General features: G+C 32.8%; 5 protein-coding genes and 1 long non-coding RNA gene across 12 annotated transcripts in view; 4 read left to right on the forward strand and 2 right to left on the reverse strand.

Annotated features, from left to right (window-relative positions):
- The first annotated feature begins 5152 nt into the window (after positions 1–5152).
- On the forward strand, positions 5153–11779 carry LOC105334839 (uncharacterized). Of its 5 annotated transcripts, none has more exons than XR_004597864.2 (10): positions 5153–5292; positions 5474–5698; positions 5892–6028; positions 7210–7416; positions 7562–7663; positions 8648–8706; positions 9079–9192; positions 9328–9407; positions 9775–9882; positions 11160–11361. XR_004597864.2 is itself a non-coding variant. In XM_034454431.2 (10 exons), exons 2-10 carry the CDS (start codon positions 5517–5519, stop codon positions 11139–11141), a joined length of 1014 nt encoding a protein of 337 aa, XP_034310322.2. In that variant the 5' UTR covers positions 5153–5292; positions 5474–5516; the 3' UTR covers positions 11142–11223. The 5 variants fall into 5 exon arrangements, 4 of the variants coding, with proteins under 4 accessions (XP_034310322.2, XP_034310319.2, XP_034310321.2 ...); XM_034454431.2 differs by having other exon boundaries at positions 9762–9882; positions 11130–11223; XM_034454428.2 differs by having other exon boundaries at positions 5154–5292; positions 9762–9882; positions 11160–11779.
- LOC105334838 (N-acetyllactosaminide beta-1,6-N-acetylglucosaminyl-transferase) lies at positions 11400–16100 on the reverse strand. Of its 3 annotated transcripts, none has more exons than XM_034454432.2 (4): positions 15931–16100; positions 13250–14088; positions 12279–12496; positions 11400–12117 (listed from the first exon to the last, which is right to left on the reverse strand). In XM_034454432.2, exons 2-4 carry the CDS (start codon positions 14086–14088, stop codon positions 11804–11806), a joined length of 1371 nt encoding a protein of 456 aa, XP_034310323.2. In that variant the 5' UTR covers positions 15931–16100; the 3' UTR covers positions 11400–11803. The 3 variants fall into 3 exon arrangements, with proteins under 3 accessions (XP_034310323.2, XP_034310324.2, XP_034310325.2); XM_034454433.2 differs by having other exon boundaries at positions 15944–16091; XM_034454434.2 differs by lacking the exon at positions 15931–16100 and adding an exon at positions 15766–15921.
- Positions 16101–16854: 754 nt separating this feature from the next.
- On the forward strand, positions 16855–21291 carry LOC105334837 (uncharacterized). Its single transcript, XM_011438425.4, has 4 exons — positions 16855–16993; positions 17405–17480; positions 19462–19656; positions 20722–21291. The coding sequence occupies exons 2-4, from the start codon at positions 17414–17416 to the stop codon at positions 21153–21155; spliced, it is 696 nt and encodes a 231-aa protein (XP_011436727.3). The 5' UTR covers positions 16855–16993; positions 17405–17413; the 3' UTR covers positions 21156–21291.
- A 7567-nt stretch (positions 21292–28858) lies between these two features.
- LOC105328320 (uncharacterized) lies at positions 28859–34239 on the forward strand. The gene is made up of 4 exons (XM_066074143.1): positions 28859–29361; positions 29922–29955; positions 31850–32077; positions 32522–34239. Exons 1-4 carry the CDS (start codon positions 29017–29019, stop codon positions 32737–32739), a joined length of 825 nt encoding a protein of 274 aa, XP_065930215.1. The 5' UTR covers positions 28859–29016; the 3' UTR covers positions 32740–34239.
- Positions 34240–46893: 12654 nt separating this feature from the next.
- On the forward strand, positions 46894–50066 carry LOC136272418 (uncharacterized). Its single transcript, XR_010710420.1, has 3 exons — positions 46894–47329; positions 49068–49101; positions 49520–50066. It is a non-coding gene; the product is annotated as an uncharacterized lncRNA (long non-coding RNA).
- A 19419-nt stretch (positions 50067–69485) lies between these two features.
- Positions 69486–72089, reverse strand: part of LOC136272086 (uncharacterized) — a 4147-nt gene continuing 1543 nt past the window's right edge. The window contains exons 2-3 of the mRNA XM_066073026.1: positions 71606–71912; positions 69486–70991 (exon numbers count right to left, since the gene is read on the reverse strand). Coding sequence (XP_065929098.1) covers positions 70689–70991; positions 71606–71912 — 610 coding nt within the window. The 3' untranslated portion in view covers positions 69486–70688. The remainder of the gene's footprint in view (positions 70992–71605; positions 71913–72089) is intronic.

Below are 72089 nucleotides of genomic sequence, written 5' to 3' on the forward strand. Positions count from 1 at the left end.
GTTTTTTGTGAAAAAACGTCATTTTTTACCAATTATTTGACCCCCAGGACTAACAGAGAATTTTTGAAACCTTTTTACAAAACAACATGATACCCCAAATCAAACTCCAAGAGTTCAGTTTGCTGGTTTATAAGATGTAAGAGCAGTTTGAGAAAGTAAAACGTGACAGACGGACGGACGGACGGACGGACGGAACAGGGTAACAACAATATACCCGAACTTTCTTTAGAAAGTGCGGGTATAATTAAATTACAAACACAATGGTTTTCCCAATTATAATACCGGTGATTTACCGACAATATCACTGAATATGATGTTACAATAATATGTTTAACAGTGATCTTACCAGGTATCCAGGACTTTAAATAATAAATAAATAACTGGATCTTTGAAGATCAGGAATGGAATATAACAGTAAATGATACTAGCGCCGTAAAGGGTAGAATCTGTGGGTACTGGATTTGGCGGGACTTGCGCTTATATAGTGAACGAAGTTAGTAAAACATGCATATTAATGAGCTAAAAGTGGTCTGTCATTGGTCAATGAGACATGAATATATGTACCTGGTCACTAAATCCTAAAAATGGAAAAACCACGTGTCTTATCACAACATTCACACATGCACTCATTCATACATACAGCAATGCGTTCTATCAGCAATGCGCATGAACATTAAATAAATAAATTAATATGAACTGTGACACTTCAACTTACAATATGGTGGAATTCAAGACTAAAGTTTAAAGAACCAATATGTCGCAATAGAATACTGAGTAACATGCAGTCTAATAACTACCCAGAAACACTCTACTATTGTTAGGACTGCTATTGTTTTTTCTACCGGAATAAGATTTACTTAGTAATTTTGGGTTTTTTTTTTTTTTTTTTTTGTTTCTTTTGGGGGGGGGGTCGTTTTTACTGCTTTTCCTGCCCGCTGTACCTTCCATTTTGATCCATCAAATAGACTATTCCATAAACTCTAAATAAAATGTAAATCTATGAACAGGTGTTATCTATAGATCACAAAATATCGTCTTCCCGATTCGAAATACGTCCACGTTGCTATAAACGAAGCCATGTTTTTATTTTATCTCATCGAAGTCAAGTACTCCTTCAGTATTTATTACTTTATGTAAATATGTTGAAAGAAGAAAGGAGAAATCGGTAACGCTAATGCCCATTTAGTTTAGTCGTAAAATACGATTTTATTTTTTTTTCAATAAAGTTTATTTGATCATTTTATTATAAAAGTTTTGAAAAGCACAGAAGAACAATTTTTAACTGTTATTTTTTATATCTAAAAAGTTTAACCAACAATAAGAATCAAAGTACTGAAGTACAGAAAGCCGGGCTCTTTTGGTGTGTCTCTATGCATATTGTGTAGTAAGGACTGAAAATCTCTCTCTCTCTCTCTCTCTCTCTCTCTCTCTCTCTCTCTCTCTCTCTCTCTCTCTCTCTCTCTCTCTCTCTCTCTCTCTCTTGCTTTTAATGTCGACAAAGCATCAGAGAGCGACCAAATTTTGTAAGCGGCTATAAACAAAAAATATGTCTGTCTAGTAGAAAGTTAAAAAGTTCAACAGCTGCTGCCTTGAATTTTGCAACAAGCATTATATATTCAAATCCCCATTTCTTCATCGTGCAGCAAAGTAGTTCATGGAAATCCATGCGCATTGTATGTGTCCAAAATGCATAGTAATGTTTTAAAAACACGTTATTAATAAGAAAACTAAAAAAGATAGACAATTGATTCGAAATTAAAAAAAAGGAACAAAATGCCAACACTTTTGACAAAACGTGGCTCTTTGTGTAACTATTTGGTATAGCGGAAGCTTTACATTGACGCTGTTTGGTTTTTTGTTTACTTGTGCTATTTATAGTAACATTGGCGATTTGCCTGCCTATAGCCAGGACTCTGCTTTCAGCAGAGCCCGGCTAAAAACTAATATTGACTTTAGTGGTGGTGGTATCAAACTCGCAACTTATAAAGCCTATTTTACAAGGTGATTTAATGTATGGTGCTTTAACCACTGAGCCATGGAAATTTGACAATGCATATAAGGACTTGTTTTATTTTGCTAAAATGAAACAGAGATACAGTACCGGGCATCACAGGGCAATATCAGTGAATTCACTGACACAAGCTTGTATTAGTTCCTAACGGAGGGATTAATGGAGGAATTATAAAACGATATGTGATTTGGGGAGAATCATCCCCTAAGTGTGTGGGTAGCAGTTCTTATTGATGCGTACTCCAAGTATCAGCTCTTGGTACTTCGAGTAGACCAGATAGGACACTGGCAATTGTCTAGAGATAATCCTACTTGTAGTTGATTAGAAAAAAATAATCCGAGCTGGTATTTTTTTTCCTTTGTATAGTCTGAAAGAATTGGCGAGCGGTGTTAGCGTGTCTTTTGTTATGAAGGAAGTTTCTATAAATCGACAATTGCCCCCGCAAAGTGTGAGCATATTATGCTTAGTTCAGACTAGAAGTTTACTATCATTAAAAAGAGGGGTCAACGTAGAATGGATACGAATGATGTTATCTGAAAAGTGAGTTATCCTAATCTATATTAACTCTTGGATCTAAGGTGGCAACGACAATGGATGTTTACAATATATTATATACGATTATATTACATCTCTAGCTTTTGGTACAGAGGTATGCAGCGCATAAAGGCAAAGGCCCGACAAATCATATATTGGTAGTAACATGATACGTGCTGTCGAAATAAGCATGGCCATCATTGCTTTTAAGTTTCCAGGCAAATAGTTTCTTGATAACGTATACTTGGATTTCCAAGGGCCCCTTTCTAACACAGGAGTATAGAACGCCATTTGCGATTACATTTTAATAATGATGAGTAATATTTCAATAACGATGTGAGTTTATTATTGTATACAGACATAAAATCTACAAAAATCTATGGAAACGAAAAATCCAGTCTTGACAGGTAATTAAAAAATAATCCAAATATTTAGGACTTATTGGTGCCGATAATTAAATAATTAAAGTAAAAAAAAGTTGAAAATGGGATCCTAGCTTGTATTTAAGTTTGATGTATTGTTATATAACTAATTGACAGTTGTTTTTCTTTCCGATTTACATACATTTTATCACAAAGAACTGTTTACTATAGCATTGAATCATAATTTTTTGAAGTATACACTCTCATAACTGCAGCGGTGTATGCATACAAATTGAGTAACGCGCGTTAGCGCGTTATGAAAATTTGTATGCACACACCGCTGCAGTTATGAGAGTGTATACTTCAAAAAATCATGATTTAATGCTTATATTTACATTTTTTTAACTTCTTGCCTTGTCTGCAAATGCGATTCATACCTTAAAATTCCTATCTTATCCTAAGGGTAAGTTAATATTAATGGAAGAGCCACAGTAACAGCCACAAGCGTGAACTTTGATTTTCGCTTGTGACGTTGCAGTTTACAGCGTTTAACGTTTGTGACGTCATAACAAAAACTCGTCAATTTGACCTTTGACTACTTGTTGCATTTAGAGGCATTTGAAGATCACAGAATTTAATGGAAAAACACAGTAGAATGTAAATATATATCCATAAATGTAGAATAGATTTTCAACAAATTTTTTAAGATTAAAAATCATCCAAGTTCATAAACAGGGAACTGTTGATGATTTCTTTAATTAGTTAAGTAAATGACTGCAAAACAAGTCAAACTGTCATTTTACATGAATTGGCGTAGTGGAAAAAAGAAAAGCTTCCTGGAACATTGTCTTATTTCACGATACTTATTTGTATATGTTATATTGCTTTTGTACTAAATGTTCTTGCATTTACAGCATGCTGTGTGATTGCTTTTTAAAATTGTAACAAAAAAAGTATGAATTAAGCACATACATTAATAAATTAAATTAATATAAAACAAAAAACTCACTTTTCTTTCTATGCTGATGGGGCGTTTTGATGTCCCGTCCTATTTACTGCACGTGATACCTTTATCTGATGTACCCGATTATGTGAATATTTACCAGCCTGTTATCTTTTGTACGAGTGACGGAGAGGTACCCAGATCAGCTACCTGTCTGTGTTGTATTACAACATTAATGGTGTCAAACCAGATATAAATGATTACATATTAGTCCAATGTAACATCTTGTAACACGAGATACACATGTCTATATACATGAACATGTAATAGTGCATTTTAATTTCTGATGTCCAACCTAGAACTATATAAAAATAAACGCTATATATGTTGAATAAAATAAGCCTTTTCAGAAAGTGATATAAGTTAACTAACAACAGTAGTGAAGTTTTCGTTTTATTGGCATATTTCACTACATGTATCGGTGATTATACTGGTTTTCCCCGAATCTATTCTTAGAACATCAACGCGATTAATTTTGGCAATTATCCGGACACTCAAATATAATTGCATACTTTACGAATGTATACTTTCATCTGTTCATTTACAAGTCTAAGTATAAAAGGTGCGTTGTTTTAACTTATATTTATATCTTGATTTGAATAAATGTACTGTAGTACATGCATATGTTAATTATTCTAATTAAAAGAACAGTGTATCTACATATTGTACTCTGTCCGAAGTTTCTGCTTACCCCACTTTTTGCTTAATATTTCAATATTCATATGGCATGTAAATTACGCGCCTGTGTCCAAGCTAGTAAAACGAATAAAAGCCATATTTTGTTTTAAACGCAGTGAATTTCATAGCTCCAGGTTTCAATACAAACGAAAAAAATGTTTACGAGGTTTTTGCATTCCAAGCAACATGAAAAGTACCAGGATGATAATGTTGAAAAATTGTGCGAGGAGTCCCGAATATTTCCAAATGGATGTCAGATTTTCCAACTATGAATCCCCATAAAGTTTCAGGTATATATAGAGTGAACGAGTAAGAAGACATCTTAGAATGTTTCGCTAAGACTAACTTTAGCAACCAAGATGTAGATTATCTAGAAAATTAAATGCCAGAGATATATTTGAAGACGCTAAATACGATTGGACGTGATCAAATCAAATATATTGTCCTAATGTCATCTGAAATTAAGATCAGCCATATTTTACTGAAGCTACAAATATCATATTCTGTATTCAATATTATTCCTTGAAAATACAAACCCAAAGTTATTACTCACTCTCTTATCCAGCTTTGTTCCGACGTCAAGAACCTATTATGACGTCATCGGAAAAATCGCGCAAAATTACGTTAAAATTCAAACTACGTCGCTACGTCAAAATGGAAAAACATGTTACAATCTAGCTTTAGCGTACTCAAGTTGGAATGAGGTAAGTCAACAGAGAATTTTACTATGAATAATTTCTTCTTTTATGTTGTCCAAACTGTTCATCCGTCATTTGCGAAATATTGAGAACAATATTTATCCGGTATTTCCCTTATATTCGAATTCATTTTAAATTTGTTTTTTTAAACTATACACATCTGGTGCAAACACCTTTGTCTACGTAGTAGCTGTTCACAGTAGCTACCTTACGATGATCTAGGTGTTATAATGGGCAACAAAGAAGAAAAATGGACCCAGTGTGTAACACTCGCAGTCCTCTTGATGATGGTTATGACGGTAGAGGGTACTGACCCGGTTTGTCGGCCATTTTGTCATCTGCCACCGGAAACACACGAGAAATGCAGTAGTCTGCGATTTCTTTTCTCGTGTATCAGCAAAGTTAAAATGAGGTACAATTCAGAAAAAAGTTTCATTAAATTACATCTACTTTATAAAGGTGGGTTTTAAAAAAAAAAAAAAAATTAAAACAAAATTAAACTGTGGAAATGCTGTAACGAATGTAAAGCATTTGACACATGTAAACTATATACCACAAATATGTCTTAAAAACTGTACTTGTGTATCATTTTATTCATTTACAAGATGTACAATGAACCTTCACTGTTCCTGTGAATGGCTGCACGCACTGGAAAATGTCTATTTGGAGTCGGAGAGACTGGCAAAAGTCCGGAATTCCAACATTTTTGAGCAATGTACCGGCACTCTAACAGAAGATTGTGGTGAGTTTATCAGGCATCTCAATACAATTTTACAACTGGTATACAAACTTTAAACTTTGAAAAAAAAGATACATTATAAACCTGTACATGTATACATCAAGTACCGCTACCCATTCAACAAACCCTGTTTAAAATGAAAAAGAAGAAAAGGTACGTAGCATCGGGGGGAGGGGGGGGGGGCTTTTTCTCGAAGCAAACATATTTGTTTTTAATTAGATAGCAGCGAATATAGATGGAGCCCCCCCCCCCCCCCTTTTCTAAGTTCAGGGTAACGAAAGCACTATATAGGATTTTCACGATTATCGTGGAGAAGCTGTAAATTCCTTTTTTTCTTATATTTGCTTGCCAAAATGAGTAGAGAATAAAAAGAATAAAAGAGAATGCATGGCGAGGAAACGGTCTAACCACGATGGCAAATGTAAATCGTCGTCTGAACAGTTATTGGATTAATTATTCAGTAAACGTTTTGTCAAACCCTTTGTGTTCTTCCATTATATGATTAAAAGAGTGTTGCCTATTTGTAGACCTCTTATACACAACTACAACACGACCCAACCCCTGGACACGCAACTCGCATATTTATGTAAAATACAGACTATTTTTTTCATATGCAGAAACAGAAAACTTTAACACAATGATTAGGAGTTCGCTCCTTTCCGTTGAATAGCTTTTTTGAATAATTTAATATCCATTTTTACTATAGATTATAGAGATTGCACTCTTTTAGAGAAATTAGAATCTTTCTTTGAATTTTATCATGGTCGAGGCGTGATCTAATCCAATAAGGTTCGAGGGGCTCCATGATGGATTGTATCACACCCCGAGCTTGCTTCATCATCGCTTCATGAATTCTATTTCATGTTGTTATATTTGTATAATTTCCAGGAATTGAAGAACTCTATACATGTATATTGAATTTTTGAAATGTTTTTGTTATTTTCATTTTGTATAAAATAATTGCATAAACTGCTTGCGCCCCAACAATAAGCTTTTTGCGCCATTGCTAAGATTTAATAAACTGTGCCTTACAATCAATTTGATTGAAGTGTTATCACAGACAAATTTCATTAAATTACAACTGCTTTAAATAATCATACGAAAATGAAAATAACGTAACTATGTTAAAAAAAACGATCGAAACAAGCTAGGTTTTATCCAAATAAAATTATTATTATCTGTAGACGAATGGAAAGAAAAATGGAGTCATGTCCCTTGTGTGAGAATAAATAAAAAAGCATCCACGAACGACACACGGAATCCGGAAATGCAGCTGAAGCTGAATGAGATCCGGGCCAGTGTTATGAAGCTGAAAGACAAGGCTAAGCGCCGCAGACTTCTCAAAAACCTGAATGCCTTGATGAACAAAATGCCATGGGAAAATGTAGCAGGTGATGTAAATACATTTTGAGATAGAGTGAGATTAAGAAAAAAATGTAGTTGATATACACACAAATCAAAACTAGTAGTAAAATTACAAAATGATATATTAAGGCAAAACTTTTCTAGAATAAATTATTTTGGGCTTTATTTCAGCAGAAAATGTATCGAGCGCCTCTTACAATTCCAACGACAAGGGTAAGCCGCTAGCCAGCGCCATCAGATTGTCCGAGGGGTCCCAGCAGACCAACTACTCCGGTATGGCGGTTAATATTAAATACACAACATCATTGCCTGAAATACTGAGTTGTTCTGAACCGTGCATAAATGCTTTCTTTGGAGATTCATTCGGGATATGAAGGTGGCGACATTGCAGAAAAAATACAAAACCCGCGTTAGCGGGTTATGCACGTTTTTTTCTGCAATGATCGCTACCTTCATAACCCGCATCAAATCTTTTAACTATATAAAAAGTAAGTTAATTTCACTTTATTATGGTTAAAGTACGTTTGCGAAAAAAACCTCCCAGCCAAAGCGTCTCCGGTCGCTGAAATTTCGACTAATCGATAAACAGGGCGTGTCGATTTCAGTTTGGCTGTTTCTCTAGAGCTATATTATTGACTATAAGTTTCCGTAAGAATTAAGTAGAGGGAATCCTACTTGGTAGATGTAAATATAGAGTGATGTAGTTATTTAATCTTTGGTGACTCGATCGGGATATGAAGATAGCGACATTGCAGAAAAATTACAATGTAATTAAGTAATTTTTTTCTGCAATGATCGCTACCTGCATATATAACCCGCATGTTTCATTTAAAAAAAATTGTTTATATTTAACATTTGTCTTTTAATTAATTATTGAAGTTTTTATGAAAAGTTAGTAAAATTCAGTATATTACTGTTAATGTACATAAATTGTCATTAGCTAAAAGAAACAGCCAAATCGTCTCCTGTGAGACTTTGAGTCTGACATCATCATGATTATTTCGTGCCGGCCGGGATTTTTCTTAGGTCGCTGTTGGCTTCGATAAACAGGGCGTGTCAATTTCAGTCCTGTCAGTTTCTTGTCAATTTCAGCCGCTGTAGATTTCGACCAATCGATAAACGGGGCGTGTTGATTTCAGTCTGGCTGTTTCTATAGAGCTATGAATTAACTATAACTTTCCATTTATAAAAGAAATAGAGGGAATAATACTTGGTAATTGTAAATATTTATAAATGGTGTTTGTTATTTTACTACAGAATGGATGGGTTCTATTGACAGTTGGCACCGGAAGGTCTTGTTTGAACACTGGGAAAAGGTACATTTAATGAAACCAATGATGATAAGCAACCACGCCCGACTGTGTGAGAACACGATAAGCATGTATAGCAATTTACAAATTATATCAGTGATCATATTTAATTTTTAATTAAAGCGCTCAGTGGAAAAAATGTGTGCCGGTAAATATGTTGCCGTTCATGGTGTCATAAATTGTCCAGTGAACGTAATGACCTGAATGTCCGTTTGTTCAGTCACGTGGTGTCAGGGCAAATGGACATTGTATTGACATGTTGTCACGATAATTTGGCTAAACCATCACGTTTTTGGACGTTTAATTGAATACATATGTATATATTAACATGTACATATTTACAGTTTTAATCCGATTGATTTGACTTTGTGACGTCAGGTTTCCCAGGCCGACATCATGGAGACGTTACACCGCCGCCGCACGTTCCTGCTCCTGTTCGGCGTCCTCACCGGAGCTACGGCCTTCATCATCGTCATGTTGTTTGTAATCAAGGTCAGTGATCACATGACCTCAACTTATAACAGAACCATGTGATCATTCATTATAACGCAGTTTTAACTTAACCCGTTTATATTGTATCATAACGAGGATACTGTGCATTAAATTATGTTTTGGTTTTATGTTCAGTATCAGTCGGACAAGAACGTGCGGAAGGATATCGTCTTTGACGGCAATCTGGATGTGATGGGGCGGGAGGACTCGTTCAGGTAACGCATGCGCAGAGGGAAAGGTAAAATATGACAGACATTCTCAACTCATTACAAATAAGGAGTACAAGTATCTACTTGACTATGCAGTCATCATAAGAAATAAAGCTATGATAGTGGAAATTGCTTTGAAATGAAGATAATTTTAAATTAAAATTTTCTGCACTGTTGTTTTATAAACAATTTTATAAACAATTAGTAGAGAATGAATCAAATGCAATGCATTACACCTCGTCTGCTTTCTGTATGTCGTATCATTTTAAACTGTCCATGTTTTGTTCTCTCCATGAGTTCTATGACTCTATTAATGATTTGCTTTCTCCATGAATTCAATCATTCACTGACTATTTGTAGTTTTCTTGATAAGCTTCGAAAAGAAAAAAGGCGGAAAGGAAAGGATGTTCAACTGAAGCCACTGAAAATGAATTCACTGACAATGTTTCCTAAGAAGGTGACATCAGACACAAAACCAAAGGTACGCTGATTCAGATGTGTTTCAGGTTAAACCTCTTTATTCTGAAATCTTTTGTACATGTGTAGTTCAGTATTATAATACCATTTTTTACAAAGGAAATTCATCAATTTATTGATCTTCCTGAGAAGAATATCCATGACAAATTTTAGTAATACATGTAAATCAAAGGCAACGGCCGACAGTAAACCCTTCACGATACCACCGTCATTGGTTAACAATATACTTAACAATACTTTTTCAAAAAAACAAAGTTTGGGGGTGGGGGGTATATAGGAATCACCTTGTCAAAATTTGTGTCCGGTCCATATCTTTCTTATGGAGAAACATTGGAAGTTCTTTCTTCACACAAAGATTGCTTATGACCAAAGAGTATGTCATTACCATGACTCAAGGTAATTTGGGCAAAGTCAAGGTCACTGGCAAAAAAGTGCAAAATTCATGTCCAGTCCATATCTTTTTATGGAGAAATATTGGAAGTTCTTAATCCACATAAAGATTGCTAATAACCCGAGGATGTGTCATGACCTTGACCCAAGGTCAATTGAGGAAGTTCAAGGTCATTGTTAAAAAAATGCTTAATTCCTGTCTGGGTCATGTCTTGTATTAATGGAAATAATATTAGAAGCTTAAATTTGACACAAAGATTCCTTGTCTCAGGCCACATAAAATTATTTTTTAGATTCTCACCCCCGTCTCTCTGAAAATGGCCCGCCCCGACGTATTTTTTTTTGTTGAAAAAAAAATGTGTTGAAGAAAAAAAATTTCGGAAAAAATCGGGCTCAGTATACCAATAATTTAAAATGTTCATATTAAATGGCTGCTTGACATCCGGATTTTCGTTTGATTCGAGTCATGTTTGTTAACAATAGGATGCAATTGTCCTCATGCATTAACAGCTAACTTGAAATAAAATGGAATTTAGATAATAGAAATTGGTTTGTGTATTCATATTAGCATTAACAGTTGTAAAAAATAGAGCAGTTGTTATTTATAGAAAATGGACAGTGAAATAGATTCATATAATATTTTCTATAATAGAAAAAATACATGAGTCATGATTTTTTTCTTAGCGGGGGGTATCAGTTGTGAGTTTGCCCACAGTACCTCTAGTTTTTATCTACCAATGAAAAACGAAATGACTAAATGTTTTGCCCTATAAACTAGAAAATCCGCAGTTTCCGTGAAATGAAAATTGTGCCAACGAATACCGTGTATTCTTCCAATGCGACACCATTTCTGTTTTTCAGACACCCATGTAATTTTATCTTTGACTACAGACAGACTACAGAAGAAAACCACAGATCTCCCAACAACCCACACAACCAACAAAAAAGTGCCAACCCGACCTAAACAAAGTTTCTATTGACGCCAAGAAAACTATTTTTGAAGAAAATAATAAGAATCCGAACACACATAGCCAACCTCTGTCAGATCCACAAACAGAACAGGTCCCGGAATATGCATTAAAAAGTTCCTCTAGTTATGATATCGGGGATCGGCTTTTTCCCTCGGCAATGATGCGAAGTTTTGGCACGGAGTTCGGCACCCCTTCACAGAAAACCACTAACACACTCACCGATTCAAATGAACAGTCTACGTCACAAACTGTGCGTGCCACGTCACCAAAAAGACCAGAAAGTACCCAAGAACCATCTACGTCACCAGCTGTGCGGGTCACGTCACCATTGCTAATTCCTGTAAACCATGTTACCACAGTGAAAATCTCTCCCAAACGCTTTCTGTCATCTGATGAATCCACCTCTACATCTTCATCTTCTTCATCGTCTTCTTCAACATCAGCAACCACCACCGGATCGTCGAATGGCTAATGAACATATCAACTAATTAATGTTTTTAATGAATACGTTAACTTAATATTAAAAAAAAACGAAATATTTTTGTGTCTTGTTTTTTTTTTCTTTCATAGCTGGTGCTTTACGATTTCTAAATGTTTGTAAAAAGACAAATCGTAATCCTTGGGATACATGAATTGTTCTTTGGATCTCTGGTAAATCATTTGCTCCATGCACTGTAAAACGAGGCGATCTATATCCCACCGGAAACGGAAAGCAAACAGCTCCTTCCGGTTTATGAGGTACGGCAAATCTCCCACGCCAAACGTGCAGTACCCGTGAAAGGATCTAGAACCATGACACGCATGACTGGAGGCGTTCTTTGAATCCACAAATTTTGCTATATGTTCTAGACTTTTTAGATTTTGGAAATCAAGGGGCCCTAAAAAAGAATTTAAAAAATGTAAGAACCTGTCATAATGATAAACCACTGATCCTTTTTTTCGGAGGTTTAAAAATATAAAAATTGCTGAGTTAGATATGAACACGTTTCGTCACGTGATCAAATCATGTGTATATTGGGTAGAATTGAACTGGATTCACCTTTGTATGACCCTTTTATCTTGAACTGTCGAGGGTTGTAGTTCAGTGTAGCGTAAAACGTCTGCTGAGGATGCTGTGTTTTCTCCGCCCACTTTAGCACAGATTGTGCTTGAGGATTATTGACAGCAAAATGGGCGGTCTCTCTATTCATTATGACGTCACCTTCTCCAATGTAAGGCTTGACTCCTGACGGTAACTTTCCCATGTCTTTTTCGGCCCTAAAAATCATATGTAAATGTAGATCGCATTAATATTGGGAAATAAAGAGTCGATGTCGACGTTTATCTTATATAAAATGATCTAAATTCGTTCGCTCTTCCTAAATCATACGCTGATAAAGTAAACGTCATTGGAAGAGTCCGAGGGATAATTTTGATTGCTGCGGTGGGGTAGGGGGATCGAGTCCCATTTTCTGTAATTTTAATATGTAATTTTAATAAACTTTGAGTTTTCTAGTTGGGATAGGGGTTTTCACCCATCCCGCCTCCTCGATCTCTATCTAGATCCTCCAATTTAAATTTTGTACTTGACAGGACACGATCATTAAAAATATTTTTTGTGTAAATGAATACAAAAATGAGTGTGTTCTAGGATCAGCATTTCACTAAATGATCAAAATTACACTAAATGAACATCATATTACGAAATGTCACATTTGAAGGAATCCATTTTTGCTGATGTGTTGATTCAGCGCCATTTACATCGTGGGTTAAAGGGTAAATATACAAAGTAATATTGAAAATAGCATAAGACATGTAGTGAAATCTAAGCAAGAACAAGAAATGATACAATAAGCCAAGACCAAGACAACATGGGACATCCCCAATACCCCCCTCCCATATAACCCCCATAACACCACCCCCTCCCCCCCCCCCCCCCAAAAAAAAATACAAAACCAAAAACCCCCAAAACCTAAAAATCGGTAAACCATTTTTTACATTTGAATAAATTATCTAACAAATAGAGCTTACCGCTGATCTAAGGGAATTCCCGGTATACTGTTGGCGCCTTTTAATGACGTCAGAATGTTGACAATATCGCTGTTTATCTTCAACGGGAAGTCGTTTTCCGACAGATTGATAAAGTACTTCCATTCGGGATGCTTCAGAAGACTTCGTAAACAGCCGAGCTCGGCCTGCAAATGTGATAGCGTTCCCTTGGTTACACTGCGCGCGACGCTTACAGTAAATACATTCTCCTGGAAACAGCTTGCGATATTTTGAACGGCCTGTCGGATTTCCTTGGGACTATTTTGGTCGATGTGAATGCAGTAGATGTTCTGCGGCCGGTAGATGGCGCGCAGTAAACTCTCAAACTGGAAGACCGAGTCTTTCATGATGATACTGTAGGCCACGGGAAACTTGTTTTCTTTACTTGTCAGAGGACCCGTGATGTAGTTACGGTAGTGCCTGAATCTGACGCACTTCTTGGTCAGTAATGCGTACATGGACGGTGAGATCTCCCTCCGCGGATGCTTCATGTGTCTTGCTCTTGATTGGGCTGTAATGGATCCCTTGAAAAGTGGTTCACAGTTAATTTTCATTTCTTTTACATTTTTGCGGAAAAATACAGGAATGACGTCACCACTGTGCCAATCCAGGTTCCCGACCGACTTCCGGCCTTGATGATTCTGGCGAGGGTGGAACAGCAAACTGTCCAAGTTTTGACGGTGTTTCCGCTTTTCGCGCCTTTTTTCGGTCTCTCGTTTTTTCTCAATGTCGTACGAGACGTTGATAATGAAGAAAACAATGAGGACCGCGCCCAGTCCCAACAGTAGGGGTCTACTTATTACTGAGCCAGGGTACTTCATCTGTAAAATAAACCATCGTATGCATCGTCATCCACAGTCAAACTAGTATATTCAGGTCCACTAGCTACGCTTTTTCTTCATTTCTTAATTTAAAAAAAAAACCATATTCTAATTCATAGAGACAATTACAAGATTGAAATCTGTATTATCTCGTAAAACGACATGTACTCGTATGAACATAGTATGCATTCATTTAACTTTAAAAAAAAACTGCTCTCAAGTGCATTCTTTAACCAAAGAAATTTCAATTTTATTTCAGATAGCTATACTTATAATTTGCACATCATTCATTAATGTCTTTCAATGCAATTCTAACTACCTTCCTATCCACATGCCGGTAACTCACTATGCAAAGAAAGCATTTTGTTGTTCAAATAACTAATTTATCTTGCATTTTATATCAGAATGTGATGAATTTAAGAAATAGCCCACAGTAGAAATCATTAGGGAAATAACAAATCAATTAAAATCATTTAAAAAATGAGATCACTTTTATGGAAGTTAGATCCTGCGATCAAAAGTATTAAAATATTTTTTTTTAAAGTATTTTTTAAACATCTACACACATAGCTTAACCAAAATTCAAAACAAAATGTTGGGGTCTATATGCTTCATTTGGCGCTGCAGTGCATTTGATTTTACCTTTCTGCAGTGAAAGTGCAGATTGCACATAAACCGCTTTTCCCTCTATATTCTATTATCGGAATGAACCATGGCATCAAATTCAAATTTATACTATTCAAAATAAATGAAATTAAAATTATCATAGAGAAAAATGTTACAATTTCTTAACCTAATTGATATTTTGACCTTTTTGCACTAATAAAACGCTATTTTCATCCATTACCAATGAACATGTAATGAAATTATTTTAAAGTCTTAAACTTGTTCTCAAAATCTTTTTTATGGAAACCAGACAAGATAGAGGGGGCGTTTCAAGGGAGAAATCCTTGGACTTTGGTCAAAGTATTGAATGAACATCGTTTGAACCCTGTGGTATTTTAAATTTTGAATATTAAAATAAAATTGCAACATAAATATCCTGGGACAGAGCTTAGATGAATTTATCCCCATCACATTCTAGAAATTGCAATATAAACATATCTAAAATATAAACTGCGCAAATAAAACAACAGGTCTACATCAATTAAGCGATTCAACAACTTCATGGCATTCTTCATCGATTGATATGTTTTGGTCAAACTAATTGTCAATATCCCCTCGGGCAGACAAAACACAACAACAATTAACGACAAAGGTTTAATGTAGAGCTTGTGCACTGATGTCTGGGTTGAAGGATGTGAGTCGCGAATAGAAACTACCGTCCCTGGCCGTGTTTACTCTTGGTAATAAACAATACAATACAATACTCTATTATCTATTGGAAATATACTATTACTTAAAAGAAAATTTATAATATCATGTGATTGATTCACTAGTTTTACGAATATTCACTGAGAAAGAGAGAGAGAGAGAGAGAGAGAGAGAGAGAGAGAGAGAGAGAGAGAGAGAGAGCGCACACGCCGTTTTATCATTATATATCAAATACCAATGTTTAATATTTTATGGTTTTAACATTATTAAATGTAAAGGTTGTCACACACTATATGGTATAACAGTGCCAATACTTTTCATAGAAATGCATTTTTAATGCAATAAAAAACGGAAATCAAATACCTTTTGCAGAGGATGTAGGTAACATATGTTTTCTGAATGAGCTTTCAATGCAGGGATGTATACACGTACATGTATCTATTACCTGTACACGTGCATATGTCAACCTAATTAGTAGCGACCGAAAACCATGAAATTCCAGCACACCGTGTGAAAAAAACCACTCACCTGGGATTCTCACCTGGAATTTTCACCTGTAAGTTTCTGTCACTGGATGACGTGGCTAGTCAGTCATTAGGGAATCCCCTGTGTACCACACACGTGCATTTTTTTTTTCGAACAATGCTTTCTCGTCGCTGTAAATTGAACGTGTACGGACCGTGACAGCGCGACAGGTGCGCGTTCAATTCCCGACACAATGCTCCATTGATTGTATTCACATATATATACAATGTACATGTACAACTATGAAATATTGTTGATTTATTCAATTTAATCATTCTTTATTTTTCAGAAATCATTTTTAAAAAATCATTTTTCATTGAATATGAACTAATAAAATAATCGATAGAATATATTCTTATTAGATTGAAAAGTGATATAAGATAAATGAACAAAAGGTCAGCTATATAACTCATTTCCCGAGAAACTGCCATGTACTATTGCAGATTATCAAATGTTAATTTAAAAAAAAAAAAAAAACTAAACGAAAATTAAAAACGTAACACATATTTTCCTCTTTACGTTTTTTTTTAAATATCTACAAGCAATAAAAAGGCTGGTTTCTTCGAGACCAGTCGGGTTAATTTTGATTTAGTTTCAACCAAGACCTAGGTTGAAAATCCGCTGTTTTTACGACTATTAAAGAATAAAAGCTGTGTTTAAAGGTCCTCAGAACCAGCATGCTTATTTGTACATAAAATAGACAAAATAGACTACAGCTTTTTTTATGATTTCTTTTACGGTTCTCATGCAGAATAGATGAAAATCAAGAAGAAAATCGGTCAGCACCCTATGTGGGAAAGTGAGAATTCCGGATTTCGCCGGTCCGTCCATATCCATCACTGATCTATCGATCACAGAGTTTGATTGTTCTCTATTTACGTCATGACAATAAACGCGCGCTGGTTTTTATTTTTTCGGCAATACACACCAGTCTTCATAGGTGACCATCTTTCAACATTGCATTGCATTATTTGGGAAACAAAGGCCTTGAAATTAATACTTGTACTTTGGCGTGAATTTATTAAGGATTTTATAGATTATAGACTGAGAAGCTTTCATTAATAAGGTAAGCATTTTGCTCCTTTTTTAAGTATTGCAAGTAATTTTAGAATTTTTCTAGATCTTTCCTTCATTGCGTCAGACAAGAAGAATAACTTTCCGAAATAAATCGGGAGTCGCACAATCAAGCCTATTTATGGCATAATAAATGCATAAATAATTTATAAAATGAAAATTTGAAAAATTAATGATAAAACACAAATGAATGAAAGAAATTCAGAACAGATACATGAAGTACTGTAAATTAATGATAAAATAAATATTATAATATATAAATAATCAATATACAGTAACTGTTATAATAATTAATAACCTTTACTTTATTTGTATCAAATAATGCTATATTGATAAGTTTGTTCTTTGTGAGTTTGGAATTCTTTGTTTTGATTCACTTGCTATGGCTTTTTTGTATACATAGGCCGCTCGGATGACGTCTCAGATATTGCGCCCCTTGCTGTTCTCTCTAATAATTCTGACCCAGTTCTTGGACACAGGTGACTATCAAAGTTTATAGAATTTGTTCGTAAATCTCATATCTAATATCTTTATTAGAATTTAAAAAAAGATTTGTTTTTCTTATGCAAATCAAATACAACGCATGTCCCTTTTCCCCTCCCCTTTTTTAATCTATAAATGTAGCGTTTCCTTTTTATGGTGTCTTCCCACTTAGCCAACATTTTGAAAAAATACAGGTAAAATACAGGTAGATTTGTGTTGGCTAAGTGGGAATGGGGTGCAGGTGGAGAACAAAAGAATTTAATTACAGGTAAGCTATAGTCTGTTTTCAGATGAAAGCAGGAGAAATAATATATATTTGTTAGCCTACAGAAAAATACATATAAATTGAGCTTCTGTCCCAGTACTTTATTTTATTTGATAAATTCAGATGAAAATGTTATTTTCTAAAAATGAACTGTTACATATTCCCCTATAATTCATGCCCTTAATTAGGGTACAAATATCATAGTTTGTCTATTTTCATCATAAATTGAGCTAATTATATAAGCTGACTTAACTTAAACTTGGCATTAAAAAAATATTGTAATTTTAAGAATCACGTTTGAAATTTTAACTATACATCACATTTCGATTCTTTTTTATTTTTTTTTTGTTTTCTTTTGTTTCTATGATTATTTTGATTAATTCCGATCTACAGAATATGAAACTAACAAAACACAAAAACGCTAGAGTAAAGTGCTTATATTTTTAATGGTGTATACTTCACATTTAATAAGGTTCATTGTATGATGATCAATACATCATTAGTTATGAAGATAAAATCCTTCAGTGTCATTTTCTATAAAGTTGATCTGCACCTGGAGATTGGGCATTTTGGTTATTTATGTCTTTCAACTAGCAGTCCGTAAAACAATTAAAAACTCATGATTTTCAAGCTTTCGATTCTGTAAATTAATGGCCATGATAATGCTTCTCAATTTCAACTTGTTTATTCTCTCAAACCATTAAAATACACATGAACATGAGGTACAGAATTGTGTTATTTACATTAAATTGTAATGTCAATGGTCTTATTAAATATTATATTATATTATACAACATAGTAATACATGTTTCTAGTCTATTCTTATATATATATATATATATATATATATATATATATATATATATATATATATATATATATATATATATATATATATATATATATATATATATATATATATATATATATATATATATTACATGTATATACATCCAATTTAAACACTTTAAAAATATTTACATAAACCTTTTAATTATATAAGTGCCCATATTGGTTTCAACATTTAAAATGTTTAGTGCAATGATCTTGCAGAAAATTGCTGATCTATATTTCCAAAAAAAAAATCTGGTTATTTTTATTTATTTATTCTGATTATCATGTTATAGGCAAAATTAAATGCTATTTTTTATTTGTTTTTAACAAACTATTCTCAGGTAATTGATAACAAATTCATGAACATGTGAAAACAGATTATAGCCTCCTGATCACTCAGGTGTGAAAATCAAAATGTTGCCCAAGTGGGAATTGAGAATTTCAGAATGTTGGCTAAGTGGAATTAAACCCTTTTTATCTTGCTGTAAACATTGTAATTATTGTCATTTATCGAAGAACCTGTCATGTTGTAAATATTGTTTTTACACCCACCCAGTAAATTCAAAATTTACAACATGACAAACCAATCATCATTTCATCGTCGGAAACCTACGGTTAGTTTTGCAAACGCTTATTGACCGTGAAACAATTCATTTGATTTTTCTCCTTCTTTTTAATAACGCATGTAATATTCCAATTGGCCTCTTCAAATCTTTGCGAAGGGGCTCATTTTATTGACCAAGGTGTAGATCTGCCATTAAGTCTATCAGTAGACTAAGTGGCCCAGTATCATCTGGTGAAGATTTATTACACAGTGGCTTCATCCAGGTGTTCAGAAAAAGGCAGAATTTAATTTCTCCTCGTTCGTTAAATTTCAGCCGGGGTAGAGAGATACGGGACAAGTTGTATACGATACAAGACGTCGGAACTTCCGGACATAAGCTCTGTGCTTGGGACGGACAGATACTGCCAAAAACACGAAAACCACCATTACTGTAAACTATGGGCATGCGCAAAGACTACCCCAGACTGCACACAAAAACGTCCAGGGAATAACTGTTTTTATTGTGAAGGTAAAAAAATATTAATTTTGTGCTATTTAAGACTCGAGGATAAAAATATACAAATCAAATCGTTATTCTGCTTAGTGTATGGTCCATCTACAAGCTTTAATTTATTTATTTCAACTTTATGGATTTTTTTATGTTTCTGAAAAAAAGAATTTGTTCAAGGGTGTCAATTTCAATTATTATACTTTCATGTTATATACTGAAATCTGATTGATTTAGACGCAGTTGATAATCCGTTCTATTACCCTCAGCGTTACGAACACACTTAGCAACGGGTAACACAACGAATTGTTACATGCACGTAAATTATGCGCGTACGGTTCGCTGTAGAATTCACGTCATTTCTGTATAAAAGCAGTAAAAATATTCTCTAAAAATAAGACATTTAGTATAATAAAATAAATAATGCCTGTTTGGGAGGATAACAGTTGAAATTGACACCCCGAGGAAACCATTGTCAACCGACGCGGAGCGTCGGTTGACAATGGTTTCCTCGGGGTGTCAATTTCAACTGGAGCGTCGGTTGACAATGGTTTCCTCGGGGTGTCAATTTCAACTGTTACCCTCCCAAACAGGCACTATTTATATAGTGTCATCCTCCCAAACAGGCACTTTTTTATATTATCGTGGATGTTTTGATTTTAAAGAGAACTTAACTGACTTCTTAAGGAATGACGTGAATTCTACGGCAAACCATATGCGCACTAATTTACGTAACAATTCGTTGTGTTACCCGCTGTCAAGCGTGTTGCTAACACTGAGGGTAATAGAACGGATTATCAACTGCGTCTAAAAAAATCAGATTTCAGTTTTTAACATGAAAGTATAAAATAATTTAACTTTTGCGAGGAATGTTGTTTCATCAGTATTATTTGCAGGGTAAAATAATAAATAATGATACTCTCAACTCTATGTACCTTTAAATATTGCATTTCAATGAACATTTTTTTCAATAAAAAACAATTTTCAAATACAAATACAATTTTCGCGAATTTTTCTCAATGAAAAAAAAATGAAATGAAATGTTTATTTCCCAGTCAACTACACAACAAAGCTTTTGTCTTTCAGGTACCTGTAACATCGGGGGTCACATAGTGAAGCTGGGGGACCGGGTGTCCCACCCAGACGGCGTGAACGTGTGCACGTGCGGGGCATACAACCACGTGAGCAACTGCACGGACGTTCTGCCGCCTCTAAAGAGAATCTGCGGCGGAGAACAGGTCCAACAATTACGTCACACAGCGTCACAAGGCAGACGAGTGCTGCCATCATTGCTTAGACCACATGGACACCACGTCCATAGGACCATTAAGCGACCACCATTCTCGATCCCCTTACTCAAAATCACGCAGCCGGTCATCAAAATCCCATTAGTCAGGATCCCCCCGCCCAGGCTGGTGCCTGTCATTAGTCCGGGGTCTGCTGTGGTCCCCACTCAGAGGCTTTTGATCCCCCTCGTACCTGTTAGAGTCACGGCCCCCGCACGTCAGCCCGGGAAATAAAGGAGTTGGTGCACGGCGGATCAAACACACAGAACACAAGACAGTATATACACATGTCTGTTATTTGTTTGTCATGCTGGCGTGTGACTTCGTGTGACTTGAAAAGACGTCATAGACTTGAGTTGAATCTACCGCATTTGGTGTTCCATGTTAACTCTGGTAACTCACGGACTCCAGGAGAAGGGGTTCAGCAATTAAAGTACATCAATAGTGATGAGTTGTGTTTAAAAACAGTCTATTTATAAAATTTTTTAGGGAAGGGGATTAAAGTACATATAATGAAAACATATCAATAGTTGAATAATTAATGTAAAGAAACAAGGCTATATAAGAAAAAGAGTATGAATGATTGCACCAAAGTCAATACTAGTAAATGAATCCTGCATCGAGAAATAAAAGGACATAAAACAGACTCCCTGTGAATATTTTATTTGCAAACCACGTTTATCGGAAAAAGAGATGTGTACAATAAATGAGGCGGAATCACAGAGAAACTTAATAACATGATTTTTGTTTTCAGTCAAATGAGAAATTAGAAAAAAGAGCGGGTAGGTTAAGGAAGTACATGGCCATTAAAGGGACATGGTCACAATTTTTTTTACAGAGCTTACAATTCCTCGCTATGTAAACAAAGCTTTTGTTTACATTTTGAATGTTGAAGTGAAAATTCCAGTTTTAGACCTAAAATGAATGGGTTAATGGTTAGGAACTGCTTATTTATGTTTAAAATGAATAAGAATTTAGACAAATCATCTTGAAAAAGATTTTTACTGGTATATTGAACCTTTGTAAACAAAAACAGGGCACGAGCCTTGTTTATACATGCCGAAGAAAAGTGAGCCCTGTATCTCGCTTAAAACTCATCGACGGCCACCCAAATTTCACTTGATCATTAGAAATGCATTCAAAAAGCATTGTAAATAATAAAAACAGGAAAATAAAATTTGCCCAAAATCGTGACCATGCCCCTTTAAGCGTCTTATTTTGACTGTAACATACAAAATCGTATAACAATAATACTGTTTTGATTCAAACTGAATACTTGGCATTTTCCGTTGAAATAGATGTCAATGCAACAATCTGATAAAATCGGGTAGTGATTAAGTTACTACCGCTGCGGTTTATCATCACGTGATAGCTATAAATAGATTAAGTACATTTCTTAACATGAAATGAAATAGAACAGCATCATCACGCAAAACTACCGCTAGAATTGTATATTCTCCTCGATCAAATAAAAGATGTTCGTCCGTTAAAAAAAAAAAACCTTCCCAACTTTTACACAATGTGCACGTAAACGGTATATTACATTAAAGCAACTCATAACACATGATTCTACATGTAGCTGAACTTTTCAAGTTAAACATTGATCAAACACTTGACGCGTGTTAAAAGATACGGGAGTGTTGTTCTTGTCGGATTTTTATATCGTAAGGAACGACAGAGGAAACAAGAGCATAATTACAAACATTGTACCTTTAGCGAATATTTGGTAAAACCAACAGCTGGTTTAGTTTAATTTTGTTCATTTCACAACAAATCACACAAAAATACTTTTTTGAGTTCTTTGATTTCTAATTTTTTTTAAATCTGTTTATCAGGCTTTCCGATCAAATTTACACGCCATTCTATTCCATTTTTATTTATGACGACATCAATGTGCAAATTTACCTAATACAATCTAATTTATAAAAAATGTCTCTGGTATTGTTTTAATATGTTTTCTACAAAATTTCGTTGTTTTAATAATTGAATTGGTACATAATAAATAAGATTTTTTATTTCGCAGAATTGCATGTGATAACATATGCTTCCTTAACATTCCCACCGATGTCTATTCGTTGTCCTGTCTTCTTAAATTTATGCAATACATATTCAACATTTTTCGGAAAAATGCAAAGGCAAGTTTAAGCAAAAAATCAAAGTAATGAAGTATTGACGGGAGTTGATTTTATCGATTATTATTCATTTTGAAATCAACGTTATGTTACTTTGCTTGGCAAGTAGTTTATAATCTGTCTTTGAATTACGCACATTTTTATAACGGACTTTTTCGGCAAGGATTTTGAGCAAAACCCCGTGTGAATCGTGTTGAGTAATCATTAAAGAGAGAATTGATTCCATCAAACTTACTATGTATAAGTAATCGAAATATACAAAAAATTGTATGGATCCATGCAATAATGAACTCTAGTCTCATTCAACCAGATGCTTGGTCTCCAGCAAGCAAGAGAATATGTACACCAGGTCACGTGATAGCTTGAAGACGCGACCTCTAAATATAGAATGACTCTCTGCTTGTCGGAGATTTACGGAGACAGCCGATGGTTGAACGAGACTTTATTGAACTCTGGCGTATGAATACATACGACTGCAAAAAATATCTTAAGTGTTAGTATATGTACTATTTAACATCTGACTATTTTCAATGTATTCATAAAAAAGTTTCTTAAAAAACCATTGCCACAAGATACATTACATCGAATTTATCGATTATTTTCAAGAACTAAATCTTGTCAGCGGTAATGATTTGTGCTGAGGTCCAAACACTGTTTTTCACTTTCGGTTTGCCAGAGTAACAGCATAGGAGAGTTGATCAAAAACAACTCCCAAAAAGGTTATGAACAAGAAAATAAAACTCTCTTTTTAAAGGGGCATGGTCACGATTTTGGTCAAATTCAATTTTCTGTTTCTATTATGTACAATGCTTTAGGAATGCATTTCTAATGATCAAATGAAATTCACAGCGAGTCAAGTTAAGTTATAAGCAAGATACAAAGCTCACAATTCTTTGTCATGTAAACAAGGTCCGTGCCCTGTTTTTGTTTACATAGGTTCAATATACTTGTAAAAAACCTTGTTCGAGCAAATTTGTTTAGTATCTTCTTATTCATTTTAAGCATAAAAAAGTTCCTAATGTTTTACACATTCATTTAGGTCTAAAATTGGAATTTTTTCTTCAATATTCAAAATGTAAACAAAAGCTTTGTTTACATAGCAAAGGATTGTAAGATCTATAATTCGCTTATAACTTAACCCCAAAATACTGCGGGTGGACCATTAGCAACATTAGAGTATATCATATAGACCGGGAGCATAGGCTCAGAAATTAATAAGTTCGGACTAGGTTCAGAACGGGGTCTGAGACGGTGGTTTCGGATCAAGTGTTGTACAAGGATAGCTGAAGGAAAATTGTACGTTATAAATCAGTAGAATCATCGTGTTTGATTTAGTTTGACGAATAATGTTTAAGAGTTGATTTTATTTCAATCATTTACAAACGTAGGAAAACAATATCCGTGTTTGAACCCATATTACACTACAACGACCATGTCAGCAAATACAATCTTCCACTGGGTCTCATGCGGACTGACGTTTTTCATACTTATTGTTAGACCATAACTAATCACCTAATTGTCTACGGTCTTTTCCTATTTTTTCCCGATTACGACAGAGCACACGGCGGGTGTGACCTGTCAGAAGAGGATGCTCACTCCTCCTAGGCACCTGATCCTACATGTACCTCTATCTATTTGAAGGTCCGAGTTGCTCTGCTTTGAATTCGTATTTCGTTTAATGGATTTTTGAGATGGTTCACGGTTTGTTATTGTCATTTTTCCACACTAGTCATATTTAATGATTGCCAGAAATTAAATGCATACGGACACATTTGTTTATATTCACGCTTTCACGCTCACATACATGTTAGTTTTTTTTTTTGCATTTTATGTGTATTACAGTAAATGTATACTATATGTACATTGGTAGTTTATAAAGAAATTTCATTTGCAAAACTACAATAGATAATTTTATGAACAAAAAAAAAAGCATCTTCTAATTAAAATTTATACCAATACAACACTTATGTAAACAAAACCAAGACTTGAACTTTGTTTACAAAACACATTTTTTTATCTTGCTTTTAACTCAATATTTGACTTTCAGACTTTGAGTAAGCATAAACATTATCTTTATTAACCATTCTAGACATTAAAAACGGAAAAATAAAATTTAAAAATTGGGAGATCGAATCGTATCCAAGTTCCATTAAAAGATTACATTAATGTCTGCTTAAAGATTTTTCATTCCGTTTATGGAAGACGCCCACTGACTGTGAGCCAACCCAATCGATCCAATGTCTGAAAACATTTGTAAGATTAACAGTAAGTTTTCGACAACGTTTTTGCTATAAAAAAGGATCATGAATATAAAGAGGAATCATGAATTTACGAGCAAATTCTTGATTTCTAGTAATAAACTACAAAATAAATCAACGAGGCATACTGTCTGAGTCTTCATCTCAGCGGCTACACAAAGAATGCAGGAAAACATAAATTAAGAAAGGCACCCCATCCCTCCACAAAAGAAAGAAAAGTTCAAGACAGTGTCAAATAGTTCATATATTGCAATTAATTAATATTAATTAATAAACTATGTTTTTTGATGTTTCCTTAATTTGTTATTTGTTGAATAAGATTTCAGTTAATTAAACTATGTTAACTTTGTTCTCTGTTTTCTTAATTTTTTATTTGTTGAGTAAGATTTATTTTTATTAATTTTTTATGACTTCATAAAAATTATTCATTTCATAAATCAATTTGATTATGTCCTGAGTAGGACTGTGTACTGTGGCTAACGATTGCTCTCTTAGAGTTATTTACCTTGCCTTACGAGTATTACTAAATCAATACATAAAAGTATGCATATTACACTGTCTCGCTTTATTTATGGAAACGCTTCTTGAAACTACAAAGAATTACTGCTTCGGGGCCTTTGACAAGCACCAAATGAAACGCAATGCTTAAAGATAGTTACTAATGAAAAACAGCATGTATTGCCAGAGAAGAAGCGCGCGCTTATTGCAGTGTCGTAAAAAATGAACAAACAAGTCATATGATTGAAAGGTCAATGATTAGATTGAAAGGGACCCGAAATCCGGAATAACTCCACCATAAACATTGATAATGATACCAGTAGTAACCAGTAGTAACTCCTTAGACATCTATTACAAACGGAAAATAACATCCGATGAATGATGTAGGCGTCCATGATACCCACCTATTCTTGTTTACAACTTACAGGGTAATGAATTATAAATCAGAATTTGAGCACAACTTCCATAAATCTAATGAAAAAACGAAATAGAGAATACAAAACGAGAAAAAAATTCCAATGAACTTCATTATCTTCTATCTATTTGTTCTGTTAATTTTTCATCCTTTATCATCGGTTTATTATTCATTTTTGGCAAAAAAGGTGCGTGGTTGTATAACGGACCCTAAAACTACAAATTTTAAATCATTTATATAATGTTTTGCAAAAAAAAAAATAATTAAAAAAAAAATATAAACAATAGAAAAATAAAAAAGATAAATATATATATAAAAAAACACCCCAAACAAATGCAAATTTTAGTGTTTTACTCGTTTAAAAGCCTTCCAAAACTTTGTCCTATGTGACGGGTTTCCGAACAAACAGAACATTCTAACTTTTAATTGGATGCATCATATTGATATTCTAATTAAGTACTAATGATAAATACATTGTAAAATGCCGATCCGAGGTAGGATCACGAAATAGACCGCCTTGATTGATGGTTTCTGGAGATATTTGATTAGTTTTTATTCTGCTTCTTCAAATGAGACTACTAGATCAGGAATTCTGATCTCAGTTCTTTAGAAAGTAAATTCAACATTCTAAATAAATAGAAACACAACAAAAGTTTATCTCATGTGATGTTGTTAAAGTCATACATCAATATCCCTTTACTTTTTGATTTTTTCGTTTTAGGAAATTTTCATTATCAACAAAGTTTACAAAATGCAATTTAAATTCTACAAAGGAATCTTTTACAAACCTTGCAAATAAATTAGAAATAATGAAGGTACTTTTTAGCAAATTATTAGTATTTTTGAAAAAAAATAATCAAACCAAAAAAAAAAAAAAAAAAAAAAATTAAGAATGTTCGCCAAAATGTTTGCCTTTTAAATTTTGCAGCAAAGCTGAATGAATATTACACTTTGGTTTTATATCTTTTTTTTTCTTTGAATCATCCGTCATCAATATTATTTTATTTGATACAATCAATGTTATAGGTAACGGTTTTTGGTCAACTTAAATGTCAAATACAAAGTCAAAGATATACGCAGCTTTTATCCGGGACTCTCGTCACGTGCTGGTGACTTTGTTTCGCTCTAGTGCCAACCAGAAGCTGGTGTTACTTCATTAAAACTGAAATCAAGTCAAAGTCGGGACAAAATAATTCTGGATTTTTGTGAGGTTAAACTTTACGAGCAGGGCTAAATCCATTCCAATCCATTTCGATCCAATCCTGTTAATATTTCCCGACAGTGAGCATCTGTAGGGTCTAACTAATATCATACATTTTCTTTTTATTGATTTGTTTTGAGCAGTTATACCTGTACCTATTGTATAACTGTCCAATACGGTTGGTATAAGTGATGAAATTATGACCTTTTCTTTTTTCATATAGATTTATTATGACATACTGAATTATGTATTTATGAACGTGTCATACCTCGTACACTTGTTTGATTGCCTGTAAATATATCTTGCAAACTTTAAAAAAATAAGACTGTTCTATTTTAATATCAGCCACGTGTTTCATAGGACCTATTATAAACAAGCTTAAACAGACGTTTTAACTCTGCAACGCCGTAAAACTTTTTTTGGGGGAGGGGGTGTGCACCGATAACAAATATTTACTTCTAAATACTGTTACATGTTTTATCATTTTCATTGTTTTGAGCAATGTTTTCAAAAGTTACCGCGGGAAAAGAAAAAACCTGATTCATCCAAGTGAGAAAAAATACCAAACATAGCAAAGTTTGTATTTGATTGCAAATAGTGCACTCTAAACATCACATAAAATGCATTTTAATTAAAAAGTAATGCGATATTTAGTTTCCAGCATGGATGCTGTTGATGTCAATACAAGTGAAGTACTTAATCATGGACAAAGTTTTTATAAAGAAGATGAACTGCTTTTTTTCTTTTAATAAAGCAATGCTTACGAATTTTAGTATGAACTCGAACATCAAAGTTTTTTTGGGAGTTTCAGATATAATATGAAATATCCGAATTGAAAATAGCTGTAATGATTTACAATAATTGGACCACGGGTTAATAAATCTTGCACAGCTTAAATCAAAACGTGTTTCAATTTTTACAGTCTTTCAAAAATTTCATCACAAATTTTGCATAGAGTTTTGGAGTTTCAGAGATCTTATTCAATCAGTAAATAAAAATTAAATCAATTTTAATGAACATATTTTTTTAAAGAAGATTTTTATTTGCCTCAAAAATCGTTCATATTTTTTTTCCTCTATAAATTAAACTGAAAAAAAAAACCCGTAGACTCGTCTTTATTTTTTAACCCCCCCCCCCCCTCCAAACAAAAAGTTTCTGGGTTGAACTGGATCGGTAAAATGTCCAGGAAACTACTCTTTTATCAAAAAAAGACTTTATTCATATTCAATAAAATGGCAGCTCATGACATATTGGGTATTGTCAACCAAACAATTATGATATTCATATGAGAGCATTTAATGTGTTTCAAATTAAATAATTCATTCAGTGTTAAATAAGGAGGAAGTTCAATCATAAAATACCGAAGTTTGGTAAGTGATAATCAATAGCCATGCATTTAAAAACATGCTTGACACTCCATCCTTTGGGGCCACTCTATAAAAAATTAGTTCCTGGTCGCAGTTCTTAGGCTCATTATAAAAAAAATCGAAACATAACATTAGAAAATGCAAAACGTTTCCTCTAATGTGTATGATAATGTTTATACGTAAACTCGTTTAAGTATTCTTCTATTAACAGCGAAGCTGACAACATGCAGCTCCAATTCTTCAATGCAGTCATTTGTATTCTTGCTTTGCTTCACTTCTCAAGGAACCAACAGTCTAGATGTACAACCTTCACAATGTATAAAAAGTTTATTGGGTCACTTCACGATGATCGAACAAAGCCTCTCTGGGAATTCGCGAGTGAATCTCTTGAATCGGCGAAGTATCTATGTGTTCGTCGATGTGAGAAAGACCACCGATGCGTCGGGATCGAGATTTGCTCGATAGGACCAGACTTGTCACGGTGCAGGGGATGTTGTGAGTGGTATGTGATAGACAAAGATGGAGGTTTCCCCAGAAATGCCAACGATGGCTGCAAATATTTTGAACTGGTATGCGCTTTGAATTATATTTTTTCTGTATACAATATCTATCGCGGGGTTAAGAATAATGGAGATTAGATTCTGTTTAACAGTAAACAGATTTGAAAATTGGATTTCCTTTCAGGAACAAACCTTCAGTATAAAGATTTATAAAGACTTCGCAAAACTTATATGTGATAATATTTATTTCAAGATACTTTGAAACCAAATATTTTGACGTATGTAGATTACTTTAAGTAACATCAAACCGAATATATCAAGTGCTGAAGTTATGTACGTTACAAACGGTCAGTGTTGTATTGGCTGTATACTGTAAATTCCTTTGTTTACCCAAGTGCTTAAATCCGCGATCCAGCTGTTTTTATCAAATTGCGACAATAAAGAATCGCGAATGCAGAACTTTTATCCTTATTTCTTATAGTTCTCAACTCTCAAAAAATAATGGCGAGATTCTAAAATCCGCAAAAGATGCTTTTTGCGGTTTTACGCGGGTATGAATTCCTCGCTTGTAAATCTGAATCTACAGTATTTATTTCTGATTTTTAATTTTTTTTTATGCCTATCCACAGAGTAAAGATAGTGCGGAATCAAGAGGGATCAGATGTAAGTACTGTATAAGATAAGCGTACTAAATTATTCTACAATAAAATCTCAAGTTCCATTTTCTGTAATTGTATCAAACAGTAAAAACGGTAACTGCATGTAAGAATTTCCTTTACTTCTCTCAGATTAATCGTTAATTGTTCGTTACTACAGAAACAACCCATAATTTGATTATGTCGGATTTTATTGTATTGCATTGAAGAACCAATGAACAAAAAGTATCATAATCAAAATATGTATTTTGAAAATTTAAGCGTAACGGTGGTGGCAATGTTATTGTTGACAAATGACACGCACGATTCTGATTTCCGAGCGATCACAGACGATACACGACCGATCACGCACGACCCACGAACGATCACGCACGATACACGAATAATCACGCACGATGCACGAACGATCACGCACGATAAACGAACGATTACGCGGGATACACGGACGATCACTAACTTACTGAATTTTTACAATGCAAGAACGCTAACGATAAAACATGCAAAGGAACGTTTCTACACCATTTTACACCATTTAACACGCAAAATCAAAATTCTTTTTAAAGATAAGAATAAAGGAAACGTACAGCTTTCAATTCTATAACAATAGACTTGTGTTTTATTTAAAAGAAGCATGTTTAGTAGCCATGCACTGTTTTATTTTCACGAGTAAACGATACGATAAGATACACATACCAATGAAACTGTTCTGTCTTCACAACGAATATTAAGCTCTTTCTTAAATTAAAGAAAATTAAGTGTAAAGGAAATAAAATGAATACATAGACATCAGGAAACTATTTATTTGATGTGTTGATTAGTTGATGTGTATCTAATCCGATTCCCTTTCGTATTATTTAATTGTGTGGAATGCAGGTAAATTGTTACCTTGTTCCAAGAATTTCGATTTTATACATTCCATATTTCCATAATATAAACTTAATTGATTGAATTCTATTTTATCCAAACAAAATTTTATTTACACAATGTAAAGGACAGGAATGCCTATCGTATTTTCAACTGAAAGAAAAATCAGAAAATAATCGTTTAAGTTTGAATGGGAAATGGGGAAGCTGGACCATTTTCATTCAACGTGTCTCTCATTGTAATATGATTAAGATTATGTGTCAAAATACGATGGATGCTAGAAAAAGACTGATTACAAAATCATGCAAAATTAATTCGACCGATCAAAGGATTAAATGAGTTGTTGAAATACTTACTATTTTACGACGAAAGAGGGAATATGTAAAATAAGATAAGCGCTAGCATGATACATGAATGTAAACAATTGTCAATATTTTTCTATAAAACAGTTTTGAAATCACATTGTTGCGTTGCTTTAAAAACTACTCGTCGTTGTTTTAGAATAAATTCTGACATTCTGTAAAAAAGTTACAAAACGAAAAAACCGCACAATCAGGCACGATCACGTATATTAAAAACGCAAACCTATTTTTCAAATACATCCACGATCCCACACGTTACACGTACGATCACCCATGGTACATGAACTACTTAACACTATTAACTTTCCATCAATAACGTTGTTACCGCCGTATTCCTTCATGAACTACTAAAGAAAGCAACTTAGTTGTATTCCTTTATTAATAGGCATACAAAGTGTATCACTATGCGTGAAATCTATGCACTGAATAAACGAATGTTCATTATGTAGTACATGTATGGTTTTTGTCTTAAACTCGGTAACCACTACAAGTAGTTTTTATGATAAATGGTTTAATTAGGATCTACTCCGCAAGGCAGTTTACATCTTATTGTGAACTTTTTTGTTGAAAATCTTTGGAATAATACACCAACTCTATAAATATGTGAATATTCTAAGCGATAAAGGCACAAATCACATTACACAATAAAAGTTTTTTTTTCGTCTTGAAATACAGTGTCTACAAATTCCAACTTGTTGACAGCTGTAGCTAGCTCTATATACGGTTTGGATTTTGGTCCAGGATGGCCACCATCCAATGCTCTTGATGGATTACACGGCATTAATTGCGAACTGGATAAACCATACATCTCAATCAATGAACCAAACCCTTGGTTAGAAGTGAAATGGTCGGGAACAATAGCAATTCAGAGAATAGTAATCTACAATCGTTTTGATTGTTGTGGTAAGTACTGTTGAACATTGTTCCACAGAAAACCGACACTTTATTTTACAATTCTTCTGAAAAATCAAATTAAGAAAGTATATACATATGTAGATATACGCACAATCAAAAGCTGATTTTCTTTATCATGTTTTCGCTAAAGAGACACATCACCGACATATTTATTCATCACATGAACAACCCTACTTTTTTACTGAAATGATTTATGCATTTTCTTATACACGGTAAAGTATAAAATGATAGCAATCATTTGCTCATATTTTCGACTAGATCACTGTTAGTGTCAATGTTATATCTCTTGATAACATTCTTTGCAATTTGATAGCATCATTTTGATCATATTGAAAATAACCATTTACAGAGCTTGCAAGATAAATTATTTCTAATGACACCATACAAATTAATTACATATATCTCCAAACATCTTGCGTTTTATTTTGACAGGTAATCTATTGGTCGATTTAAACGTCACATACAACAACAACGGGGTAACTGGCATTTGCGGTTTTTACCCCGGTCTCTTGTCACGTAATGGTGATCGTATTCTGTGTTTCTGCCCGCCAGAAGCTCATGCTACTTCAGTAAAGCTCCAAATCCAATCAAAGCCGGATCAAAGAAATATGCTGAATTTGTGTGAAGTTGAAGTTTATAAGAAAACGTAAATCTAATCCTTTTGTAAATCGTTGTTATTCAATTTTTTGATGATGTTTCGTTATTGTTCTTTGTATTTCAAAGACAATTTTAAGACAATTTTAAGACAATTTCAGAAATTACAGAAAATGAAATGGTGTCAATGATATTGTGTTTATTTTCCCATATTCACTTCAGTTCATCAGTTATAGATCAGTGTGCAAGGTATTGTCTACTCTAGTAATTTTCATTGAATTACTATTTGCCATTTTTAATCCAGTAATATATTGGTTTATTAAATTCGTTCTGTGGGATAGAAAAATTGATTGCTCAGACACTGAGTAATCTTTTAAATATGTTTATTGTTTTAAAACAATGTTGTTGCCTTAAAAATTCTAAGAATAAACACCTTAGTCTTAAACAAGTAATGGAGGTCCATATCTTTCTGTCGTCATTGTATTATTAGTAGACTGCACGTCTTAATCCATGGTTTTTTTTTGCTCTTTAGGGTTGTCATTGAATTTTGAAATTTTACAGTCTTAGTATATATAGCTTTGTAACGATTGTAGAACATTAGCCTCTATCGTTACCGTTAATTACAATATCATTATTTATTGTCCGTGAATTTCTTATGAATTATTGATTTATATATTTTCAACAAACTAATAGAGAGTATAATGTTTTGCTACTTTGTAATACTATCTTACAAACTTTCACTATTCATTTGTATATGTACAAAAAGATCTTCACCCCCCCCAACCCTCATTTATATTATAGATGGGTCAATTGCTGTTGATATATTTAAGCAAAAGTTTTTAAATATAATATGCTTAGTGATGCAGCATGCGTGAAAGAAAAGATATATTTTAGCTTTTTGATAGATATAATAAAGTAAATTTAAAAATGGTACATAATGTAGGTTTGCTTGCAGCATTATCAATACAAACACATCGTGAAATATACATAAAAACGTGATGCAAAGCGCCAGACCATCCGCTTTAGGTAGAATGAAAATTTTAAAAACAATAAAAAGTAAATTTTCACATGAAAGTAGTATAAGGAAAACATCTGGATTTGAGCAGATTTGTTTCCTGAAATGGTTAAGATTCACGAATTTTTATTTTTTTTCTCACAAAGAAACAAAATTACGAGAAACAAAATTACGAGATTAAAAGAGATAAACCTATGCATTCTAATATAAAGAACAAATATTACGTTTTCCCTCTTTTCATGCAACATTTACGTGTTTACCTGAAATTGAAAACGAAGCAGGTGATAAACTGTGTCAAAGGTTAATGAAGTATGTCTTAAAACACACCTTTAAATTGAATGATTTAAAAAAAAGTTGGGTTACATTATGTTATTATTTATGCTTAATTCAAACAGAACATTAAACACATTTTGGTAATTTCTCTCACTCTCTCTCTCTCTCTCTCTCTCTCTCTCTCTCTCTCTCTTTTTCCCTCTCTCTCCCTTGCTAAAACCAAGCTATTGCAAACAAAAGTATGACTATTTCATGTTTTGCAAATTTTGATAGTATTTAAAAGGGTGAATCTACGACACCTGTGTATGCACCAACTAAAGAAAGAACTTTGTTTATATTTTTTTTCAAAATGTTCACCTAGGAGAAAAATGTCATTAGTTGTACATTTGTAAACATGCAGTGAAGTTTTTGTTTGTTTGTAACTTTTGTACATCACCGGAAGTAAAGGAATAATGCACGTTATTCTCCATGTTTTTTTCAAAGCTCTTTCGAACAATAGAAATTCATAGAATTTTAATTTTAAACTTCTATCTATATATAGAGCATTTATACATAAAATAGTTGTAAACTCGTCTACCCTGGTTAAATTATGTAAGGTGACAAGTTATGACTTTTTCTGTTTTCATATAGACTTAAAAAACCTATTCATATATGGAGTTTGACATGTTATGTAGCATATATTTGTTAGTCTGTCTATAAAGATATCTTATGAACTGTTGAAACACAACCGTTCTATTCCAAACTTAATCACATTATCCTGAGTACCTATTATGAACTAGCCTTATTGAATATATTACTTGATAAAACAGATCTTTTTTCTGTTTAACGTTGTAAAACTTTGCGCGAAGAAAAATAGTGTACTTGGTAAAACGAGACTAAATATAAATCTGTTGTTTAAAACAAATTAAAGGATTCAGAAGAAAACTAATTTGTACCACTGGTTTTAATTAATTTAAATTAATTTAAATTTAAAAAAAAAAAAAAAAATCAAATCATTAATTTCTATTTCCTCGATATTTTCATTTTGGTACTAGGTATCATTTTGCTTTAGATATAGACTAAATTTCACTAACGTGTGTATTTTTTATTTTGCTCCAATTGTCAATAAATACATGTATTCAATAAACATCATTTTTTGTTTATCATTTTAAATTCCTATTCAACTCGACTGAAGAGTTGTGCAGGTGGGTAAAGTTAGTATATGGGAAATTTCTTGCAAACGATTTCCTTTACTGACATTCTCTTATGCACTAATGAGATAATCCATCTAAGTGCAAATGATCTTTATGTCGTCATAATATGACATTTAACAACGCGGATAAGTAAATTACAGGAAATAAACAGTTTTTGGCAAGGAGATACCCTACTTTATTTAAAAGAGTTTTGTTTATATACCAGACATAAAATTTTACAAAATGATGATATATTTGTACAAATGCCCGTCCTTCGGTCTGTAAGGTTTTATTTGTAAATTTTGGCAGTGGTTTTATTGTTCATCTAACTCTTTCGTGTTATCTAACATCAAATTTGTTTTAAATTCTATTTCATGCCCTTGGGCTAACCTGATTTCTTACAACCTTTGCATTCATTGAATACCCAGTTCTTGTGAGTCACCAGATGGTGGTATTTAAACGAAAATTTTTTTCATGTAAACGTCTATGACATGTTTACACAATTACTTGACTTAAGTTATATAATAAAACATTTAATTCGTAAATGAATCATTTTTATACTAAGCATTTTTTGCAGATTCTTGTACGTTGCCTTAACTCCCCGTGTTACGAGTTGAGTACATATTTTTGTAACACTTGCAATAATAAATAAATTTTACACTTTGTTAATGAATGGATTAAAACTGTTTTCTTATGTCTTGTGACATATCACATACCTGGGAGCGAATAGAAGTGGCATTTTAATGAGATTGCACATTTATTTGAAGTCTCGTTAATTTTCCCCTATAAAATATACAAAAAGGTCTTTGTTAAGCTGGACAATATACGGTTTAGGTGTTTTTATATATGCTGTCAATGCTTCTCATTTATTTCAAATTTATTTCAAAAAAATATAAAATAAGAAAACCCAAATCAATTGAACAAATAAGGAAAATCATAACATAAAGTATTAAATTATAATCATTTCGGTCCTTGGTATCATCTTCATGTAGACAGAAAGATCATCAATTTTACTTGATATGATTATATTTTTGTGTACTTCCGATTTACTCCAAATATTAGAAAATATTCAATATATATCCCTTTTCTTGTGTATCATTTTAAAATCTTATTTAACTCGACTTGAGAGAGTGAACGAGTTGGGTACATATTATTTTTGACATTTGCAAGTTGGTTTTTAATATCAAACACATATATTTGAGTTCCGGTCAAAACTCGAAACTTGCACCCTAAGAGAAAAAAAAACGACCATAAATTTACGACGTTTTAAATCAGAGCCCTTCTCCTCCTTTTGAGTTTGACTGGTTTTGAGCAAGGGGAAAATACAAATATATAGCACAGTGCGTATTTGAGTGCATACATTGCACATTAAACATCACATAAAATAACCTTCAAATGTGAAGCTAGTGCAAGATTTATTTTTCAGCATGGATGCCCTTGATGTCAATATAAGTGAGGTTCCTTATCATTGAAAAGTTTTTTCAACCTTTTACGTAGGAAAAAGATTTGTTTTTTATTTTCTTTGAATAAAAACGTGATTGCGAATTTCAATCAATGAAAATGCAATGAAAACTAATGAACATATTTAAAAAAAAAGAAAATTGACTTTTTTGCCTCCGTATATCTTCATATATTTGTTTCTTCTATGTATATGTTTTTTAAAAAAACCACTAGGCTTGTCTTAATTTTTCTACCACCCCCCCCCCCAAAAAAAATAAGTTTGTTACAAAATGGATTGATAATGTGTCGATGAAAGTATTCTTTTGTTCAACAAAGTCTTCATTCTTATTCAATGAAATGGCATCTCTATAGATAGTGATATATGTGGGTATTGTCGAACAAAAGAGTCTGATATTCACATGACTGCGTTTTGTTTTGAAGAAATAATTTATTCATTGTTAAATAGAAAAGGAAGTACAATTATACAATTCCGAGGTCTGGCTGGTGCAGATCAATAGACGTGCATTTAAAACATGCTTGACACTTCATCCTTAGGAACCATTCTCAAAAAAATGAGTTTATGGTCACAGTTTGTTTTGCACATTATAGAAAAATTGAAACAAAATATTTCAAAATGCAGAACATTTCCTCCCAGGTTACATGATAATGACTATACGTACATTTGTTTAAGGAAACTTTTATCAACAACTAGACCGACAACATGCAGTTTCAATTCTTCAACACAAAAATTTCTTGTATTCTTGCTTTGTCCCAACTCTCAAGCAACCAACAGCCAAGATGTTTAACCTAAATGAAATTAGTGGGTCACTTCACGAAGATCGAGCAAAGCCTCTCTGGGAAATCGAGAAGGAATCTGTTGGTTTGATAATGCATTTTTGTTGTTTCTAAAACCCTACAAAATATAAAGATAGAATCCTTCAACGAAAGTAGACGCACTCGAGAAAGAGAGCAACACCATTTTCTTTCGTCATATATTGTCGTCACTGGAAGCATTATGAGTAATAAAGATCATAAGTAACTGTTGTACATTGAAAATTTAGTTTTGTTTTAGTTTGTAACTTTTAAAAATGAATTTTGTTTACCTTACAACGATTGATAAAGAATTCTACACCTTATATCAGTATCTCTCTTTGTCACGGATGTTAGCGCAAGGGGGTTACTGATGTGGGAGGAAGCCGGGGAAGCAGGAGAGAACCCACATGTCCATCACTGTCGATCATGAGTATCGAACCCGGGTCGAAGCTGTAAGAAGTTAGTGCATTGTCCACTACGCTACCTGGACACTTCTATCTTTTGGTCGTCACCAAAGTAAAAAGTAGAGGAAGATTATTATTCTACAGCAATTCATTAAAAAGTTCTTCTGCCATCTATGCTTTCAGAGAATGTTGAACCTAAGTCGTATGTATAGAGTAGTTAAACAAATACCCATTGTAGAACTATCCAACCCGGCTATGTATAAATGACAACATAATGACCTTTTCTTTTTTCATGTACATGTAGATTTATAATGACTTATTAAATTATGTATTTTTTACATGCCGTACATCTTATGCTTGTTTATTTGTCCCTTAAGATATCTTACGAACTTTTGAAAAACAAAACAATTCTATTTTTTTCTCAGCCACATATCCTAGAGTACCCAAAACAGGTGTAAAACTTTGCTCAGAGAAACTGATTGTACGACACTAATAAAATATAAAAATGTTGTTAGAAAATAATTTAAGTATTTAGAAGAAAACTGTATGTTACCGATTTTTAATCATTTTAGAGTTATTTTCAACAAAAAAAATATGTATATAAATCATTATTAAACAAGTAAGGAAAATTCTATAATTAGGTATTTCATTCCATATGATCATTGTGGTATCAGGTATTATCTCGCTTTAGACAGAGCATAATGTTAACTTATGTGTGTAATTGTTGTTGTTATTTTCTATTTACCCAAATTGTTAATAAATATCTAATTTTGATCCATTTTTGTTTATCATAATGATTGCATAATACTATTTAATTCAAATTGAGAGTTAACGAGTTGGGTACATATTTATCATGACATTTGCAATTTGACTTCAAATATCAAACTCATAAATATGGGGTCACTCCAAGTCCATTTTTTAGTAATGTTTTGTCAAAAATTCACTTGTAAACACAATACTTGATTTTGATAACTAATCATCATAGAATCAGCTCAAGATACCAGGAAGTCACCTAACATTCTTTGTCTAGATGTAACACCTTTGTAAATTAGTACTCACAATAGTTCACGTTTAACCTTAGGATTTGTAAATAAGTACTCACAATAGTTCACGTTTAACCTTAGGATTTGTCAATTAATACTCACAATAGTTCACGTTTAACCTTAGGATTTGTCAATTAGTACTCACAATAGTTCACGTTTAACCTTAGGATTTGTCAATTAGTACTCACAATAGTTAATTAATTTTAAGAAGACACGTGGCTTCTGTTAATGAAACAACTTTATTTATGCATAGTTAAAACCAATAAACACGCACAGTAGCAAGGCTTTTCTTCACACATGTTCACATGCATTCATTTCAAAGACATGAGTGATAAAGCAGCATCAGACATGTACATGTACATGCAGATCATGCGCGGATCCAGAAAAAAAATTCCCCGGGGGGGGGGGGGGGTCCGAAGGATAATTGTGTTTGCCCGGGGGTAGGGGGTCCGAGGCATATTTGCGATAATTTTACTGTGTAAATTTCATTAACTTTCACTTTCCGGTGGAGCGGGGGGGGGGAGTTGGGATCCCTCCGACCCCCCCCCCCCCCGCCCCTTTAGATCCGCGCATGCAGATAATTTTAATGTAAAGTTTTTCAAATGCATGCCTTCAGTTCGCACATATGTAAAACATATATATTATTAACGCACGTGTAACATGGTTTTTAGAACTCATGTTAACCATGTGTTTATTAACATATGTGTAACATGTGGTTGAGATCTACATATGTAAAACATATGGTTCACATATGTTTAACATATGTAAAATCTAACGTATGTTAAACATATGTGATGTTGAACGTATGTTATCACACGTATGTTAACCATGCGTTTCTCAACATATGTGTAATGTACGGTTAGACTTCACATGTGTGTAACGTATGTTTAACGTATGTTGTACGTGTGTTAAGTTCAAACATATGTGAAACGTATGTGGCACAATTAGCTGTGTACTGTATATAAGATTTCATTTATAAATCCCCAAAACTGGATTTGCTAAGAGTCTAAGAGGATTTATTCAATCAATAAAACGAAAACTGAATGAAAATTAAAGATCACATTCATCTTGAAAGGAAAAATAACTTTTCCTTTTATTAAGAAAATAACGTTTTATTTAAGGAATGAATTCAATATTTATTTGTTTTATACCGCGAAGCGGTTTATAAAAAAGCGTAAACTGTTTCAAACCATTTTATATCGTAATATAATAATCCTAATATATATTGAATTCATTGCTTATAATTTAATTTTTTTACTCTTCATTGTAGACAAAAACGGCCATTTGACCTTTAAAATGACGTAGAATTGTACAAAATTCAAACGTAACGTCAGGTGTATTGATACGTTTTTGACGTTATTCTTACTATGACGTAGGCAACATTCTTTATACGATATAAAATAATTTTTTAGCCAATCAGAAAGCGTGTTACAACCAGAATAAATTATTATTTTTGGAAAATTTGCCTCGTGTTTCAACAAATAACAAATGCGTTGCAAAATAGTTTGATAAATTGACAAGAAACTATTTTTTTATTGGGGGTGGGGGGGGGGGGGGGTTGATTTGCACAAATAAATTGTAGTTTTAAAGTACCCGCAGCGTCATTTTTACAAGATAAACGAAAGAATATAATTCATGCATGATGTAATAGGACTAACGCACAATATAGCAACATACGATAATGTTGCGGGTACTGTAGCAGTAAATTTTGCAACTTACATAGTACAATGTCGTGAACTACACAACATGCAGTTAACTTTATAAAGTGATACGGGGATATTGTTGAACAAAACATTCTTATATTCAAATACATATTTTTTTGGGTTTCAGAGAAAACCAATATTCAATGTTAAATGAAAGACAAAGTATGATTATTTATTCACGAGCTTTGGTTGGTGTATCTTTGTACTAGGTAACCAATAGACATTGCGTTATTAAAACATGCAAGGCATATCTTCCCTAGGGTCCACTCGCTTTAAAATTGAATTTCTTATCTCAGTTCTTTTAAAAATATGTATGATAATGATCATAGTTATAATCGCTAAGGAAATATTTATTTACAACAAGGCCGTTGTAACAACGAAAAATGACCCCCGTAGAATAATGACCGGGATCACTTTCTACGTAGAAAACTGACCCCGGGTCCGTACTCTATAACAAGTAGGGTCCTTTTTCTACCGTAGAAAAACAGTACAGACGTGTAGATCTACAACCCCCACATGTTGAAAACTGCCCCCATAGAGAAGTGACCCCTGCTAATAAACTACATATAAAACATAGAGGCGATACGAGTAGTATCACATGTTTGATGAGGGTGTGGTGGGTTTGGTGGGGAGGGCAGCGAAAGCCTCCTAAAAATATGGGCTGAATGGATGATGCACCTCTTGTTTTACTATCCCATACTATCCCATACAGAGTTCATTTTAAATATTAGTTTAAACAAAACGATTTCGGTGTTAATCTTGAAATACGTGTCAGCTTTCCCTGTGAAGTCTCTTCGTTTTTTATGATTATTACCTCCCCTTTTGGTACATCAGGGACGTATGACTTTGGGGAATATGCAGTAGCATGCGCTCGCTTTCTGTATTATGAAATAGATTAATCTCGCGTGTGTTCGTTTTGCTGAATAGACGTCAAAATGAATAGGCAGAAGTGCTTAAACTAAGATATTCCTCTCCTTGTTAAATGCATCCAGTGTTATTGATGGATTATACGGCGATGATTAAAATTTATTGAATATATACTAGGGGTGTCAATTTTACTCGGTTGGCTTAGTCGATTAATTGGAGGCTTTAGTCGAGCGATAGTCGAGTACTCGATGATTTATTTGAAAATGGATGTCCTTTTTAAATCAGATAATGTTACTGTCATATACACCTTAACTTAAAATAAAAAAAAATAAAAACTGACGATAATACATGCATGTACTAGATGTAATTGATTTAACATATATTGAAAAGTATTTTATTCAAATATCCGTTCGAAAATGTCCTGGCTTTTCCTTCTTTTCTTGTGACGCTTACACATAATTGAGCCCCATACCATCGTAATAAGCAAATGAAATATGACCTGTTTAATGTTAATTTAATAAGTTTCCGTGTCTTATAAATAATCAAAGATTAATGATTATAAAAACAAACGCCTTGACAAAATCATTGATTAAATTTTTGATTATGAAAACATTTAATCCAACTGATTAGTGGAAGCAAAAATTGTTTTCAAGTACATGTCTGCTCATGTAATTAAAAAAAGATCAATTAGTAGAGGCATTAAAAATACATCTGGGACACCGATGGAATAGAGTTTAACTTACGGATTAAACTTATCGAGAAAAGAAAACTGCTTTGTTTTGGATTTTTTTTACATTCGGAGCCAAAAAAACTCCCGCATTAAGAAAAAATAAATATTTTTATTAAATTCTATTTACTTTATTTCGAGTAATCGACTATGAAAATTTGGTCGATGATCTGTATGACCGAGCGATAGTCGAGTACTCGAGTACTCGTTGACATCCCTAATATATACAGTTCAGTCGGTTAGCAAAATCCATGGTTAGAAATAACATGGTCCGGAACAATTATTTTCAATCGTATCCAAAATCAAGTTAGGTATTGGTAAAATTCACTTCATATTTTTTATTAATATTCCAAATGTTAATTTTTAAAAAAATGATGAGAATAGATACGTTAGCAAAACTCAGGTTCAAATATTGATATGTTTTGATAGGTCACCGTTTGGTCAACTTTATCGTCACCTAGAGTAACAACGGTGTCACCGATATTTGTGGCTTTTATCCGGGTGACCGGTCACCTGATGTTGATCTTATTCTGTTATACTGACCATCGAAAGCTCAGGCTACCTCAGTAAAACTCCAAATCCAACCTAAACTGGAAGAACATAGTGTATTGAATCTGTGATAAGTTGAAACTTACATAAAAAGTTTTATCAAACTTTTTGTAAATCTTGGTTATTTGATTTTATATTTCATTATATTGTTGTCATTCTCGGCATATTAGAAATGATTTAAAATGAAGTTGTTTCGATAGTAGTGGTTTTTTATTTTTTTTTTCTATATTCATGTTCGTCAGTTAGGTCTATGTTCATCTTTTCGTATCCTCAGTCGTGTTTAGATGAATGACAGATATTGAAGGTTTAAATATTAAAAAAAATTAAAAATAAAGCAATTTAAAAAAAAAATGTACAATGGTAGAAGACTCCATATGTAATGTTTTTATTATAAGCAAAACATGAATACCAACTTATTTTCCTTTTGTATATTTGATTAAGAGTTTTGAGATTCAAACTCAAATAAAAATAGAGAATATTTTTTTCAAGAAAAATATTTCAAAAAGTAAATAAATGGAATCAATGCTTCCCATACATGGAAGCAAAAAAAAATAAAAAATAAAAAATCATATTATTTAGCATTATATTTTACATAATTATTAAAAACTGATAAATATAAGTTATTTTAGATACAAATAAAAACAAGCTAAAATTTACATCAGTTTTTCCCATCCATTGGACCGGTTATTAACATGTTTGTGAAGCTGACAAGAGTAAAATGTTTTATCGAAGTCAAATTCAAACAGTTTTGTTACGTCATCTTTTGTCAAACCGAGTCCAGATAATCACTTATTGTTTTGGAACTCCTTAATAAATAACTTGTAACTGTCCAATAAGTATCTACTTATTAGACTTCTAAAGGTGACATATTAGACTTCTGCAGATAATTGCAGAAAACACAAACTCACAGAAATAAAATTATAGGTGAGAAATACACAACTTATGGTTTCGCAAATTCCATTAGAATTTTCAGCTTTCACGTGCACATAGCGTAGAAGATCCATGGAAATTGAAATTTACAGACCAAGACACGAAGAGAAAATTCTGGCAAAATCAAAATAACATATTGCAAGAATTGTATAAGCATAAATTCTCTAAATCAAAAGTGTACGACTTAGTCTAGCGTCGTCCTTTTGTAAGAAATTGAACACGAAAGATTTCTAAATCAAAACAGTCATTCATAAATTCTTGTATTAATATTTTAATCCTACATATTCAGACCATTCTCTACCGTGGTTTATACAAAATGACCAAAGTGTAAATTCAATCGTTTTGATATATACATGTAGGCGTGTTGTATATAGATATAGCTTCGCTCAAACCAGCCCCGTCTATGGAGTAAAATGTAATGCAATTATCAGTCCCCTACCGGTGAAACCGAGAAGGCTATAGATTTTATCACTGTTTGTCAATAATTCAGTCCTGACTTTGTTTTCAAGATTTTTTATGGTTTTGCAAACTGATAATAAATTTTCAGTGCAGCTTTTCACTGATACTTTTCACAGAAAATATGAATGTTATATTTTTAAACAATGTGTACAGTGGAGCCTCACTTATCCGGACACTTTTGTCCCCAGGCCAAATCGTCCGGATAGGTGAAGCGTCCAGATATCTGAATTGTGATAGTTACCTTTAATATTTATGGAAACATAACTCATTAATTAATTATACAATTAAATATTTTATTTTGGTAGCCATAAGCACTACAAAAAATTTTTTTAAATTAACAAAACAAAATAGTGTTAAAATATTATTTAAGGTATGTTTTTTCCACAGGAAACCAAGCACTACATTCTTCAAGGCAACACATGTACATGTACATAACAATCACTGTATTTAACCGATAATTTAATTACATTCGCATAACAAAGCGAAGAGAAGAAAGTCGGTGTTCCACTTTACGCTGACAAATCTTTTTCTTCAAGCTAGCGGTGATCGCAACTCTCGCTCTCTTGGCCAGTGGTGTTGACATGTTTGAAGCTGCTCAACATTTGATGATTGAAAATGGGTGAAAATCTGTATATATTCCCTTATTGATAATTGTCCAAGCTATTTTTTCATTGACAGAACTTACCCAATCTAATTTTACGTATCCATTTTTCTATAGAGTTAATTGCACCCAAGCGATATTTACAAGTAGCGTGAACACTCATCCACGCCATGTTTGGCATAAATTATTATTACACTGTTAATTGAACACACGATATAAAATTAATGTCTATACTCTGAACATCCCAAGCGGTCTTAATAACTATCGTAAACAGAACTCAAATTATCAAATATTTCATTTCAATTACGTTTTAAAATGAATAGGCGTACGAACGATCTAATCACACTACGATTAATAGAATTTTAATTCAATCAATAGATTACTTTTTAAAACACAAATTAAACAATTTTCATGACATTTTAATCAAACAATAACAGTTCATAAGTTAAATGGCGACAATTAAGCATGTCGCATCCATGGTTATCGTAATATCCTCGGGCGAGTACATAGCGTGACACAGGTGACCCCGATTACCGGACGAAGGCATTGTTTAAAACCAACAACCAGTGTCAGATGTTTTTACACCAATTTGCACTTGCGCATAAAAAACTTTTGTGCCCCCGAACACTTAAATGTGACCGTCCGGTTAAATGAGGTAAAATTTAAAGGAAAACTGTATTATGTGGTAAAATTTGACCGTCCGGATCCGGAACGCGGAATTCCGGATAAACGAGACAAATTATTGTGTAAAAATTCCGTTCTCAATGAAAATCGACCGGAAAGTGAAGCGTCCGGATATCTGGCGTCCGGATATCTGAGGCCCCACTGTATTTACATAACCAATTTTTGAAATGGACTTTTAAGTTCGATTGGATTAGATTAGTGTTCCAAATAAGATGACAGAAGAGGCGACGCGCATCTTACTGTAAAATTGCATCAAACACAGAAATTACCACTCATCGGGTTTGATAAACGTTACTTTCTATACACTGGTTTTAGAGTTGCTGTTTTTCTTTTTACAATTTCCCGTATTCGTAATCGGATTTGAGCTTGACTGGTGTATTTGTTTATCTAAATGGACCCACATAGACCCAAAGATGATGAAGAATAGTATTTAACGATTCGATTTTCATTACTAATTGGGTTTTTTCCCTAAAGAATTCGTTTCTACACACATATCTATCACAAAAACGACAATTGTTTCAAAGCCGGGGAGGGGTGTGCGGTAAATGACATGCTTGTCTTATTAAATAATCTCAGAATGCCTGGATTTGTCATGATTTGATAACCCATGTTCAGAGAAACAGCTCTAGTTAAAAAAAAAACCTACTTAATGTTCGTAGTCTACATGAACCACTTTTAGAAATAATTACTCTCAATTGTTGATCATTTAAACTTAAGGTTGAAAGTAGATAAAACATTTATACTACGTTGTCTAGCTATTCAACTAATAACCATCAATTATATATTTTATTTGCGTTTAAGATCTAAATGAACACAACGTGTGAAATGATTTTGAGTAAAGTTTTTCATTCAACATAAAATAAATCGAAACTTGTTTAAATCAATATAATTTATCAACAAATCGATAACAAGTTTTGCTTACAGTTTTAGAGATCTTGTTTAATCAATGAAAATGAAAAATAAAAAAAAATCACTATACACATTCTTCCTGAATGGTAAATGGATTTATAATTTCTTGTGTCCTCATTAAAATTTTTTTTTTTTCTGAGATTGTTCAATTAAAAAAAATAAGTTAGGTTTATCTTTATTTTTCAACCCCCCCCCCCCCGAAATTACTTGGTTGCAAAGTGGATTAATTAGTTGACAAGGAAACTATTTATTATCTTTTATTTCATTTGCACAAATATAGTGAGGTTTTACAAATGTTTTGCAACTTGCAAAGCTTTGATTCAGATTCCAATGTACCTTTATAAGATTATAAGTTGAAACTTTTTGATATATAAAAAACACTTAGACATTCTAATGAGTGTGTTTATTGAATTTCGAAGAAATAATTTATTCATTGTTAAAGGGCGAGGAACTATCATACAACGCCGAGTTCTGGTTGTTGTAACTTGACACAAGTTGATCAATAGACATGCATTAAAATCATGCCTGACACTCTATCTTTAGGAATTGCTCTCATTGAAATCAAATTTCTGATCACATTTCTTTTAAAAATTATCAATAATTCGAAACAATATATTAGAAAATGCAAAACACTTCCTCGCACGTAGTATGATAATAATCATACGTTCATTAGTTTAAGGAAACTTCTTTCTACAGCAAAGCCGACAACATGCAGTTTCAATTCCTTAAGTTGATAATTGTTTGTATTCTTGCTATGCTCCAACTTTCACGCAACAAACAGTCTGGATGTTCAACCTTTACCATTTATGAAAAGTTTATCGGTTCACTTCACGAAGATCGAGCAAAGCCTCTCTGGGAAATTGAAAAGGAATCTGTTGGTTTGGCTATGCATTTTTGTTTCTCTCAATGTGAGAGTGACCAGCGATGCGTCGGGATCGAGATTTGCACGATACGACCAGACTTGGCACGATGCAGGGGATGTTGTGAATGGTACGTGATTGCCAAAGATGGAGGTCTTCCTATAAGTGCTACCGATGACTGCAAATATTTTGAACTAGTATGTCATTTAATTATATTTTTTAGGTTCTATGTATAGAATATTATATTGCATAGTTTTTTTTGTCTTAATGGAAATCGGAAAACCACATAATGATCTTAAAACTGGATTTCCTTTCATAAAAGAAAATTCAGTAAAATGAATGATTAATCCTGAGCTACTGTTTTTTTTTTTTAGATTATCGGTTATTTTTTGCAATTTATAATCTATTTTGCTAATTTTTACTTTCTCAGTGCAAAAATACAATTACGAAACAATTATTTTCGATATTGTTTGTTATAAGAAACGATTAAATAGGCATGATTACGATTTAAGTCAAATTCTATTTTTCTATTTTTATTGTGTACAATGTTTTAGTATCGTATTTTTAATAAACAACCAACATTTGAGTGTCAGTTATAGACAAAATAGAGAAACTCGCATTTTTTTGTCATGTAAACAAAGCTGGTGCGATTTGTTATTTTCATTGGTTCAATATGCCTGTAGAAGTTTAGTTTCAATCTGATTTTTCTATCTGCTATTTCGTTTTAAACATAAATTTCCAAGCGGCTGTCACATGTAAGCATTTCAATATTCAAAATGTAAACAAAACATAACATGAGCTTTGCTTACATAATAAAGAATTCAAAGCTCTATGTCTTGCTTATATTTTGGCAACTGACACTTAAATTTTAGTTAACAATTAGAAATGCCTTACCAAAACATTGTAAACATAAACAACGGAAAAATAAGTTTTGACCAAAATTGTGACCATGTCCCTCTAAGTTTTCAATTGCAAAAATGATTGACAAGAATAAAAACTATCTACTCCATTTTTTGCAAATTTTTGAAACAGAAAATATCTAAAATTTGCAGTATATCCTTATATATTGTTGTAAACTGGTTGAGAAACAAATCAATGATATTCAGTAGAATCATAGATAATCAACAGGTTTCAATGAATGGTATAAGGAAACTGAACCAGATTTGGTTATGCATATATAAAAATGTCCCACCATACATTAAGTTGACATGCATTAGGGAAAATTCTAGATGCAATATAATGATACATACTTAACATAAAAATAAATGATATCTAATTATAAATGATATATAATTAAGTTCTGTACAATGCTGCATCTTACAACCAAACAAAAATATATTGATCTTATTGTTTCTTAATATGTATTTACATTTTCCAGAGTATTTGTCTGTGATAACACCACGCATCCATTTTTTTTCAATGTATAGTGCAATACATTTCATCAATGACTATTTTAAATATTAAATCGTAAAATTAATGAAAATTATGTAAATATAAGTAAAAAGGAATCATCCTTTGAATGTTATAAGGTGATCAAATACAGTCGGACGTGATGAAATCTATTATAAAGCCCCTCGGGATTTATTGAATTTGATCACTCCCGACCGTATTTGATCACCTCATAATACCTAAAGGAAGATTCCTTATTCCTTATATAAACTATGATTGTAAAATTCCTACTTCATAAAAACACAAACACACAAAAGATGTAAAAATCAATATATATATATATATATATATATATAGAGAGAGAGAGAGAGAGAGAGAGAGAGAGAGAGAGAGAGAGAGAGAGAGAGAGAGAGAGAGAGAGAGAGATTTTCACATCTTTTAAAATTATCAGAGCAAATAGATTCAGTATTAAAATCATGTACGTTACAAATTGCCATTGTTAGTATTGTTTGTATTTCTATTTTAAACTCTTATGTATTTTTATAGAGCAAAGATAGCGTGGAATCAAGAGGATCCAGATGTAAGTAAAGAATTAGATAGCTAAATTTACCGTCAATGTGACATTTTATAAGATTGAATACTTTCATTGTCGATTTAAGGAGGTTGGCACCTGAAATACAAGTAAAGTCATTCATCCAAAAACCATTAAGGTATGAAGATGTGGACTTCAAATAAATGTTGATTTATTTTATTTGTGACATATGTCACGTGTCATATTTTTTAAATAAGGGGCCCAAACAGGAATGATAACTTTACACCTTATTATGAACGTGCTCCTCGAAACCCCCCCCCCCCCCCCAAAAAAAAAAAACCAAACAAACAAAACCGTGGACACAATATTTTGAATTTGAATAAAGATGTCAATATTCCTATTGAAAATAACACTATTGAATTGTACATTGTCCTGATCAAACATTTCTTTTTATCTTGATATATAGTGACTGTAAATTCAAAGTTGTCAGCAGTAACAAGCTCTACAAACATTGATGAGTATGGGACAACCCAGTTAGCATCCGATGATCTAGATGGAGTATATGGCAATGACTGCAATAGAAATAATGTATACAGTTTTGTCAATGAAGAAAGTCCATGGCTTGAAGTAACGTGGTCCAGGACAATAACAATTTGGAGAATAACTAGAGCAGAGCTCGTGGCAAAACCACGAGTAGGTCTTCCGTTGTTGCTGCGGGTTGAAAATTATTGTGATATGGTGTCAAACGATTATAATGACTAAACTTTCAGTTCTGCTTTTGTTATAAAACGTGTTGTGATTGAAAGCCTGTATATAAAACGTGTTTTGAAAAAGAAAGGAAGAAAATGTTATAGGAAAACTATTTGTCGAACACAGTTTGTGTAATCGTTTCAAAAATTCTTTAAAAATATGATGTTTAATGGCGAGTTAATTTTCAAAGGGTAGCAAGCATTGTTATAAACAGTATGTACTCATGATTCATATCAGGAATTGTATTTTTTTTTAACCGAACCCGCCTGCAAAACACGTAACCTTTTCTATGGGATAACTTCTTTATCTAAATCTTGCTAAATTTTTGAAGACTATGTGCAAGTTTAGATTTATTACGTGCTGACAAATTTAGTATTTAGTCAAAATTGATGGCTTTTCTGAACTTTTCTTCATGGAAATGTGTGTCGTCTGATATTATTTAACGATACGACTAGATTTGGACATTCAAAATAATATATAATCAGTTAAAAAAAAGATCAGTGGGAGAATTTATGCAAAAGCGAGCATCTAAATTTTACACCGGATGGTGCTGTTTCATAGAGACACTGCTATGTAATGTAAATTAAATAACCTTATTTACAGAAATGAATATTACTTTTCTCAACAATGCAATAATATGCAAAATCCTTATTTTTATGTCAGTGGGTTGACTAATTAAATTGAAAAAAAACCTTCAATTGCGCTTGCGTAAATTGGAATTCTGGAAAGGAATTAGACAGTCCGTGTTAGAGAAATTCGAAGAAGTTATGAAACTGGTCAGTTTCTAGATCAAACTGCGCATTTATGTATTAAAGGACTATCATCATGGTTATCGTCTGTAGCCATGGTCCGGAATCTGTATGTGCAGTCATACATTGAATGTACATCGATACACCTTTACCTCCCCACCTACAGCCATACAAATCAGGGTGCAACCTTCATATACACATGCATAGTATTATAGTTCTGGAAACTATTTATCTTGTTTTTGAATATACTGGGTTTTCATTGTTCAGCTAAAATTAGTATTCCACTGGCTGTAGCTAACCTTGTAAGTCAAAGTCAAAGTCAAACTGTTACTCAATTACATATGTTCTGAGAAGCGACAAGATTTTTTGTTGAATTAACACAGACTGACCGAATAAACAAACGGGTGGGAAAATGAAACACGTTGAGGAGAAAATGTTACACATATGAAGAAGTCACCAAAATTAATTTTCGACAGATCTGGATATCTTTTCGCCAGTTTAAAAAATATCCAGCGTGAGCACTTGTCAGAGGGGCGGGAGGAGGGGGGGGGGGGCGCAGCAATGAGTTCGCTTCCACACTGAAACGAACAACCATGTAGAAAAAACTACAGAGTGATTAATATGTGACCGATAGAACCTAATCTTAAGTTGTTTAAAACTCATGTGAATATTCTTTAAAATAATCATCAAATGCCTCAATTCAGGACAATTCAGGACATTCTTTTATCGTGCTAGCACCTACTGCAAACATGTAACATGGACCTTTGATTATAATTTGATTTGATTTTAAAACTATCTTGTACGCTATCGTATAATTGAATCAATGCTTAATCAACTGTACAAGTAAAATAAATTTATCTTTTCATCTTAAACCTGTATAATACTTGAAAACATAATAAAATATAGTTCTCTCCGTGCAAAATATGAAACATGAACGCGTGATAAGGACACGAGCCGACCGCGGATCACTTGTTCACTCGCGCTAGATCTCCTCGGCCATGTGCGAGGGATGATCATCATTTAATATTTGGGGGGGGGGGGGGTGTTAAAATTTTTTTAGATATACAAACCAACCATTAATTTATGTCTGACGATGTTTCCGATTTGGAGTAATTTCGTTCATTAATATTCACTTACACTCAAATTTTTAATAAAATAAATACAAGATGGACAAACTTTTATAACAAATTTAAAACAGTTCTTGTATCTACGGCTATATAAACTCAAACACATTCATCCAAGTGTGCGTTGCGGTGTTTGAAACTTGTGTATTAGATAACCGCTTAACGCTAGGTAGTGCAGCCGTGGCTGATTACGTAAAGGTAAAACGCACAGACACGCACAGACACGCACAGCTCAGAACCCAGGAAGATTTGAAAAGTTTGCCGTATAATGACCATATTCTATTAAATAGAAGTTCTTTATTTTAAACTTGAAACCCACAATCGATCTACGCCTGATATTGCTTTAGATTGAGAATGACATTGCTTTTATTAATTAACTGAACGATTTCTTAATTGACACCTAATCGTTAAGTCCTTTTATGTGTAATCAAAACTAAAACAATTCTTGAGTTTGCGGCTAAATAAACTCATATTTGAGAGACGCAACTCTCGTGTATTAGATAACCGCTGACCTCTAGGTAGCCCAGCCGCGACCATGGTGACCGATTTTCTCGACCGCGGGCGAGGGAGAGTTTCGTTAATTTGGCCAAATTGCCGCGAGTACTGGTCAACCCGTATTACTTTTTACCCTCATATTATGCACTACCGAACACAAAAACAGTTTTATGAGATCAATAAAGTCACAAACAACATTTTTTGCAGCGACGCCCATATCGAAAAATTTACCGTTTTAGAGTTATGAGGCAAAGACTTTTAAGGGATCTAGACCCCTCATTTTAGGAGCTAGCCCCTTTTTTATGGTATCAAATGAAAGCTCTTAATATTCTGCACAACTTTTGTTATATATGTGACTAGAAAAAATTACAATTAAAAAGTTATTGAGCAAAGATATAAGCAAAATTTTACATTTTTTGAAACATAAATTTCGATATAATTTTTTAAGAAGTAAACGTGAGTTAATCAAACATCTAAAACTAGGAGGACAACGTTCAAGATGTCTACATTAAAGATTTGTAAATTAAAACTACTTGCTACGGATCAACTCGGAGCCTTTGCAGGTACACGAGACCCACTAAAAAAATATTTGAAGGGGAATAACTCAAAACCGGAAGTAGCGATTTCAAAATATTTTGTGCTATAGTAAGCTATTGTTACTTCCAATAAACCCTGAAAGTTTGAATAAAATCTAATGACAAACAAGCGAGATATTACAGTTTAAAGAAACGTCTAGAAGAAAAAGAAGAAGAAAAATAATAATGAAGAAATTCCAACAGAATCAGTACAAGGTCTTCCGTTGGAAACGGAAGACCTTAATAATCTACAATCGTGTAGATTGCTGTGGTAAATAATTTTAAATATGACTCCATAGAAACTGATAATTTAAGTCTTGATATTGATGAAAAATCGAAATTATAAAAAGTGAAGATATGCACTTAATCAAAAACCATAATGAAATGATTTTCATCATGCTTTTAATCAAAAAGACAAAGTTTTGTCATTATTGATATTACGTCATCAAATAAACTACATGTACAAAACTTTTTTTTTTACTAAAATGACTGTATATGTTCTTACACTCTGTAAAATATAATTGGCAAATAAATATTTACTCATATTTTTGACTTGAGCAACTTTTATGGTCAATGTTATATATTTTTTGATAATGTAATAATCAATGCAATCTAGTACGATTATTTTGACACTGGGGAATGTTATCTTATATAAATAGTGCCTGTTTGGGAGGGTAACAGTTGAAATTGACACCCCGAGAAAACCATTGTCAACCGACGCGAAGCGGAGGTTGACAATGGTTTTCGAGGGGTGTCAATTTCAACTGTTATCCTCCCAAACAGGCACTATTTATTTTGTATGTCTTTTTAAAAAAATTTAAGAAAATTTTACTGCTTTTATATAAGAATAACGTGAATTCTACAACGAACCGTACGCGCATAATTTTCGTGCATGTAACATTTTTTAATGTTACCCGTTGCCAAGTGCGTTGCTAACGCTGAGGGTAATAGTAAATATTATTAACTGCGTCTTAACCAATCAGATTTCAGCATTTAACATGAAAGTATAACAAAATATGATATTAAAAAGAACAATCTACATACCTTGCAGGATAAAATGGATATAATAAAAACACATTATCTTGCATTTTTTTGTAATGACATAATAATTTCCTATCGTTAGTCAACAGCATGATCTTAATTTACAAATAATTATATTTAATGACACCATTCAAATAGATTCATACACATGTACAGAATATACTTATAATTTCATATATCTATCATTTTATTTTGACAGATTATCGTTTGGTCAATTTAAATGTCACATACAAAAACAATGGGGTCACCGGCATGTGCAGCTTTTTTCCGGGTATGTTGTCACGTAACGGATATATTGTTCTGTTCTACTGCCCACCGGAAGCTAATGCTACTTCTTTGAAACTGCAAATCCAATCTAAGTCCAAAGAATTTATTAAACTGAATTTCTGTGAGATTGAAATTTACAAGAAAAGTTAAATCAAATCCTTTTGTGAATCTTAGTTATTTTAATTTTTATTTTCATATTTTTTGCTGTTATTAGCTTTAGTAATCATAGACAGTTTTTGTATACTTTCAGAATTGATTGAAAAAGAAATTGTCCCGATAATACAGTTTCTATTGTTTCATATTCACTTCAGTTCCTCAGTTACATGTAATTATATCAATGAGCAAGGGTTTTTTGTAGTCCAATGATTTTCTCATTGATGTTTTGAAGTCATTATTATTTTAGAAAAAAATCTTATTACACTTTAAGTGAAAATATAAATATCAACTTATTCTACTATTGCAGTACTCATTGGGGAATTTTTAAAAATGAAAAAAATCATCCTCATTTTTTATTATTTTTTTTTTGATATTTTTATCGTTTCGATAATCAACTAAGAAAATTTTTCAGTACTGATTTTGTAGAATTTGATAACAGTTTTTGTTGGGGATGTAAGAAAAATTAATTCAGGTTCATTCAGGTATATCGACGACATATTATTAATAAATAATTATTATTTCCATACTTACGTCGACGCAATATATTCCATTGAACTTGAAATAAAAGATACCACAAAGTCTGCGTCATCTGTTTTATAAATTTAGATATTTTAATGGAAATGGACATCGATGGTAACGTAACAACAAATTTTATGATATGATTTCTAAGGCGAAGCAAGCTACTGACAAACAAGTTGAGAAAACAGGACTATCAACAGGCTCGCACGAAGTCATCTGTACGTAAGACGACCTTGTCAGAAATACAATCTTCCACTGGGTCGCATGCTGACTGACGTTTTTCATACTAATTGCTGGACCATAATTAATCACCTAATTGTCTACGGACTTTTCCGATTCTTTTCCCGATTACGACAAAGAGCACACGGCTTGTGTGACCGGTCAGCAGAGGATGCCCACTCCTGGCACCTGATCCTACCTCTATCAATTCAGAGGTCCGTGTTGCTCTGCTTTGAATTTGTATTTTGTTTTATGGATTTTTGAGATGGGTGACAGTTTTTTATTGTCATATTTCCTTAATTGCTCCGGCATTTTCTATTTATATTTACTTAAATATTCGATATATTTTTTCGTCCATAACTTTAGGTCGTCATTGTAATAGCAGAAGTAGTAGTAGTAGTAAACTGCACGTGTTAATTCCTAGTTCTTACTCCCTCTAGGGTTTATATTGAATTTTAAATTGTTACAGTATGTAAACATATAATCATGTAACAATTGCAATTACTAAAGTTGCCTATAATTGATATACTATGATATTTTTTAGGCAAATTTACAATGAATTATTTAATTTTTTATCAATAACATACTAATGCTGATTAATATGTTTTAAGATTACGACCAAAGCATGTGATCAAAATCATATTATGAACATTGATATATCAAAAAAAAAAAAGCATTAACGTAACGTAAAAAAAATTAAATGCAAAATAAAAGAAAACATACCTATTTTTTCAGTAAATTTTTCTTATTCATAAATTGTAAGATTTTTTAATTATTTATAAGTAGAATGAGTAGGACTTCCGTTGTTGCTGCAAGTTGCAAATATATGAGTTGGTGTCAAACGATTATATTGATTAAACTTTCAGTTCTGCCTTTGTTACAAAAACGTGTTGTAATTGAAAGCCTGTATAAAAAAAATAAAAAAAAAAGACAAGAAGAAAATGTTTCAGGAAAACTATTTGTTGAACACAGTTTATGTAATCGTTTCAAAAATTCTTTAAACAATGAGATGTTTAATGGCGAGTTAAATTTTCAAAGGGTAGCAAGCATTGTTATATACGGCATGTTATTATGATTCATGTCAGGAATTGTATTAAAAAAACGAACCCGCCTACAAAACACGTGACCTTTTCTCTGAGATAACTTCTGTGTTTAAATCTTTCTAAATTTTTGAAGACTATGTGCAAATTTGAAATTTAGTAATTTGTCAAAATTAATTGCATCTCTGAATTTTTCTATAGGGAAGTGTGTGTCGTCTGATATTATTTCATGATACGAGTAGACTTGGACATTCAAATGATAATCAACTATCAAAGATCAGCGGGAGAATCTATGCAAAAGTGAGCATCTAAATTTTACACCAGATGGTGCTGTTTCATACCGCTATGTAACGTGAAATTAAATAACCTTAATTACCTTATCTACAGAAATGAATATTACTTCTCTCGGCGATGCAATAATATGCAAAATCCTTATTCTTATATCAGTGGGTTGACTAATTAAATTGAATAAAACTTCTTTTGCGCTTGCGCAAATTGGAATTCTGGGAAGGAATTAGACAGTCCGTTTTAGGGAAATTTGGAGAAGTTATGAAACTGGTCGGTTTCTAGATCAAACCGCGCATAGATGTATTGAAAGACTGTCAATGGGTATCGTCTGTAGCCACGGTCCGGAATCCGTATGTGCAGTCATTCATTGTATGTACATCGATACACTTTTACTTCCTCACCTATAGCCATACAAATGAGGGTGCAACCTTCATATACATATGCATATTATTATAATTCTGGAAACTATTTATCTTGTATTTTAATAGATTCGGTATTCATTGTTCACCTAAAATTAGTATTCCACTGGCTGTAGCTAACCTTGTAAGTAAATTAAGTTGCATTACAACCACATACTACACAACTTCAATAAAACGTGTTTTAAAATCAATTTTCACACAATTAGCAATAAATAAAACCCCTAATAACACACATCTATCTGACTTAAATGTAACTTTGAGAAGCGCATATATTTTTGGGAGGCAGATATGTCGCAATATCATAATCTGTTACTCAAGTGAACTATCATGGTCTTTCAAAGAAATAAGAAATCTGTCTACACTTGCAGTACTTTGATGATTTCTATGGCGACCGACTACATTGCAAAATGTAGTCGTATTTCATAACTTCTAATCCAAAGAACAAATTTCCTTTGACTTAAAACTATTAATTATAATATATTAAAAATTATTCTGTTCATAGTTATATAGAAGTTTAGTGTGTTCAACAGGTTAATTTATTAGCCACATTCTCAGATTACGATCTCACACCTTTAATGTGAAGATGATTGACTTCAAATAATAATCTTATTCTTTAGCAATTGACCGTTGTAGTGAAAGCGCCCTTTAACTGTTACTTGATTACACAACAATTGATGACCTGGGGCTACAGGCACGTAGCATTAGGGGGGGGGGCAGGGGGGCCTGCCCCCCCCCCCCCACTTTTTCTCGCAGCATCAAATTTTTAAAATTTACATATAAAAAATTGAATTATCATGGAGTTGCCCCCCCCCCCCCCAACTTTTTATCGGAGTATGTAAAAAATTGATATGAAAATAAGGGAATGAGGAGTGAAATTGAAGTTATATACTCCCCCCCCCCCGGATTAGGATTTTGCAGATTTTGGAAAAGTTTAAATTTTCCTTTTTTTTTTTTTTTTTTTGCTTTTTTTTTTTTTTGCTTGTCAAGATTTTTTGGATGAGTCTGGCCCCATCCCTCCCACTTTCAAAAACGATGCTACGTGCCTGGGTTATATATGTTCTGAGTTGTGTGCACTCAAGCGACACATGATTTTCAGTCGCACGTGGCGATTGGACAGAATAAACAAAAGGATGGGAAAATGAAACACGTTAAGGAGAAAATGTTACACAAAAGAAGAAGTCACAAAAATGATTTTCGACAGATCTGGATATCTTTCCGCCATTTAAAAAAAAAATCCAGCACGACCACTTTGCAGCGGGGCGGGAGGGGGGGGGGGACGCAGCAATGAGTTCGTTTCCACATTATGAAACGAACGGCCATGTAGAAAAACTACAGAAGTGATTAGTATGTGTCCGATAGAATCTTATCTAAACTTGTTTAAAAACTGATGTGAATATTCTTTAAAATAATCATCGAATGCCTCATTTCATGACATACTTTTATCGTGCCAGCACCTACAGCACACATGTAACATGGAACTTTGGTTATAATTTGATTTGATTTTTAAAACTACCTTGTATGCTATTGTATAAATCAATACTGAATCAACTGTACAAATAAAATAAATTTATCTTTTTATCTTAAACCGATATAATAGTGCAAAACATAATAAAATATAGTTGTGTCCTTACAAAATATGAAACATGCACGCGTGATAAGGTACAGGTAGAAGAACACGAACTTACCACGGATCACTTGTCCACTCGCGCCGGATCTCCTCGGCCATGTGCGAGGAATGATCATCATTTAAAAGTTTAATATGTGTGTGTGTTCTTTTGTTGATTTAAAAAAAATATTCGTACAGTTTTTACGACATTTTAGATTCAAAAACCAACCATTAATTAATGTCTGACGATGTTTCCATTTTGGAGTAATATCGCTTTAATTAATTTTCAGAACAACTTTTTAATTTACACTCAAATATCTAATTAAATAAATACAATATGGACACACTTTTATAACATGAAATCAAAACAGTTCTTGTATTAACGGCAATATTAACTTAAACACGTTCATATACATGTAAGTTTGCGTGTGCGAATCTTGTGTATTAGATAACTGCTAAAGGCCAGGTAGTGCAGCCGTGACTGATCTCCTCGGCCGTGGACGAAGGATATATTACATTAAGGTACACATACGCACAGCTCAGAACCCAGGAAGATTTGAAAAGTTTGCAGCATAATGACTAAACTCTATCAAAGAAAAGTTCTTTATTTTTAACTTAAAATCCACAATTGATTTATGTCTGATATTGATTTAGACTGCGAATGACATTGCTTTTATTAATTTACTGAATGATTTCTGAATTGACACCCTATCGTTGAATCAATAAACTTTTATGTTTAATCAAAACTAAAACAATTCTTGAGTTTGCGGCTAAATAAACTCATATATGAGAAACGCAACTCTCGTGTATTAGATAACTGATGACCGCTTGGTAGTCCAGCCGCGACCATGGTGACCGATTTTCCCGGCCGCGGGCGAGGGATAGCTTACGTAATGGTACACACACATCTCTGACTCGAGGTAGATTTTAAATGCATGCGCTACACAATAACTACAATGTAATTCCTAGACTTTTTAAAATTCGTATTTTGTGTTTTACTAGGAAAGAAAAAGAATGTTTTGTGTTCCGAATCCCGTTTTTAAGGACTATAAGAACTTAACGACAAAGACTTTAACTCCTAAAAAAAGCATGTATTCTAAAAACAAAAAAATAATTCTTATGAATTAATGCCTTCTTTATAAACCTGCATACTTTTTGTGATAATTTTATACCAGTTGTACGCACAAAGGCTCTCGTTAACTTGTCAAATGAAAACAGGTACATTTTAACATTTAAAGTTTTTTACACTCATACTCCACAAACCACTACAAAATAACATTGTAACAACCTTATCGAGATCACAACAAACAACTTTTCAAGCGACAGCCATATCGAAATCCTAACCGTTTTTGAATTATTAAGCAAAAAACTTTTAGGGGTCATTGGCCCTTAATTGAAGAGACCAGCCCTTTTTTATTGGTGTCAATTGAAAGCCCCTGATATGCTGTACAACTTTTATTCTACAGTTCTTATAAAAATATTTTCAGTTTAAAAGATACAAAGGAAAATATGTCTAAATTTTTGCACTTTTTGGAATCACGTTTTTTTTTACCCCCTATCTTTTCCTAAATAAAAAACGTAATCCAAAAACAAAAACCGATGTGCACAACGACAATGTCTCTGTTATTAAAATTCGTTATATTCTTTTTCCCTGATATCATAGTCACGGAGTCTTTGTCTTGAAACCAACGGCCCTAAACATTTTAAAAAGGAGATTAACTCGTTAACGGAAAAGGATTTCTAAAATTTGTGAATTGATTAAGATAGTGTTTTGTAAAGTCTACTAGCCCTGAAAATTTAAGCAAAAATCGATCAGAAATGATGAGCACGATATGAAGCCTCAAAGTTCGCGTCTAGGAAGAAAAAAAGAAAGAAAAAAAAAGAACAATCTTAACCAGCACAATAATAGTAAGGTCTTCCGTTGAAACGGAAGACCTTAATAAATAGACATTATATTAATAAAACATGTGGGGCATATCTTTTCTAGGGTCCACTCGCTTTAAAATTGAATTTCTTATCTTTTAAAAATATGTTTGATCATGACCGTAGTTACAATTGTAAAGGAAATTTTTATTGCCAACAAAGCCGGCATCATGCATTTCCAATTCTTCAAGACAAAAGTTTTTTCTATACATGCTTTGCTCCAACTCTTCAGCAATCAACAGCCAAGATGTACAACCTACACCATGTATAAACAGTTTATCGGGTCACTTCACGATGATCGAGCAAATGCTCTCTGGGAATTCGAGAAGGAATCTATTGGTTTAGTCATGCATTTTTGTTTCTCTCAATGTGTGAGGAACCATCGATGCGTCGGGATCGAGAATTGCACGATTGGACCAGTCTTGTCACGGTGCAGGGGATGTTGTGAGTGGCACGTGATCGACAAAGATGGAGGTCTCCCCACAAATACTACCGACGGCTACAAATACTTTGAGATAGTATGTGCTTATAATTATAGTTTTCAAGTTCTCTGTATACACCGATTTGATTTGAATATATTTTATTGTATATATAATAGATAAATATACAAATGGTTTGGACACAAGTTCTGACAACTTACTAGGTCTTTATATTTATTATTTTTATTTGTATATCCAATGGTTTACAAAATAATTAAAAAAAAACCGATTTATTATCAAGATCTCATAACTAGTATCCTTTCAAACACAAATATTCACTATGCAAATATTACATAAACCTTAGAGACTTTTACGGGTATGGTATACGTCTGGTTATTTTTGCAATTATTTATTTTTGCGATCACAAATAAAATCTGAGGAAATAAAATAAAAATTGCTAATTTTGTGACAAACAGACCTTTGATTTATATAGTTTATTAATACTTTTGTTGTATTTATATTCATTTAACAATATAGCAAATGAGTGATATAATACCAATAATGAAACGTTGTGTTTAATGTGTAACAGAAACAAACTGATCAATATTTTGAGGCACATATATAGAACAGCACCATCATTTATAACGGTTACAACCATTGATTTAAGGTTCACTATACATTATATTTTTGAAGGAAAAAATACAATCAAGTTCTGTATGATCCCATAGCTGCCTTAAGGTATGGTACGTCATAATACATGGTGAGATTCATAAAATTAAGGGTCGTTTCTGTGTGTTAAATGGTCGCCGGCCTTTGATATATGGTGAAAAGTATATAACGTATGGTGTGTAACACATTTTTAAAAGTGCCTCAAATACATTAAACTGTTTACAGCTATCTTTACATAATTGCAAAAGCATGTTAAATGGTGGTAATAATGACAAAGCTGGTGCTTTATTTATATTTTACGGTTAGAAAAATGAAGCAATTAGTCATAGCGTAAAAACATTTGGTCACCATTACATTCATATGGTGTTCTCGTATATATCAGTGGGTCAGTACAGTTTGTTAAATGGTTGCCACTCCTTGTTATTGAGTAAAAGTTATATAATATATGGTTGGTTACACGCTCTAAAAGATGCGTCCAATACATTTGTCGGTTTGCAGAACATTTCATCTGGTGGGGAAAATACATTAAATGGTGACAATTGAAAATTAAATGGTGAAGTATGTTTTATTACACGGTGAAAAGAGACAGTAATGGATCAATACATGAAACCATTTATTACTGTCCCATTGCAAATAGTGCATTTCATATAGCATTTAGTATAAACGTTATTTTTTGAAGTCCATGTACTGTATTAATTGTGTATTTGTTTTATAGTTCACAGAATTCAACACTAAAATTGAAATGTTGAACTATCCATATACTGACTACACTAAGAATTTTTACTGCTGTGCAGAACTTTATAACCAATTCTTGCGGCTATATATAAGTATATTTTTCATATGTTTGTTCTATACCATTTTTATTTAAGGAATAAGTCCTTCGGGCTTTATTGGATTTGATCACGCCCCATCCGAAACTATCACCTCATAATATATTCAGAGAATGATTCCTTATTACGTATATTTATATAACTATAAGCCACCATACGATTAATTATTTAATTGTAAATAGCAACACCCTGCTGGTGCCTCAATTTGAAGTTATGGGATATATAGTACAAAATTGATATGTAGTGTTATCTCAGGCAAATGCATTTGATATGTAAATATATATACATATATCATGTTTTATGACAATTGTAAATTATTTGTAGGGTGAGAACCTAGTCAGTTGCAAGAACTTGTGTTCGAATCCTTTGTATATATATATACATATATACAATAAAATATATTCAAACCAAAACTGATTACACAATTCATAACAATCAGTGGCCGATAGTAATTAATTACATGTTGTTGAAATTACTCCATTATTAATACTTCAAAAAGAACTAAACTTCGCGCATATTGGGTAATGTATGGTGCCGATAAAACGATTACTGGTAAACTTACAATTAAAATGTGACAAATATCACTTTTCAACTGCTGTTATTCAAACAAAAGGATGAATTCTTGGGTAATTCATGCAAGAGATGTAGGTGGCGACACTGCAGAAAAGTACATAACCCGCGTTGTTTATATTTACATCTTGCTAATGTAGCAATATACCTTCATCACCTGTATATGGTGTTTTTTCTTTCAGTTTCTTCGACACACAAGGGCATGAACAGTGTCTAAGGCGAAGCAATCTACTGACAGAGATGTTGAGAAAACAGGACTATCAACAATCTCGTCTGAAGTCATCTTTTCGTAAGTTATATGGTTAATATATCGACATTGTAAGCAAATACAATCTTCCACTTGGTCGCATGCTGACTGACGTTTTTCATACTAATTGTGAGATCATAATTAATCACCGAATTGTCTACGGACTTATCCGTTTTTTCCCGATTACGACAAAGAGCACACGGCGGGTGTGACAGGAAGATTCTAACTCTTCCTAGGCACCTGATCCCATCTCTATCTTTTTAGAGGTCCTTGTTGCCCTGCTTTAAATTTGTATTTCGCTTTATTGATTTTTGAGATGGTTGACAGTTTGTTATTAATATTTTTCGTTACATCTTTCTTTAGTGTTTTTTTCTTGAAAATCCTATCTAAATCTTTAACTCTATTTGAAAAAAAAAAAATTAAAAAAGTTATATGTTTGACTCGACACATTTCCTTTTTTCCTTATTTGTCAAACATATAGAAATATTATAGTGGTTCAATTAAGTAAATTCAAAAACAAGGGTACAAGTTTAAAGTTATAACTCTATCTTGCAAATATTGTTCAAGTATCTGGTTTAAACGATTTTTGAGAATGCTCAAGGAGAAATTATTATCGAAAGTCTTAAACAAGTATTCCTTTTTAAGGAATGATCGGCAATAATGATATATTGATAGCTAGAAGCAATCAACATGATCAGTTTGATCTACAATGATTTGAAAAAATTACTGTATTTCTACAAAAAATAGAATATTTTGAAAATGTACACCATAATTTCATCATTATAAACCGTCAACAAATTTAATTTTGAAATGAATTTGGGGAAAGCCGCTCGTAAACTCCTTGACTAGTTTTCTATTTTCAACGTAATTATTAAATGTTAATGTATCTTCTTCTTCTTCTTCTTCTTCTTCTTCTTCTTCTTCTTCTTCTTCTTCTTCTTCTTCTTCTTCTTCAGAATACTGAGTAGGGCTCTTCAATGAGCATTAACACGTATACAAAGAAAGAGTTGTATAAAATAATTTAATGCGACTGAAAAACATTAAATGCCATCATAACTTGTTATTGAGGTCGCATTATAACGTAACCTTGTTTATAAATCAAGCCGTCTTCGTAGCTACTATTATGCAACATCAATAGATCGAGGTCAGTTCATGGAGCATCTTTTTATGATTGAGGTCAGTTAATCGAGGTCAACTGCATTACTGAATAAATCTTTCGATCGAAATTCTTACGCGTGAAACAAAATGTGCCTTCTTGAATTAACAGGTCGAACGGTATTGTATGTATGTTTGCATCTCTTAAGGTAAATGAATTGAAATAAAACTGAGTGAAATGTTATATATATACTAAACCAAACTTCCAGTTTTTATAAGAACTACATATGCAAGCGGAATGTGTGCGCACATGGAAGCATTTGCCGGATGCCTAATATGGACACAACAGTGATCGGCCGAAGCCGATCACAAAAAGAGAGATACTTTTAACACAAATGTGTATTTTCAGAAATGATAGGAAATGCAGATCTACAAAAAAAATCTTTCCTTAGGAAATCATCAAAACCAATCTTTAATTAATTGAGCAATCGATGGTTGTTACCAAGAAAAGAAATGTAGCAATAAAGATTAAGAAACAGTAGAAGATAGTAATGTAATCCTCTGAAAAAGGGAAAAATAAAGTGCAATGTACATTTAAGAGTCAAATTATTCTTTTCCCTCATCTATCTGTTCATTCAATGAGAAACATTAGGGTGAATTTTTTTTTGGTTCTTAGGAATGACTGGGATGCAAGTCAATTTAATTGAAAAAGTTCTTTGAGTTAATTTATTTTCTTTGTTTTTCTAATGAAGCTTGATGTAATTAAAATTGTGCTACGACTACCAACGTTTTAAAAAATTATAAAAATTTCATAAAATGTCAACTTTTATGTTTTGTAAAGGAAATTGTCTAACATCAAGCAATGCAGTATATTGCAGTTACATGAAACATATATATAAACATATCGCTTATCAACGTAAAGAGAAATAGATAAGATCTAAATGGTTACACTAACACAGGCGGTATGACATCGTGACATCGGCTGATCATTATTTATTTATTTATTTATTAGCATACCTTGGGACTCGTTTAAGACGTCTGCCTTTAAACCTTTGGAAATCAATTTTTAGAACCACCGAGGCCGGTAATATGAATTTAAAACGGGAATATCGAACAAAGCAGTCTAATAAATAAATTAATGCATTTCAGATTTCAAAGAAACAGTCGTTTACTGTTAGATGAAGGACAGAGCACGATCTTTTATTCCAAAATTCTAGTTAATTTCTAGCTAGTGTTATTTAGCACTAGTTGACTGATTGAGATTAAATAAAACGTGCAGGATTCATTATGTTTAGGAAACTCTCACTTACATTTAAATTGCTGATCATTTTCTTTTGCAAATTCGAGACACGATATTGGAAAATGGAAAACCCATCCTCTCACGTGATATGATAGTGATCATAAATTCATTCGTTTAAAGAAAGTATCATTTAAAGCAAAGACGGCAACATGCAGATTCAATTCAAGAAAGTATTTGTTTGTTTACTTGCTTGTATCAAAATCTCGAGCACCCAACAACCGCGATGTTCAGCTTTCGCAATGAAGTTCTTTGGGTCACTTCACAGAGAACGAGCAAAGCCTCTCTGGGAGTTCGAGAGGGAATCTGTTGGTTTGGTCATGCATTTTTGTTTCTCTCAATGTGAGAGAGACCAGCAATGTGTCGGGATCGAGATTTGCACGATACGACCAGACTTGTCACGATGCAGGGGATGTTGTGAGTGGTACTTGATTGACAAAGATGGAGGTCTCCCCAGAAATGCTACTGATGGATGCAAATATTTTGAACTGGTAAGAGCTTTTATTTTTTTTTTCTAGTTCTCTGTATAGAACAACTACCGCAGAATAATGGAATTTGGATTCCGTAAAACAATATACAGATCTCAAAACTGGTGTTTCTTTCAGAAATTAGATTAGTCTTCATCGGCTTTTCACTTGAATAGCATATATACTGTTATCTTACTGTTATATACTGCGATCTCTTTCATATGGCAAAAACACTACGCAAAATTACATTTGATATTATTTATTTAAGGATAATTTTTAATTGCAAAAAAAGTTGACGTTTTACAAAGAAATGTATATTTTTTTTAAGTTTTTAAGTAATATCAAAGCAAAAAGATTCAGTACTGAAATTATGACCGTTACAAACTGTCATTGATGTATTGTGTGTGTATTTATTTCTAACTTTTCAAACTTCTATGTCTATTTACAGAACAAAGATATATTGGAATCGAGAGGGGTTAGATGTAAGTATAAGATAAGCGTAATAATTTCATCGTCAGTCTGACCTTATAAAGAATAAAATTATCTAATTGCCATTTCGGTAAATGTATTTAATGGTACCTTAGAGTAACTGCATGTAAGAAGTTTCTTTACTTCTCCCAGATTAATCGATAATTGTTCATTACTAAAGAAACAGCCAACACTACTGGCTCTTAAAACCCCTGTCCGTATGAAAATCTCGTGTCTTCCCCTATCACCCCAGTGTTTTCACTGTCATCCCATGTACATCCTCTGTGTGCCAATGTACAGAGCCTCTATATACCCTGTCACCCCCTGTTCGCCCCTATACACATCCCCTGTCTGCCAGTGTAAGCCCTGGTTACCCCCTGTACGTCCCTGTAAGTCACTGTACTTCCCTGTGTATGCTTCTGACATTCCCTGTACGGTCTTTGACTGTTTTTTTTTCAATATTGTTTTCTTAATTCAACTATTTGAATTACATGTGTTATATTTTGATCTATAAGTAAATTTTTGGACTCAACAGCGCCGAATCATAAGGCACATTATTATCGTAATTTTAGAAATCAAATGATTTAGTTGATAATTTATTGATATTCAAATAATCATGCTAACAACTCAAGATATAAGATTCACCGGGTGGTAATCCTCAGGTGAGGGCGTGGATTTTTTTTGAGATTAGGTGTGAAAGCCCTCAGGGCATGTAGTCTTTTAGAACTCGGGAATATCGCTACTCCCTTATGTTTGAAAAACAGACATAAAATATACATCATAGAGTGAATTATTTATTTTTTTTAAATTGTCTACAGATAAATGTACACTTAGCTTATGAATATCTTAAACCTATGAATCCTAGTATTCTTGGTAATAAACAATACAATAGAAACTAAGATCAATCGTACGGTAGTGTGTACATTATTGTGAACGTTGTTTGTTATAAAATTAGGAACAATAATGTAACAATTGCCACTTTACCTGGAAAGAAGAGAGTGAAGATAGAAATAAATTCGTTTATTTGGTTGGGTACCAGATACTGACTTCTAATGTTCACAGAACTTACATAAGAGTAACTACGGTAATTTCACAAATCAACATTCAAGTAGACTGTGGCTTATAAGGGTAAATACGGTAATTTCCCAAAAATTATTTCTACAGCATTTTAGGTATGTAACAATCCCATGAACATGAATGAATAGATAAAGAATGTTATTCTCTATTTGACAGATAAGTAATAGGTCTAAATTCCAGTTGAAAATGATAAAAACACCAAAAATACCAATGGCGGGAACATGCGCCGCACATGTGCTTGGCCAAACCCAGTAACATTCCAATTGAATGATATTATTGCGTGATACCACAAAAGATGAATATAAACATTATACGCTGGATCTTAGATATACTTCTGCAACATTACAAATACATTTCAAGTCTCAAAATATGTAATAATTACCTGGAAAATAGAGAGTGAAGATAGAAATAAATTCGTTTATTTGGTTGGGTACCAGATACTGACTTCTAATGTAAAAGAGTTCCAATAACAGAGGACCAGTCAAAGCGTAACCATAAATTGGAGTTACCTCTCTTTGCTTGTACATAAAAATTGGTACCCCCCCCCCCTTATTCTATAATAACACTGAGTTCAAATTAATATTGAAAAAATTCTGATACACATTTTTGTTTAATATATAGTGTCTGCAAATTCATACGTGTCGGCAGTAGCTAGCTCAACATACGTGTATATTGGTACTCCGCTTCTAGCATCAAATGTTTTGGATGGAGTATACGGCATTTCCTGCAGAATAAGTAAAATATACTGCTCAAACGGTGAAACAAACCCATGGATAGAAGTGACATGGTCGGGGACAATTACAATTCAGAGAATAGTAATCTACAATCGCGCAGATTGTTGTGGTAGGTAATGTTGAACATGGCTCTATCGAAAACCAACAATTTTTTTTTTACAATATTTCTGAAAAATCAAATGAAGAAAATACATACATAATTTACGTAGATATAAACACTATCAAAACTAGACTTAACTGATTTTCATTATCATGTTTTTAAATAAAAAGACACAAAAATGACATATTTCTTCGATAGATAAACTACGCTACTTTTTTCACTAAAATGATTTATATATTTTCTTATACACGATAAAGTATGAGATAATATCAAACAATCATTCACTCACATGTTATTTTCGACTTGATCACTGTTAGAGTTAATGTTATATCTCTTGATAACATTCTTTGCAATCTAAAGCCTTCATTTTGATCATAATGAAAATAACCATTTACAGAACTTAAAAGATAAATAAGATATAATAAAGGCATACGTTTTGCGATTTTAATTTACCAATAATTAGTTTAAATGACACCATACAAATAAATTACATATAATTCCAAACATCTTTTCTTTTAATTTGACAGGTAACCGTTTGGTCGACTTAAACGTCACATACAAAAGCAACGGGGTCACCGGTATTTGTGGCTTTTATCCGGGTCTCTTGTCACGTGACGGTGATATTATTCTGATCTACTGCCCACTGGAAGCTCATGCTACTTCAGTAAAGCTCCAAATCCAATCTAAGCCAGGACAACTTAATGTACTGAACTTGTGTGAAGTTGAAATTTACAAGAACAGTTAAATTCAATTCTTTTGTAAATCTTGGTTATTTAAATATTTAGTTTAATAATTCTATTTGTTGCTACTTTTAGTATATCAGAGACAGTGGACACTTTCAGAAATAATTGAAAGAGAAATTGCTCCTAAAATATCGTTTCATTTTGACATATTAACTTCAATTTCTCAGTTACACGTGTATATATCAATAGGCAAGGCTTTTTGTAGTCCTATGTTTTTCATTCATGACAAGAATTGAAGGTTTGAATATTTCAAAAAGATATAACTTTTTTACGATTTAGAAAAAAAATTGTTATTCTAGTATAAGTGAAACATACACAGGAAAAATGTCCATATGTGTAAAACATGTGTTTAATACCACACATATTTTACACATATTTGACATGTGTAAAACACATGTTCAAATTTATACATGTATAATATATGTATATTTTATATGAAAAACACATAAAATATACATATATTTTACATGTGTAAATTTGAACATGTGTTTTACACATATTATATACATGTTTTTTGACACACATGAAATATGTATATTTTACATGTGTGTTACATGTGTGATGAGTTACATAGAAAATATACATGTATATTCTAAATGCCAAAGATTGCAAAAATGTGTGATGAATGATGGAAAGTAAGACTAAAAATAGATCATTTATAATGCTTGTCCCAACAATGAAAAGGCATGTTTATATCTGTCTACCTACTTCTCATAGTATAGTAAAGAGAACAACTCCTCCATGAAGATAAAAAAAGTCATTTATTGAACATAAATGACAATAAATAAATTGGAAATATACACATAAAAACCTGTTGCATTAACAGTACACAATATGTCCAGTTAAAAACATGCAACTAGGCTTACAGTCCTACTAATACCTTTTTCTCTATTCATTTTACGCACATTCACCATCAATGCCATGGTACATGAGGTACATACAACTATACAATTATACATATATACAAATTTCTTTACAGTGGATGACACACTGTACATTTTCAGAAGTTCAGCTTGAAAAAGTTACAAATATTGAAGAAGGACAAGCTGATTTATAAATCTTGAAATCAATAAAAATGAACAAGTTTTAGCATCAATTCACAAAATGGAGGTTTCTCGACATTCTAGTTCAAAATTTCATATTATAAAAATATGCGTAATTCAAATTAAAAACTACGTATACATGTACTTGTCATGCAAAATAACATATCATTGATTTTAAAATAAATAAACATCGACAAAATCAACTCCCGTCAGTTCTTCAGTACTTTGATTCTATTGTGTAAACAGATGTTTGTATAATATGTGAACAATTCTATTTTTGGGACCAGAGAACATTTCTGCTCTGTATGAGACCATTCTAGAATAAATATTGACAGATAAAACAAGTTTTTCAATTCAATATAATTTATGCATTTCAAATGAATACATGTATTTTTATTTTTATATTTAAAAAAAAATACACTGGTAGTTTTTAGACTAAAATTGATCACAAAGACTTAACAATGGATAATACCTGTCAAAAACATTGGTCTCTGAATGATAATTTGTTACCAAAGGTAAAAATGTGGCTAAATTGTTATTCCAATTTTAATTCTATTTCACAATAAAATCCTAATGACTAACTACCCAAAACAACTTAATCTCCTGCATGTAGAGACTTTTACATATGCATGTACATACACATGCATGTATATATGGAATCAGTTCAAATAATGAATGTTGTGATCAATACATTCAGCACAACATTCATAATTTGAATTGATTCCATATGTAAGAGTTCACATTTCTGTGTCTTACAATACCCATTTCATTAGAGTTAGTCTTTGTCACCCGACAGCTGGCATATTTGCAATTGTGAAAAATGTGTTCCAACTGCACTAGCTTGCTAGGACTAACAAAAATAAATGTGTCTTTCAACTCAAAAATTTTACATCCAGTTTCTGTTGCAATTCCGGTCTTTTCCATGATTTGTAATTTGACTGCATTAATGACCTCTGCACTCCTTTTTCTCTTTATAATAAGGCCCTCTTCAAAAATCCCCACGGCCACCTGTTAAAACGCACATTCCAAAATAAATGCTATTTAAGACATCAGTTCACAAACACCATTACTTTCTAAAAATTTTACCTTAAATACCAGTACTTTAATGTATCAGGTAAAAAGTTATTTTAGAAAAAAAACAGGCCAAAAAAGGCTTAACAGAAGTTTTAAAAACATAATAACAAAGTTCATTTCATTGTGACTTTATTAAAAATATCACAGAAATGAACTTTGGCTATTCTGTATGATCATTCAAATAAATATATTTGTTTTGCCTCGGACTAGAATGTCGCGACGTCATTGGATGAAACGCGTCACGTGGCTGCCTTACAAATTTCTTTAAAAGGCAAGCGTCAAAATTTATAGGGCAACATGGCGGACGTAACGTTATTTGAACTGATTTTCTACACAAACGTTTGTTTACATATCAAACTTTAGGTCCTCGACAAAACAAAACACTTATTAGGTTTGTTACTGGCTGTTTAAAGAAATTTGTGGCGCCTTCTATGGACTTTACCGACCCCACAAATTTCTTTAAACAGCCAGTAACAAACCTAATAAGTAATAATGTATCTCCAAATGTGTAACTGTACATGATATATAATACTTGCAGTATATTTTACCTCATTTTGCGATGAAAGATACTGCACAGCATCCCCACTATTTGCGAGCTCATTTTTCCTCCTGGTTCTTGCAACTTTTCCTGTAAATATGACTGCATCCTCTGGAGAGAAAGCTGGTACCTCCATCTCTGTACAGAGCTGGAGGAGAATACACTCCTCCATTGCAGTTGAAATAACCTTCCCATTGGGTTTCCTTTTCAGTTTCTTAATTGGAACTTCTCCCTCCTCCTGGGGCATCTCTCTACCAATAAACTGGACTATTTCACGTTGTTGCCCCAAAGTCCTTGCCTTTTCTCCAATACACACCCTGAAACATTAAATCTTAGTGTTATAAAGTAATACATATAAGGTATCTCATCCATATATATTGTTTTATTTTATACTGAGTAACCTTTAATATCCATCCATGTATTAAATACTTTGATATTATTTGTAAGAATTTTATTTACCAAGAGAAATTTTCAATAATGTTATTATCTAAACA

Source organism: Magallana gigas, chromosome 10 (genome assembly GCF_963853765.1).
Source record: "Magallana gigas chromosome 10, xbMagGiga1.1, whole genome shotgun sequence".
Taxonomy (NCBI): Eukaryota; Metazoa; Mollusca; class Bivalvia; order Ostreida; family Ostreidae; genus Magallana; species Magallana gigas.

Excerpts from the sequence above, each read along its gene's own strand:
- LOC105334839 (XM_034454428.2), top strand. The coding sequence starts at position 5,517 with ATGGGCAACAAAGAAGAAAAATGGACCCAGTGTGTAACACTCGCAGTC. Across the intron at positions 5,699-5,891 it reads ATCAGCAAAGTTAAAATGAG|ATGTACAATGAACCTTCACT; the intron begins GTACAATTCAGA and ends TTCATTTACAAG. Across the intron at positions 7,664-8,647 it reads CCAGCAGACCAACTACTCCG|AATGGATGGGTTCTATTGAC; the intron begins GTATGGCGGTTA and ends ATTTTACTACAG.
- LOC105334838 (XM_034454432.2), bottom strand. The coding sequence starts at position 14,088 with ATGAAGTACCCTGGCTCAGTAATAAGTAGACCCCTACTGTTGGGACTG. Across the intron at positions 12,497-13,249 it reads GGAATTCCCTTAGATCAGCG|GGCCGAAAAAGACATGGGAA; the intron begins GTAAGCTCTATT and ends TATGATTTTTAG. Across the intron at positions 12,118-12,278 it reads GATAAAAGGGTCATACAAAG|GGCCCCTTGATTTCCAAAAT; the intron begins GTGAATCCAGTT and ends ATTCTTTTTTAG.
- LOC105334837 (XM_011438425.4), top strand. The coding sequence starts at position 17,414 with ATGACGTCTCAGATATTGCGCCCCTTGCTGTTCTCTCTAATAATTCTG. Across the intron at positions 17,481-19,461 it reads GACCCAGTTCTTGGACACAG|CCGGGGTAGAGAGATACGGG; the intron begins GTGACTATCAAA and ends GTTAAATTTCAG. Across the intron at positions 19,657-20,721 it reads TAACTGTTTTTATTGTGAAG|GTACCTGTAACATCGGGGGT; the intron begins GTAAAAAAATAT and ends TTTGTCTTTCAG.
- LOC105328320 (XM_066074143.1), top strand. The coding sequence starts at position 29,017 with ATGCAGCTCCAATTCTTCAATGCAGTCATTTGTATTCTTGCTTTGCTT. Across the intron at positions 29,362-29,921 it reads GCTGCAAATATTTTGAACTG|AGTAAAGATAGTGCGGAATC; the intron begins GTATGCGCTTTG and ends GCCTATCCACAG. Across the intron at positions 29,956-31,849 it reads GGAATCAAGAGGGATCAGAT|TGTCTACAAATTCCAACTTG; the intron begins GTAAGTACTGTA and ends CTTGAAATACAG.